This window comes from Glycine max, chromosome 11, assembly GCF_000004515.6.
Source record: "Glycine max cultivar Williams 82 chromosome 11, Glycine_max_v4.0, whole genome shotgun sequence".
NCBI lineage: Eukaryota > Viridiplantae > Streptophyta > Magnoliopsida > Fabales > Fabaceae > Glycine > Glycine max.
The window spans coordinates 5816623-5869049 of NC_038247.2; the positions used below are offsets into that span (position 1 = coordinate 5816623).

Below are 52427 nucleotides of genomic sequence, written 5' to 3' on the forward strand. Positions count from 1 at the left end.
GCTTTCGAAACCGTCGAGGAACACAGTAAGTACACTATTGTCAGCACCAAACCCACTTCCATCCACGCCGTCGTCATCGCCAACAACAACGTCAAGAAGGAAGATCATTTTCACGACAATGAAAAGAAAGCACGAATGCCTCATCCCTTGGGTGATAATAGACCACGAAATCTACATAGAGTAATCACAAGTACAATCGCAATGCACGCTGCCACCAAGCAAGGAAACGAACCAAATCATAATCATCAGACCAATGGCAATGGAGTTGATAATGATGCCAAGCAAGGGAATCAGAATCACCAGCGAAACTATTCACATTCGGGGATAAACATGAAAGGAAGGGATCATGAGGATCCTCAGACTAAGGCTAACATGAAGGAAATGGCAGCGAGAGCTCTCTGGCATTTAGCCAAAGGTAACTCGCCAATTTGTCGTAGCATTACTGAATCAAGAGCCCTGTTGTGTTTTTCTGTTCTTCTTGAAAAAGGAACAGAGGCTGTGCAGTACAATTCAGCTATGGCGGTGATGGAGATTACATCAGTGGCAGAGAAAGATGCCGAATTAAGAAAATCCGCGTTCAAACCCAACTCTCCTGCTTGTAAAGCCGTTGTTGATCAAGTTGTTAAGATAATTGAAAAAGCGGATTCGGATCTTTTGATTCCGTGCATCAAGACGATTGGGAATCTGGCGAGGACCTTCAAGGCGACGGAGACGAGGATGATAGGGCCATTGGTGAAGCTTCTCGACGAAAGGGAAGCGGAGGTGTCAAGGGAAGCATCTATTGCGCTAACGAAATTCGCGTGCACGGAGAACTACCTTCACGTGGATCATTCCAAGGCCATTATAAGTGCCGGTGGAGCGAAGCACTTGATTCAGCTAGTGTATTTTGGAGAAGAGATGGTTAAGATTCCTGCGCTGGTTTTGCTCTCATACACTGCAATGCACGTGCCGGATAGCGAGGAACTTGCTCAGGCTGAGGTGCTGGGAGTCATTGATTGGGCATCCAAGCAATCTTCCATTGCCAACGACCCAGCAATCGAGGCGTTGTTGTTGGAGTCCAAGAGCAGGTTGGAGCTTTACCAGTCTAGAGGTCCAAGAGGATTCCATAAATTGCATTTGCATTTGCATCAATAGGAAGGAAACAAGAATGGTACATTGTTCTTGTCATCATTGTAATTTGTAAAGGTTTTTTTTTTTTTTTTGAGTTATTATTCATTTTTGTTCTATACAATCGATTGAACTTGTTCAATTCTCCAGATGCGTTTTCAACTTGTAGATAATTGTTTTTCCCTCATCCATTTGTTCCACCTCTCCTTTCTCTCCCTCTGTTACTCTATACTCTGCAAAGGTCAATGTCAGGTTGAATTGTAAGCCGAACAGACCCTGTATGGTTGTAAGGTATAACACCGGAGAAATATTAGGTTATTAGGTGGTCCTAAATTATCATGATTTCTGATAATCTTTACATGACACAATTTTTATTAAAATTGTAAAATTTAAATGTTGATCTAACACCACCGAATAATACTGAGCGTATTGTGGAAATTTTTACCTTGAGGTAGATCGCAAAGTTTTGTATGATTTGCTGTCTGCAATAGTTTACTATCCATCGCTGGGCTGGACCATATAGAAAAAGACTGGAGAGAATATTTTATTACTTTGAATGATTCGTCGGCTTTTCGGGGCGAATAGAAAGAAGAGAATATATTTTGGCGATGGATTCCAACGCTATAGAGTTGGACGTGTTCAAACTAACCCACGTCAGGTTTACTAGAATATATTTTGATTCCATCATGACACTGTATTGCTTTTTGACAAGAATAAAATAAGTTAACTTGCAAATTTATGACGATATTCTCCTATGTCGTGCAGTAAGAAAAGAGTACTTTAGAAAATGGAACCAAGAATTAGGTGTAGCTGAGCTTGTATATATACTAGTATTATGGAATCATAGGCATAGCAAGTTGCAAACAGCTTCTCAACAAAATACTACTCTGCTGTATGAAATCTTTCTTTCTTTCTCTGCTGGGAAAAATATCTAGATTGCATGATTTAATTACTTAAGAAACCGTAAATACGTAACTGATCGAATAGATGAAACCAAAATCAGGTGGAAGAGCTAAAAGGCAGTCAAAACTCAAACGCAAGTATTTTTTTTTTTTGGTACAGAAAACACAAGTAAATTTTTTAGCTGTGTTAAGTATAAAGAATTTAAAATAAAACGTTTCGACCACTATTCGTTAATGTTAACAAAAGTAAAAAAGACGACTACAATTTATGGTATGCAAAATATGCATATACTACTAGTTTTAACTAGTCAAACAAATATCTTTCACATGTGCTTAATTATGCCACACGGCATTTGGACAAAACAGATAAACTAAAAAGACATGGAAAAAAACGTAGCTTTATAATACTCTCTCCAAGCAAATTTTCCACGGTGAATAGAACGTGCATAGTTAATGCTTTTGGATACTTATGCAATGCCCAGTGCCAAACTAATCCATTTTTCGACCAGGGGTTTCTCACGCCACTATGTTGATAAGTTGATTCATCAGACAAAAGTCAAGAGTAATATAAAAAGTGAAAACGGTTCGCCAACTGTTCAAACTTGCAGTCCATGCTTCAGCGCTACATGTCTACGTGGTCAAAGCCTGGGCTACAGTTAAGCCCAATTACTCAAACTGGCCCATCATTTTGACCACAAAATGGCTATTGATCCTACAATCCTATTATTATTGCATCATGTACCTTACATTTATATTCAAAAAATCTATTTTAAAATATAAATTTACATTTTAAAATAAAATTTTCAGAACATAAGGGGAGTTGCAGAATGCAATAGTAAGAATTCAGAAAATAAATGCCCCCACAAAATAGGACATGCCCGAATGGTCTATTAACCGAAACCTCTGATCCATTTCATTTGTAAAATCCAGTCCAATCAACAGAAAGTGTACTTATGGCCCAAGAGATATTCTGTATTTTTCACATGCACATATAAAACACACAAAGTACTCATGAAAATGAAGATAAAGAGTAGAAATAAAAAAAAAATTAACAGACACTCAATTTACTTAATGTTAGTGTTGCAAAACGTTTTGATTTTCGGTTTGATCAGTTTTCTAACTTTTGATTTATTTTTTTTCATGATTTTTGATAAATTTAAGAATAAATAGTTATTTTCGTCTCTAAATGTATATACTGTTGACAAATTCGTGCTCGAAAGATAAAAATTTAAATTTTAGTCTCCAAAAGTAAAAAAGTGTGATAAATTTATCCATCCGTTGTTAATCAAAGAACCTACATGATACATTCAGAGACGAATTTGTCAACACTCTGAGAGACGAAAATAATTATTTATCCAAAATATAATTTAATTTTCATTTTTTATTTATTTTAATAGTTGCAAGTAAAATTTAATAATATATATTAAAAGAAAAACTTTGAACCATTAGATTTAGGTGTTAATAATGGCAGAGCCCTCCATTTGAAAAGCAAGGCAGGGAGAAAGGCAGGGAGTTGAGAGAGTGGGTATGATTTGATTTTGTTTTATTATTGGTAATCCTATGTCTTACCGAGCTAGTAGAGAGTTGGTAGTTGTGTTTTGTCAGTGCAGAGTGCAGACCTTGTGTCTTACTGTTGTTCTTTCTTACATTCAGTTGGTCTGGTCTGTTTGTAATGCAGCATATTATTACTCTTGCATTTCTAAGAAAAGCAAGTGCACCAAATTCAGACAGAGTGGGTCTGATTTTTACGGCTATTCTTTCTTACTTTCAGTTGGTCTGTCTGTATTGTAATCTCACAGATTTGAAAATCCCTATTTTATTTTAAATAATTATATACAGATTCTTTTTTTCAGGATCTTTGATATTTTTCATTTAATATGTATTCTTAATATTTAAATGATTAACCATGTATATTAATTTTACAATGTATTACTTACAAATTTTACTAATCATTATCTCGATACGCAAGTTAAGATAAATTTACTGTTTCTTTTATTTCATTTTAGTAAATTATAAGGACCAAAATAGCTTGATTGCCATATGAAACAAGTTGATCTGAATTAACTCCTGTCATCTTTCAGAAATAACTTTTTTAATTGATATTCTTCTTTTAAAATTAATTTCTTTAAGTTTTAACTTCTTCTGTCACCTTCCTTGAAAGAAAAAAAAAAAAAAAACTTCTTCTGTCACCAACCTACCGTTCCCCCTTTCAGTATTTTTATCCTCTTTAAGCTAATTTCATTTTAGTTTAACGGTAAATTTTAACATTTAATTTTTATTATTTTGTAAATTTTAAGTTTTATTTTTATAAATTTTATCATTCAAATTTTTTATTATGCATTTTATTATCACCGACAAAAGATAAATGATTTAATTTTTAATATCGATTATAATTATCACTATAGAAAAATAAATTTTATATTAATTATAACTATAATATAAAAAGATATTTTTCTACATTGATTGTAATTACAATCAATCTAAAAAAAGAAAGTCACTTTCTTTTTATCATATCTTATTATATTAAAATTTACCGTAAAGTATATTAATAAACTCTAATTTTAAAAGAATTTATTCAAATGAATATTTAATCAAATTATTAGTCGACCACACACGCTTACTCAGTTTCTTTGAATTATATCCCGTGGGAAGCAAATGCTACTGCCTACTGCGATCACATTGCAATTTAGGTGTGCATCCTTCTTCCGTTATGAAACTATAGTGTAACCCTAACAATTGTTAGTCGTGCTTAGACTCTTCTGTCCCTCACCCACTGTTCTCCCTTTTGTACATTTTATTTTCTTTAAGCTAATTGTGGTAGATGTGCTCTTCTTCAGTTTTATGTTGCTACGTATATAAACCAGTTTTCTTTTCAATGACTTATAAGTTAATTTTGTATCATTGAGTTAGATCTAAGAATACTAACAACAATTTTAACAACAATTTTTTTTCTGACTTTCTTTTGGAACATTCTCTTCTAACTGTCATAAACATTTCTCTAGGTTTATACTATGATATTATATAAATTTAAGACAAATTTATTATTATTAAATTAAATAATTTTTTAATGTTAATGAATCAATTAATTAATTGAGTTTTGAAAAAATATACTGAATGGAGTATGATACAATTTTGAAGTTCAATGCAGGTGAGAAACTGACCTTTTTCTTTTTTTCTTTCAAACATGAGACTGTAGCGCTTAAGGGATTTTATCCTTGTAAACTGTAATGTTCAGATAAACAACCCGGTGATGATCTTTTTGACAAGCTGGATACAAGTAAAGTAAATGCTCGATCATCTGATCAGCAAGCAACCCAGCCATGGTCATATGTACTGATCTTGACCAATGACCAGGCAATGAACATCTAACAAATAATTGTATTCAGTGTATTGATATGACAGTGTGTGTCTGGCTTCATTCATTTTTTTAGACTTTTGGGCGTGTATTGAATTTACTTGCAATTTGACTTTTTTTTTTGTAAGTTGTAACTGATATTCTTAACATATGCTTGCAACTACAATGGAATGCCTAGTGAGTTTGTTTAAATATGCTTACAACAAGTCAACAAAAATACACTTTTTGTAAATTGAAATTGTGATATACTTCGTATTATTTTATTTTTACAAATTCAAATTGTGATATATGCCTTTTGTCAAAAATTAGGAAGTTGTCATTTGTCTCTAATTGTAATAATTTTTTTAAACAATAATTTACGATCTCCTACACACTCGAATTTCCATTACTAAGCCGAATTTAATGGTATAATCTCTCTTCTATTCCTTTTGATCTAGCGCACGTGATATATGAGACCTTATCGCAAAGTAACTTATAACTTATGGCGAGCATTATGTTCTAACACTAGTAGAAGATTGCAGACAATTAATTTACTGCATATATCTGTTATAATCAATTAGATGTCACTGCATGTATACATGTGTTGAGAATACCCAATGGGTGTAGCTCAAGATTTATGAGAGTACAAGCATACAAAGGCATTTTATTTATATTGATATGCTTTGTTGACTCAATTGGGTGACTTACCTTTGGCGTTTTTAGTTTGTTTTGTTGTATGCTTGTTAAAAATAAAAGAAAGCATATAGTTAACCCCTTAGCTAAGTTTGGTATGTAAACCCAATTTTGTGACAAGTAGTAAAGTATTCAGAAGTCCGAGTGTCGAATTCACATGAATTTTATTTGTAATTTAGATCGATGCAAATTCAATTTAAAAGCAAGAGATAAGAAAATAATAAATAGGAGATAAGATAAATATTTAAAGATAAAAAATATAAGATAGAAAAGATAAAATATTTGAATTAAAAGATGATAGAGATAAAAGAAGATAGAAGATAAAGAAACATAAGATAAGATGAATAAAAGATAAGATAATATTAAATTTGAAGTAGAGGAGGTAAAAAAAAAATAACAAGAAAATTAAACAATAACTTTAATGTTAAGGGTCTATTAAAACTACTTATGATATAATGTAATTAATTTTCTCTAATTAATGAGTCTCTTGTTTCCACTCGTATTGACCGACTATCCTATCTTTGATTTCTCGCATGAATAACTTAGTTTATTTATTATTTTTTCCAAATAATGAAATAAGATAACCAACTGCATCAAGAGAATATATGCAAAATTATGTGGACAAAATAAATATCAATCTATTTCTAGCAGTCAATTTATTAAGATACTCGATCTTCCCCAATTTTTTAGAAAATAACCATTTTTAGTACCTTCTAAACAGTATACGGGTGGTCAGACCACAACAATAAATAAGCACAGAAAAGAATAATGGAAACAAAATAACATTAATTAGATAATAGACAAAAGATTACATCACAAGCGTTTTGGCCTTCAGGTATCCAACAATTTAGGTTTAGCCTCTCATGGCCATGAGAGACTTTATAGTTTAGGGGGTTGATGTAGATGGAAAAAAGTGATAGATGACTAATATAAGAAATGGGTGAATGGCTAAGGAAAGAGGGTTTCCCTTACAGGAAAGACTCGGACGTTGGATTTCTGCATTGGAGAGCTCTGAGAGTCGGTGTCCTTTTGCTTCCTCATCCTTATATAGAAACTAAATAGCTTAATTTTCACGCGGACTCTAGGCTTGGCGCGGGTTTTTGCGCTAAACACGCCTTTGGACTTCTTCGTGGACCTTTTTCGCGCTAAGCGTGTCTTGCGCATTAAACAAGAATGCGCACTAAGCATGTCTTGCGCGTTAAGCGGACTTTTCAACTCTTCATATTTTTCTTCAAGGTTTTTTATTTTAATTTTTACACCAATTTTCCTCTAAAGCACTTGAAATCTTATTCTTTTAAATTTTGTTGATAAAAAATAACAAAGATATTAAATTTTTTTTATTTCATTAAAAACAACACTAAAATAAAAAAATTACAATCATTTTTAACTAAGATTGACTATCAAATTTGCTTGTATTTCACCGTTATCACCCACAACATGCAATATTTTCGGCGGGATGTTTGACTTTGCCCATCCTTGTGCTTTATTATGTTAGATTATAATATTTACATATTTTGTATACATTTTATCGATACTTCTTAGCTTTTACTTAGATTAATAATGCTAGTATAAAATGAATCAAAATCTATCTTACAAGTCACCGTAAAAAATATAATTTTTTTTATATTTCATTAATAGTACATTTAATTAATTAATTTCTATTAATCATATTAATAAAATTAATTATTACTTTTTTATAATTACATAATATTTTAATTTCTAATCTAAGAAATGTATGTAATGTTTGATAGGGAAAAAAAGAAAACACGATACAATTTAGTTTGTTTGAATTAAAGAAAAAAATAGAAAGTAAAAGAAAAGAAAAATTAACTTGTAAAAATAAAAAAATTGATTTCCTTTCATCTTCCTTCCCATTCAAATTTCAAATTTTTTATTTTCTTTCCATTCTCTTTCCTCATTTCAAACATAAGGATAAGGTCGTGTTCCATGAATACTAACGCATTCCTCAGACTTGAAAATAGCATATTTTCCTCCGGCCATCATTCTGCAACATCAACACAGATTATCCAATAATCTAACGGTTCTGATTTCTGCTTTAGAGAAATCCTTATTGGAGAGCTAGACTGCTGTCTTGAGAAGAACAGGTGCGTTTTGAGTGCATAGCCTATAGCTATATATTAGTAACAGCTTATTTTCTGAGTTTCTCATAATATATGACTATCACTTTTTTAGGGCATGTTTAATTTGAATTTAAAAATATTGTGACACTCATTTTAATACAAATTTAACAGATTAAAAATAAAAATTATAATCCGTTGATATATTTTTGTTTCAGACACAATTTTGTAAAAGATTTTCAAACACTCTATTGTTCGTGGATTCAAATTAGATTAATATAAAATCTGAAAAGCTGCTGTGATTAAAATATATTTGTTAATATGTTTTATATATAATTTGTGATAAAAACATATATTTTAACATTTAAAAATTAAAACACATTAATATTTTATCATGAAATGAAAATATTATAAAGATCCATATCAAATACTAGTATATTGCCCCATTAGTGAAGTTTAGAAACCCCCAAAAGGCCACTTAAATTCAAAGACACAAAAGAGACTAAGCACATCGAGGAGTCTAAACATGCATATACAGAAAAGTGTGCTAATAATTGCAAAAGAGCACACCAAGAGTTGATAGATAATTCGTCGTTGGGGGTACCGAGTACCAGACCCGGAACATTGAAGGGAAGTTCCAGCGTTCATATATATACACCAACGGCCAACATTGCAACGTCCAAGGATCAACTAACTAGCTTACCAAACTAGAAGTGTACTAGGTATGGGTGTAAGAAGCTGGAGACAATATATGGCACTGCATTTCAAATTTCAGTAGTATTCATCACTTTCGTCCTATCAGGTATAAGAAACCGTGTCTTGAATATATTGTACAATATACAACTTCGCATGGCGCGAAATTTATCATAAGAACCGAGTGCAGCTATACAGTTTGGCCAGGCATTTTAACTGCCCACAGAACCTCCTCACAAGTCTCCATCAGCAGTACCGGTTTTGCCCTCGAATCAGGGCAATCCAACACCTTGGCCGGACCCTCTGTTCCGACAATACCGGCAAGTTCTCATGCATAACCGGTGACTGCAACTCCTCCTCCGCCATAGAATGCAGCGGCGGAAGCATCCCCGCTTCGCCGGTTACTCTTGTGGATTTCACTCTGAACGGTATCGGCGGACTTGACTACTACCACATCAGCCTCGTCTACGGCTTCAATCTTCCCGTGAGGATTCAACCGTGGAGAGGCAAGAACAAATGCCATCCAACGGGTTGGCGTGTCCAGAAGAGGGGAAGGTTATAGAACACGGAGAGTGCGTCGCCTGCAAAAGACGGGATTCCCAGTTTTTCAAGAAAGAATGCCCTCATGCCACTGTCTATTCTAACGAACGTGCCAACTTCACTTGCTATGCTACTCACTATACCATTGCTTTCTGTTCAAAAAGGTCCATTCTTCTATCACAGTTCGTTCTTTATTTTTTTTTTCATACATAAGAAATAAGTTTTAGTGTAAAACAAATGATCCTATCTCTGGTCCTATATACACTACAACAAGTTGTAGTACTTTTTAAAAAAAATAAAAATTGGGTGTTTAAATTTCCTTGTGGTGAAATCAAGCAGGGAGAGAAGAAACATTCACCGGCGGTGGAAAACTCCGGAGGTCACGCGGACAGCTCAAACATCAACGTTAAAGTCATTGCTATTGCTGTAGTTTCTACTATTTGCGTATGTGGTCGCCTTTATATAGCATGCCAAATAGCGATCCGATTCAAATCAAAATATGTAGATTGCTTCGTTCCCTTGGGAGCCAGAACTGGCTAGAGAGAAGAAACAATATTCGCAAGATCATATTATGTCCTAGGTCTTGTTTAATTATCATTTTTACTATTTCACACATATATATGTTGAGAGATAAGTGTTTGTTTTATATTTTAGAGTTTTATCTTTTTTTATCTATTGTATCAATTAAAGATTTGTTTTGATTTAATCGATGTAGGGATTTTTTATAAATTATGTCTCTTATTTTTTCTTTATTTCTATTTTGCATTCTATATTTCATTGGTATTCTTCACAATTTTTATAAGTTTGGAAGAATTTATTTTAATTGCTTATTACTTTATTATAGAATTTGTTATTGTATTGGTCTATTTTCCCATCAAAATTATCATGTAACTAGAGTTAGAGTTAGCTTAGTTGATAAGAGTTAGCTTGATTATCATGTAACTTGGAGTTAGTTAGTTAGTTACAATTGTTAGTTACTTTTATAACTGACTATATAAACTTTAATAACTAATAATTGTAAGTTAACTTTCATTCAATGATAATTTGGCCTTCTTTTCATTCTTCTTCTTTTAGTTTTCTCTACAAGCTTCCCCTATAAGCTTTTGTGTACCAATGGCAGATACAGGTTCTTTGAATATACTCTAAAGAAAGATGTAATGGACTTGTGGTCGTGTTGCTGTTTTGTTCCTTGCGTCATTTAACAAAAGCAAATGTTCTCTTTTTTCTTGAGAAATGGGACCGGAGGAAATTTTATTAAGACTGGAAATTGTATGGGCTAAAGCCATTACATCATGTTCAACTTGGTAAAAGTTGATTGGAAAATCCTCCATACAACAAAAATCATGAAAAGTGAAAGCTGATCTATAACAAAAATCATGAAAAGTGAAAGCTGATCTATATCAAGCATAACGCAGTGATCTTGCAGTCTTCCAAAACACCATGAAAATAGCTTCTATCGTCAGCAACCTTTCCACCACTTTAGACAATAATTTGGAAACCCTTTTGTTGCCGCTGCTAATTAATTTGGAATTAGTCTTGGAGTCTTACTACGTACTGATTGCATAATTCGGAATAAATTGGTTCAAAAAAGTAAGACTCCACCCTATTCCGGCTGATTGACCGTATTAGCTAGGATGGTTTTACAAACATTTTACTGAACTAGGACTTGTTTTGAAACATATTATCCAAATAGGACGGCCGTAACGGTAGAAAATGTTGGTCAAAAAAGAATTTTTAGTGCTACCTCAAAAGTTATTATTATTATTAATTGGCAGTGACATTTTCCGAACTTGTGGTTGTGTGTTCGTGGGTCATTAAATGTTATTTATACAATAATTTACAAAATAAAATTAAACTAACAAAAAAAATAATAAATAATATTATTAAGTGAGATAAACATAAACAAATTATATAAATCATGGTATGAGTTGATATGTGAATAAGATTACTCTTTAATAGATGTTTTTTGCAAAACGGGTTTCTAATTACTTGTCTAACTTTCCTATCAGGGATTCAAATATTGTCTCCTAATTGTGATTCACTCTATGCCCCACTAATAAAGTAGACATGTCTCTCCTTATATATCGATCGCAATAAAGATTATAGAAGCTGTCTAAAGTTGATATGGCTCTCCCTATGTATTGCAATACAGTTTACAGAAGCTTTCTAAACAAAAATGCCATGCATAGCGAGTTTCAAGCTGCTAGAAATAACCTTTTGAAATGCATGAAATCAACCTTCTCATCATTACCCTCGAAATCATCATATTCCTAGCACACTGTAAAAGAGATTATGGCACGTAGCTTCCACACAAAATGGCAGTACTCTCACCTCTGTTCCATGTCATTATGAGAGTGATATAAACAAAGTCTCGTCATTTTCCTAAGGTAATACTTATATCAACATAAACACTCAAGAAATTAAAATATATAACAATCCCCAACTTCAAAGATGTTGGATCGATGAATTTTTATCCCTTAACCAACGTTACAAAATATTTTAATATGTTGAAAATGTTTCATTCTCTGTATCTTAACATTTAAAACATGATGCTGTTATAAATTTTTTTTACTGTTGTAGTATTAATATAACGTATATATAGAAAAAGTTTTGCTAAAAAATAAAGTGTATAGAAAAGAAAATATTCGTAATTTGCAAAAGGCCAAGATCTTTTCGTGCACTGGTTGCAACGCCCTCCAACATTTGCAAAAGTCAAAATTCGTATTTGTTATCGTATTTTACTATGTCTGTAACTCATAGAATGGAGAAAATTATATAGATAAATAAGAGAGATGTTATGAAAGTTATATGAATTGTGTGATTTAATAATAAGATGTCTTTTGCTTACAGGAAAAAAAAGGCGATCTTGTCATCACATTACTATTTTACAAACTCATAGTCATAGGAAAGATCCTCTCAACCCAATTTATAGAAGAAAAAAAAAAGAAAAAAAAGTAGGTGACCTTTTGCTTACAAGAACTTATGATCTTGTTCCTTGGAGTTCATATATAATTCACATATAGAATGATCAACTGTACAAGAAATCATTAAATCTAGACTAGTAACAGTGAGCGCACATAAATGCAGTTCTACTTTTGAGGGATTTGGCTCCTTTAAGAACTGAAACTTATAGAAAAATGCACATGTATGGGGCCATATTTGCGTCACTACACGAAAAGATAAAAGAACTAGCTAGCTAGGAAACATTCCATCTGAATGCTCTCCCGCTATTTCTCTTGCAACCTCTCTTCAGTTGCTTTTCTGACTATTGAATTTATCTCCTGGTTTGAAATTAATTAATTAAAAACTAATGGATTCATCATTACATCCCATGAGTGTCGTTTGAACGGCTGTGATGCGCATTTAGTGAATACAAGTGCAATTGTTAAATGCATTTATATCAACTAAAGATTGCATGAAAGCGCGACATGGAGCATCATTTAAAGTGGTGAAAAGACGAGGATGGAAGAAGGGTGCATGGAAAAAATTACAAAATTTGCTTTCTTAATGTTTAATTCCTACCTGGATCATGTTTTCTTTCTTTTCTTTTCTATTAGAGGAGAAAAGAAAGCGAAAGTATTTTGGTTCTCCCATAATAATCTTACTTTGATATATTAATTATTTTATTAGAGATATTTAACATATCAATCTTTTTTATACATATTTTCTTTTCCTTTATTTCTTACATAATCAAATAGGAAAAAAAGCTTTAACTTTATTTCTTTCTAGCTATTTTCATTAATTTATATCAAATAACCTATATTTTTTTTACTGTTTTCCTTTCATTTTCATTTTTTACCAATATCAAAATTGTGTGAATTTTTCATCACATTTCATAATTCTTTCTTGATTTTAATAGTTTTCAATTAATTCTAAACTGATTAGAAAAATTATATTTGAAATAGTGTATTTCTTATTGGTTAAAAAATGCTGAAGTCATGCGCTTATGGCTTATGGGCCTAGTTATGTTGGGTGCATGCGCATTTTGGGTCAAAGCTCCATTGAATTCTAGAGAGTACTCGCCCAAAGGAGAAGGGAAGATACAGTAAAAATAAAATAATAATAAGGTTAGTTTTTCCGATCTGCCCTCTAACATTCGAATCTTGTGGTCGCATAGTCAAAGACCCTAAAGGCTAAAAAGGTCCATGCAGGGTTGAGTGCCATACATTACAAATATAAACTTATCCTCACATCTGCTACTGCATTGGCTTACAAATCTCAACCACCCTATCTTAAAATCTTCTGTGCAACCAGAAAAAAACGGACCTTGCCCTCAGTCTCTTTTTTCCATCATCACTTCATTAAACATTATTCACTCTCTTTCTCTGTCTCTAGTTTTTACAACATGGCTACTGCGGTAACTGCTGCAGTGTCCTTTCCAGCCACCAAGTCCACTTCTCTTTCAAGCAGAACCTCTATCACTGCCCCAGATAGAATTGTCTTCAAGAAGGTATACTCCATAAACATGTATTGAATCAACAGATAGCAATTTCAGCACTGCAATATGTAATTGGAGTATGATCCTAGTTGTTTTGTTTCGCAGGTTTCGTTGCAATACAGAGATGTTTCAACCAGTGGAAGGGTAGTTTCAATCAGAGCACAAGTGACCACAGAGGCACCTGCTAAGGTTGAAAAGGAATCAAAGAAACAGGAGGAAGGTGTGATCGTGAACAAGTTCAAACCCAAGAACCCATATATTGGTAGGTGTCTTCTCAACACAAAGATCACTGGGGATGATGCACCTGGAGAAACTTGGCACATGGTCTTCAGCACTGAGGGTAGGTGCTTAAATATTTTTCTCTCAATTTTACCTTTTTTTCCCGTCACTAATCATAACATGGATCGCTTTTAAAAAGTCAGGGTTTTTGGGTAAATTAAAAAAAATATGTATATTTGTATTATTTCAGGAGAAGTTCCTTACAGAGAAGGACAATCAATCGGGGTAATTCCTGATGGGGTTGACAAGAATGGCAAGCCTCACAAGCTGAGATTGTATTCAATTGCTAGCAGTGCCCTTGGTGATTTTGGAGATTCCAAAACTGTGAGTCTTAACTCTTAATTTGGAGAACTAATCAATTATGCTATTTCTATGCATTATTGTTGCAGGGAATTGGGATTTAACAGTTCAAACTTTCAGAGTTTTTATTAAGACTGCGTCATTCTTAGTTGAATGTTGATCCGCTTATCAAACTCTTGTTTATTTTCCACCCAAATGAATTTGAGATTGAATCCACATGTATATGCGCTAACATATAATTTTCTATAAGGATTGCATCATAGCAGTTAAACTTACTCAATTTTTCTCTTAACTCACCTAGGACTTCCAACTTATTTACCATCTAATATGATGCCTTCTAACAGGTTTCTTTATGCGTGAAACGTCTTGTGTACACAAATGAAAACGGAGAACTTGTCAAAGGAGTTTGCTCAAATTTCTTGTGTAAGGATCAATGATTTTAGTTTTTATATGATATTTATGAAATAGTAATAAATATGATATCATGTTATAAAAAGAATTCATTCAATATGTTAAAATAAATAATAATGGTCTTAAATTTTTTTTCTTTTCTTTTACTGATAATTTTTTTTCTCTTGTGGATATAAAATTAAGAAGTGAGAATATTATTTCAAACAAGTAAGCAACAAATAAATATAATAAAAAAGATACTTATAAAATTTATTACAAATAAATTAAGTAATATAATTATTAAAATACAAATTATTCTTTTCATTATATTTTATCAAGTTAAAATTATATTAAAAATTTAAAGCTAATTTGCTAATCGAATTATATACTAAATATTTATCTATTAAATAAAAAATATTATCAAGAATGTTAAAGTTAAACAATTCCCACAACGCAGCATGTTATAAAAGAAATTTAGTTATATTTCTCATCTGAGATAATTAATCAAGAAAATGTGTGGTTTTTCCTTGGATATTTACATTTTATGACAATCACTTCTGGCCATGTTTATTCAGGCGACTTGAAGCCAGGAGCCGAAGTAAAGATTACTGGACCTGTTGGTAAAGAAATGCTTATGCCAAAAGATCCTAATGCAACCGTCATCATGGTACACATTACCCAACCGTCTTCATCTTAATTGAAAAAGGAATATTTAAATCCTTTCTTATATAGTCATAAATTCATGATTGCTGTTTTGATTTTCACCATTACCATTGATGATTATAATTTTTTTTCCATATATAGTTGGCAACTGGAACAGGAATTGCCCCATTCCGCTCATTTTTATGGAAAATGTTCTTTGAGAAGCATGATGATTACAAGGTAAGTTTACACTGAATGGAGTATAGCTTGAATCAGAACTATTATAATTAAGTCGTAATGTATAAAGCTCATAAATTAGTCTACAGTAAAATGAACTTGATGCCTGGTAATTGAAACAATGAAACGTCTGTACAATTTTATTGCAACTCCATGTAAAAAATTTCTTTATGGATCTTTTACAAGACGACATATTTTAATCACGTAATAAGTAATAACCATAGGCAAAATAAAGTCTGCTGCATAAGAAATGTATTTGTACGTGACCATATTTGATGATTTATGTAGTTCAATGGTTTGGCATGGCTCTTCTTGGGTGTCCCCACAAGCAGCTCACTACTTTATAAGGAGGTGAGTGAGATAAATCATGCAAAGTTTAATTTTCACTCAGGAACTTCTACGATTTGGTGTTTGGAATGTGATGGCTTATATACATATATGCTGATATGTGGGGCAGGAATTTGAAAAGATGAAGGAGAAAGCACCTGACAACTTCAGGCTTGACTTTGCTGTGAGCAGAGAGCAAACAAACGAAAAAGGAGAGAAAATGTACATCCAAACACGAATGGCTCAATATGCAGAAGAGTTATGGGAATTACTGAAGAAAGATAACACTTTTGTCTATATGTGTGGACTGAAGGGAATGGAAAAGGGTATAGATGACATAATGGTTTCATTGGCTGCAAAAGATGGTAATATCACTTAACTTTAGGGCCACTTTAGATAAATTTCCTCTCACAAACACTTATAAGGGAAGCAAGTAATAAGTTAAAGTGAATTGAATTTTTCCCATTTAACTTATGGACTTCAACTTTTGAAAAAAACCAAATGAAAGAGCTTCTATATATAAAAGTTAAGTCCATGAGTTAATTATAACTTATAGAAGAAGTTCAAATCAGTTTACCTTAAATATTTACTAAGAAATTTATCCAAAAATAACCTTAGCCCAGAATCAGAGAAATTTGTTTCATCATGTTGAGTTGGCTTTTGTGGTGTAGGTATTGATTGGATTGAGTACAAGAGGCAATTGAAGAAGGCAGAGCAATGGAATGTCGAAGTCTACTAATTAATATCACTTGCACTTGCTCAGATATCATGCCCTACTTTGTGCAGCAGCAAATCTATTTTGCTGTCATGCGCTGTGTAGATAGATTACGGCCCTGTAATTTTTCTATGATGGGATTTTTTACCTTCCTTATGAACGTACAAGCTTCATTGCAACAGCCTTGCATGAAATAATTTTGAGGATCTATCAATATAGATGAAGTCAACTTCTGTTTACAAATTTCCTAAATTTCTCGTGAAGATTTAGTAGTATGTAGTTTTGAATCAACTAAGTTCCTTCTATTGTTTTGGCAAATTGAATTATTTTAACATAATAAAGATTTTTATATACTATTAACCAATCACTAATTATCATTTTATTAAAAATTAGTATATTTTGTAATTTTTTTTTAAAATCACATTTAAAGTGTTATTTAATTGATTAATGATGTAAGTTTTCCTATAAAATTACTTTAGGGCCCATCTTATTCACGCCCCGTTTTTTCTTCACAGCATCCATTTTTTAGTTTTTTTTTATATTTTCAAAATATCCATCTTTTTTTTTTTTGACATAAAATATCCATATTTCCTCTCACCTTCGTATCCTTACTTTTTCGTAGATCCTTGGGAAACTATTTTTCATACAAAATTATAAAAAAACGCAGAAGCGAAGAGAAAAAAGAAGAGAGGGAATGTTGTGAATACTATATTGTCATGGGCCATTTTATTGTCAGCTACAGATAATGGGTTGTGAGACTGGTGATACGAAAACAAACTTTGCCTTTTCTGTTTGCGCCGTGAAACATTTATATAACTGATATCAGAGACATGGAGCTTGTACTTTTTTTTTTAGGACATGGAGCTTGTACTTCGCAGCCATTGAATAATACTCACAGCAAATTAAAAAAACTCAAAAATATTTTGAGCTTAATTTTAATTTTTTTTCCTTTAAAATTATAATCTATTTTTAATAAAAATCTCTTACATTTAATCGAATTTAGTATGGTTCTTAAAAAAAATTTGTTTACAAATTGAACATAAGATCACAAATCACAACTGTTCAAGTAAATGAATAAAACATAAAGACTTAATAATTTTAAATAATAAAAAAACTAATGGAAGAATTTGAATATAATAATTAAACGTACTATATAATATTTATCACGACATTAGGGCAAATTGTAAGAAAATACTCTTGTAATTTCTTTTTAAGTGCTTTTTATGATCATTAAAAATATAATGAACAATTCATATTAACTTTGAATAATTCCATTCGTTTATCATTTACAGCTTTTTATTTATGAATTAAAACACGCGAAACAAATAAGATTATAAGTGTTTGAAGATAAATAAAATACTGACTCATTTCAGATTTTTTTCAACTACGATTTTCTGATAATGTAATATATAGAATTATAGTAGTAATAAATATGTGATAATACTGATTAATATATGTAAGGCTCTATTAATGTTTCAGAAGCAACTTAATTTGCGTGACATGCATGATTGGTATGTTTGGGGTTAACATGTACAAGATTCTTGATATAGTCATCGCTTTTAGGGACCTGCTATACCTTATTTATTAAATTGAAATATGCCTTTCTTGTGTCAGAGCTGTTAAATTAAATTTCATATCCTGAATCCTGACTTCTCTGAGCTGAAAGGTTATTGTTATTGGTCATGAATTTATATATGTTTATATTAATTAATTATTAGATGGAGGGTTGCAACAAAAGAAACACAGAATGACTCGAGCACTGATCATACGTTGAGGAAGCCACGAAAGCATATATGAGAAGACGAAAACTAATGATCGTAGTTTTTGGCCTCTGAATAATACTTTCCCACATGTATTTCAGAGGTTGATGAATCTTGAAAACATAAAAAAGAATCACCAATGTTTTAATAATATATTGAACTTAAAATGTTTTAAGGATGATTGAGCTTACCTTAGTTATATTCGAGCATCTTAGAATCCTGAACCATTGAGTGCAATCTGTAAGTGTCACTGCATAACGTTTGGAGGATCTTTGTGTATATATGGTGCGTTGGAGGGCAAAGGACCAAACAAAAAGAAAAGCCAAGAAACTATACGAATCTGGCGGGGCAGAGAGTCTTTTGCAATATCAGCAAGCTGGAGGGTTCAAAGCCGAATTTCTTTAATCAGCAATCAAAGATGAGAATCACTCAATAAAACAAACAAACAAAACAGTTGTTATTTTGAATGAAATTCTTATTCATATAGATTTTTCTTTCATATAAATTTGTGCACATATTTATTTATTTCAACAAAAATTATTTAATTTAGATCTAGAATAAATATATAGTTTATTCATTAAGTTGAGAATTAGTATTGAGAGACTCGATATATTGTGATACATAAAAGATATTACTTATCATTAGAGACTTATCGCCATGACTCATATATTATGTTTTTTTACCGTTGATGTTAAAGTGAGAGAATGATGAAATTTTTGGATGACGCATGTTTTGTTACAAATGTTTTTTGTTTATTTTTTTCGTTGCGATTCTTCTAGAATTTGTTTTTTGAATCTGATCTTTTTTTTCAACGTTCAACCCTTATCTTTGCAACAAAGTAATAAATTTACGTTCCTATCCTCAAGCCCACACTCTTAATTTTGTATCACCAAGTTTACTTATTTATTTAGAAAAAATATACCATTTATTCAGAATAAGTAAGAGTCTCAAAAAAATAAAATTATCTTTAAATTCGTGCTTGCGCTTTATAAAGATACCGATGTAAACATGTAAATTAATTTAAATATCATATTTGCGGAAGAAGAAAAGCACAAACGTGCCTCGAGGGATGATATTATCACTTACTCCTCGCTTATGACACAAAGCAAGGGCCGTAATATTGGGCAGTTCAGGTTATTGACCTTTCGTCAATTCATAGGGCACTGAATGACTTGTGAAGTAATAACTACTTGAATTCATCATTGTCGGCCCAATCCGTATGAAGACACAACCAACTGGGTTACTTGCATCTTTGGGAATGTTACATTTTTGTTTGTTTGTGTTTTTATTTAATTGGGTATGAACACCAATGCATGTTGGATCTCTATTATTATGTGCTGTCAGTCTTTCTTTCCTCAATTTCTGACACATGCCATTTTTCTTTCTTTCTTTCTTTGGTTGAGACTCAAATTTGAAAGTGACTGGAAACGAAGTTGTTTTTGGCATTATACATTTTTTATGATTATCTAAAAATGCATTTCTGCTGTAAACGAAAGTATGTTTCGTTTCATTTAAATTTTCAGAAAAAAATTATAATTACTTATAGGTATAAGTTATTATTTTTAAACTAATCAAAACAATAATGATATAAATTATCCTTTTAATTAAAATTGAATTAATTATGATAGAAATTATTATTGATAAAAATAATCAAACTAATTATTATGCAAATTTTCTTTATTTGTAGTAATCAAATTAATTATCATACTAATTTATATCATGATTGATTTGATTACAATTAAAAAAAATAACTTGTGTTATCATTAATTTAAATTTTAAAAATAATTTATATCACAATTAATCTTATTATTATTAAAAAAACATGTTAGATGTCATCATTATGATAATTTTGCGTCATTATTAATTCAATGATCATTAAAAGAATAAACTATATCACAATTAAATTAAATAATTATATATATATATATATATATATATATATATATATATATATATATATATATGAAGAATTAAATTACTTTGACAACTATTATACCATATCAAGATGGTGAAGAAGTGAGGACAAAAATGTCATTTTGCATGTTTTTGAAAAAGTAAGGGAGTAAGAATAGCAAAACTGGAATGAAAACAACTCCCTGCATTTTAACTCTTTTTGGGCCGTCTTCCAATAGAAGTTCAATGCTGAAAGACAAAGCCAGAACAGACAAGTTACAATTTTTTTATAACAAAATTCTATAATAGTAATATATAGTGTCACTTATTCAAAAATGACGGTGATATGTTATAAAGTCTATAATAATAAATAAATAAATAAAAAAGGATTGATTCGTACGGATACTTTTAATTTTTTTAATTTTTATATGTCTCTTTGGTTTTGAGATTAGAAACAACAAATTTTTGAAAGGAGAATATAACTTAAGCTTTAAAACCAATAAATATGGTTTCCCAAGAAACAAGGAGCCAATTATCAATTATTTATGTACCTATAGAGAAAGAATCAATTATTGAACAATGAAATTGTATAATGTACTATAATTGGTAAAATAAAAGGCAGGAAGCATGTGATGATATGATGGATGGTCCATGTGAATTAGCAAGATTCATAAAGAGCGACAAAAATCACATGGAATTAGTACTTCACTGCCTTATATTTGACTCACTTGAACTCAAACAACCTCCATCCTACGTTACTTAGAAACGAGAATGGCTTCAAGTGCTTTGGAACATTATTCATATATTATTTTCATTGTATGTAAATTCGTAGCCGTCCTTTTAATTTTGAGCTCCAATTGAAGCTTGTCAGCACTGTTGTTGATTCCTTCGAAAACCCTCCATCTCCATTATTTTTTGTCATTTTATATTCAGGTTCCTTCGATCTAGGGCGTATGCACAAATCGTCACCAATAAACCAGACACTGCCGACCTCCACATTGGCGGTTTATGCATGCATGTGCACTGCTCCACTGGGCCCCACACCCATAACCACTATGGGCCGTGCCTCCACACTTGCACATGGCCCATATCAAACCCTCTCTCTCTCTCTCTCTATATATATATATATATTCACTTCCCTCCCAACACAACCCATTCCTCATCCTAACACTTTTCTCCAAAACCATCCAACAAGGGAAACAGAATATTATTCCATTTTTTCACTTCCACACTTTCTTGCATTCATTCCCCATTTTCAACTATGGCCTCTTCAGCTCAATTTTCCACCACTTTGGTCGTACTATGTCTCTTCCAATTCCTAGCAGGTAATCATTTATACTCATTAATTTTTTTTTTTGTTTTAAACATGTTGACTTTTGTAATATTCAATTCCAGTTCCTGGATATGCAACTGGGTGATTTTTTAGAAGAAAATGTTAGCTACTTGTATTAATGGTCATGTGTTATGTTTAACGTTGCACAGGTTCATATTCAACGACATTCACAATTGTGAACAAGTGCAGCTACACAGTTTGGCCCGGCATTTTAACCGGCGCCGGAACCTCACCGCTCTCCACCACCGGCTTCGTCTTACAACCCGGCGAGTCCAACGTGATCACCGTGCCGGCCGCCTGGTCCGGCCGCCTCTGGGGGCGGACCGTCTGCACCCAAGACGCCACCGGAAAATTCTCCTGCGTCACAGGCGACTGCGGCTCCTCCGCCGTGGAATGCAACGGCGCAGGAGCCGCCCCGCCGGCCACGCTCGCCGAGTTCACACTGAACGGCGCCGGCGGGCTTGATTTCTTCGACGTGAGCCTCGTCGACGGTTACAATCTCCCCATGATCGTGGAGCCACAGGGCGGAAGCGGCGCCGGAAACTGCAGCGCCACGGGGTGCGTGGTGGACTTAAACACGCCGTGCCCGACGGAGCTCAAGGTGATGAGCAGCGGAGATGGCGTGGCGTGCAAAAGCGCGTGTGAAGCATTCGATGATCCACAATACTGCTGTAGTGGCGCTTACGCGACGCCTGACACATGCAAACCCAGTTCATACTCGCAGTTCTTCAAGAGCGCGTGCCCACGCGCTTACAGTTACGCTTATGACGATGGCTCCAGCACCTTCACTTGTGCCTCAGCGGATTATACCATCACTTTCTGCCCCCAGCCATCCACTAGGTAATTTCATTTAGTAATTATTTGTCGCTTTTTCAATAGCTGACGTAGTTTTTCTTTTTTTGAAAATGTTTATTAATAATTAATTAACTAATCTGCGGAAACTCTTAGCTGTTAAAACGTGTTTTACAACAGAGGAATATGATTGTTTTGAGGAAAATGAATAAGTTGGGGCGAATGTCAATTAGGGGACCAGTTTTTGGGTGCGGTATCACCATAGACATGGTTGTCACGTTTTTTGTTTTTCAATGTCGTGTTTAAATTTTATTGCACCGTCCAGATTCCGCATATAGTGTCTTCTTATGTTGTCAATGTTTTTAATTTGGGTTTGAATTTGATTGCAGTTCGATTAAATCGGGGAACGGGAAATACCCAATGGCGGTGGACACTTCGGGTGGTAATGTGGACGTAAGAAAAAACAATGTTATGGCGGTGATTGCTTATGTTTTGGTGGCATTTGTGGCAACTCAATTAGGTGGCCCTTCACTGCCAAAGTTGCATTAAAATGGCTGGGCTATGACTTTCTATTAATTAATACACAGTGCATGATGGCAATGGCCAGTCTCTATCGGTTGGGCGATCAACTTGCATCAGATTCTTACTTGTGTGTGAAGAGATGCAATGGGAACCGGTGCAAAGATTGTCACTTCTCAACTTGTAAAACTAAAACATTAATTTGCCATGTCTTCATATGGAGCACTTATTTAGAGTAGGAAGGTTCAGATGCACAGACAGAATTAGGCAGCTGCCTTTTACATCAGCTCACGAGTCTCATACCATTCATGTGTTGTCCTCTGTCTTCAGAGAAAAAACAAATAACAGGAGGACATTTTGGGAAGAATTTGTGACATTTTATGAAAATAAATATCATTACCATTAATTTGCTCCAATTGTAAATATGAACATCAAATTTATTGAGGTTAACAAAGTAGTACTCAAATTTTCATTTGCTGGAGCAGTTATTTTCTCGCCTAATGGCACCAGATAGATGTATGTGCGTTTGACCTACTTTTATATATTCATATATATCATAAATTTTGCTTACATTTTTTCTTTTTCACTATGTGTCTAATATTATTTGGGGTATTCATTTATCTTTATTCTTTTACAATCATTAATTGATTAGAATTAAAATGTCACTTCAGCAAGGAGTATCATGTATGTCTATCTATTTTTTCCCAAAAAATATTTAATTGTTTTGTTTGGCTTTCAGTTAATTGGCGGTTGGGTTGTGAATTTCAATTTTTAGCCACCACAAGTTCAACAAGAGGAAAAGTTTTGCAATTGAAAATTAATAACATAATTAGTCCTAAACCAATAATTAATTCTATAATGAACTCAAAGGATGAAATTTGTAAAAATATCTTAACATCTCGCCGAGAAATCAATAATTATAAAAAATAATAATATATTTGATTTAGAAATTAGGAAAATGATGATTTTTTAAAAACTCGGTGACGTTTATTTCATGGAATCATTTTGTATTCTCAGGATTCATATCCCAAGAATATTGTAGTTGGAATGTTATTCCCTTGACATATATAAAAAAATGTTTGATTAATTTTTAACATTCTTATAAATATTTTTAAAGTTTTAAAATAATAAATTAAAAATAAAAGTAAAAATGGAAGTTATACTAGAGCTATAAAATAATTTGTTACATTTCTATGAAAATGCAACTTTCTGATCCCATTAGTATGGGAATAAAAATTATGTAGACATGAGAATGTAATTTTTGTGAAAAATCTTTTCCAATAACCTCTTAACAAACATAAAAATAAATATTATTATCTTCATATTTTTAAAAATGTAAAATAATTCTGTGAAACAAATATGCTACGCATAGATTGATTTCTAAAAAAATGTTTAATGTTTCCTCTTCATAAATTTGGAGGTTAAAAACAAACTTTAATTTATTTTTTTTTTACTGCAAAAGCAAACTTATCTTAAATTTAAGTGAAATATTTTTTTTATAGTAAATGCTTCCTCGTGATCAAATACTCACTATTATTTTTAGAGTTTGTTTATTTAAAATAAAGAAATTGTGTATCAAATAAAATGTTATTTTTAGTTTTACTCTCTAAAAGGAAATAGTATAAAAAATAATGTATAAATATCGTTAATTACTTGACAATTGCACAATAGTAGATGATAAAATAATGCATAACAACAAAAATCGATGTATTCATGATGTTTTTGATGCAATGATCAGGTCGGTTTGCCACCACAAGTTATTTCCTTATTTAATTTTTAAACGAATAAGACCATTGGTTTACTTGTTCGAACATATTTTTATAACACTAACGAATGGCTTATGGTTACTTTTATCTCCCTCTGCATAATTTTGGCCATTTCCCTTTGACATTATCATTTGCAGACAACGCGAATGAACCTCTCCTTTCGTCGTGATATCGAGGAGGTTGAAGATCTCGTCGATAGCTATGTTTGCATTATTGCATCTAAACAATAGCTTTTTTTTTTTTTTTTGCTTTGATCATAATTGAAGTGAATTATTTAAATTTGCACTTACCGTGTCATTACATGTACTAGGGCGTGTCTCGAAATTTTGGATTCTTAACTCAGATAAATTTATCAACAAATGTTTATAAGAGAAAAAAATAAGAAAAATGAATTATAAATGTCTAATAAATTAAAAATAAGTTATGTACTTCAATTTTTGAAAAAAAAATAGATAAAAAACTTTTTAAAATATAAAGTGTTTAATTTAATATTAACTTCTTTAGAAAATTGATTTATTTTAGTTCTTTATTTTCTTGTGTTGTTAGTGTTTGTTGAAAAAAAATGTAATAAAAAAAGTTTTTATTGAAAAATTAACTTAAACTAGTGTTACAGTTGAGGTTGAATTTATAAATTATCAATTTTTATTTTATTATTTTCACTTTTAAAATTATAAAATTATTTATAGAATATTATATTCAAATAATTATAACATTTCTCAATTAATAAAAAAGACTAATTCATTTAATACATTTTAGAAATTGGATGTGATTGAATCACAGATTCTCAGTGTACCCGTCATTACCAGGATGGACACTTTCCCATCACACTTATCTACTAAACTTTATTGCATCAGCTTCTATGCCATGTTTGTTCATCACCCTATTACCTTGTGGTCACAAATATAAAAGTGCAACTTGCAACGTGAAAAAGAAAAAAAATAAAATCATTCTCTTGTTTATCGATTAACTTGAACATGAAAATACGCAATTTTAAGAAAGCTGCTTTTGCTATCTTGATGAAATTGCACTTTCAAACTTTAACGCTGATCTGCTGATTAAAAAGTTAGAAACTAATGGATAGTACCACGGGAGACGCCCTTTTGTGCGGTAAAGAAAGTCAATTACAATTAGTCATTCCTAATCCATCCAAATCTCTCATTAACCTTTCACACTAATGAGTAATGATGGATTTTGCAACAAATAGTAATTCAGCCAATTCTTCTCTCTTCCCAATTTGGAAACTCCCTTCCCAGTACCAATGGTTTGCTATAGATTCCTTTATCTAAACTGACTTGGTTTGATTGGCCTAATAAATAATTGGGTTCATGAAATTTCTACTCTTAATCTGTGCCACTTCAATCAACGGGTTAGAAGGATAAAAAAATTAATTAATAATAAACACTTGGTTGAGTGGACTAAATATGTGAGAATAGTGATTGGAAAACTAAATTAAGAATACTAAGTTCAAAATCTACATAAATAAAATTATTAACTTAAGGTAGTGAGAATACTCAATACAACAAAAATATGATAATAATAAATTAGGGATCAAAATAGATTAATTTTAGGGACTTAAAAGAAATCTTATAAATTTTTTTAAGAACTTAATCAAGTTTTTTTTTTTAAGTTTCAACGATTAAAATGATAATATAAAGACTAAATATTTTACCATTTATTTTATTTACACATAATTGAAGATTCCCACTCACACTTGTGTGCATGGAATTACTTATCAAGTATTTGTTGTTGTCATTATATTTATTGCCTAGTCGATATTTGAGTTATCCCTGAGATCCTCAAAATAGAGTTTCATTTTTTAAAAAAAAGTGTCAACTTTTCATTCCTTCGCAAATGATCGTTGAATCTGTATGAAGACACGTACTGCCACACTCCAAACATAGCCTTAAATTTAATTGAACTCATTTATTTGGGATCATAAGGTAATATCTCCATAGTCCCATTGGTTTGAATTGTCGTGAAAAGAATAATGCAATCCAATAATGAATAAGTAGAATGGATAGGTGTATAATTTACAATTACAGGGTAACATATCCCCTCCCCCAATTTGCGCGTTACCTATGAGTTGAAATCAAAGTTATATTATATGATGATATCATATATAATGGAATGATAAGAATGGCGACTGCTAAACCTTTATTGGCCTCTCCATAAGAAAGCGTTCCTTCACTGTCAGCATCTACGTCTACTTTTCGCTCCCTTCTGTTCAAGCATCGTCCTTTTGAGTTTTAAGAGCATATGATATACTATTATTTTCACTCTTTTCTTTCTTTGATCTTTTACAGAAAAATATTATTTAAAATGTAGAAAAATATTGGGGGAAATGACAAGACTAAGTTTTAAAAAGAAAACGTAGAAAAATATTATTTAAAATGTATGTTTATATGTTAACGATACAAAAAATATTTAATACTTAATTTTTAAATAATATTTATTAAAATATAGCAAATTTCTTAACCTTTAATTTAATTTATTACACTTATCACCAACTACCAAGACTTTAACTTTAGCTTTAGATCAGGCACGCACATGTCAGATAGGACAGGAAATAGGAAAGAAGCCAGAATTATTTTAATCCAATATACACATTTTTATTCTTTTTTCTTTTAATTTATACATTTAAAATTTCACTTAAATCAATTAACTATATCTTATTTATAACTTAAATTTTTTAAAAATATTCTTATAATTCTTTTTCATATTTTACCTGATTTAAAATAACCATGTAATATACGGAAATTTACTAGTTAAAACTATAAAAATGACAATTTTTTTTATCAGCAACTATTAAAATGATAGTAAAAATTAAAGCATCAAACTAGACAATTTAAAAGTCAGATGGAAAGTTTTAGACATTAAAATTTTTAAAAACTAATTAATTTAATACTCCTGTAATTGATCTGTGATACTCAATTCAGAAGTATATATAATAAGATTAGATTCTCATAAGACCTACAATTATATTTTTTTTGTTCGTCGATCGAGAAAAGTTTCAAGTAATTTTTTAAATGTTCATTTTTGTTAAAATGAAACGCTTATAGAATGAAATGAGTGAGAATTGACCATTACATAATAATTTTTCTATTATGAGTACAAGAATTCTATGAAACACAACAGTATAAAATTTTTCATGGCAACACTTTCACCAAGCTATAAGAAATTTTAGCATCTTCTAAACCTTTTTTATTTGCTATTGTAATTTTTATTATTGGCTTGTGACGTTGTGGAAAGTTCTTGTTCTATCTTAAGGGCCCAGACATTTTCAAACAAACACTTTCCACGTTTGACTTATCCTTATTAATTATGCAGTTCAAATTAAGAGGTTTAATCAAAATTTGACCATGGTTATAAATAGATAAGATCATTAGCCAAATCATCAACTTTCCAAAAGCTCGTATGTTTTCCGTGTATGGGCTTTTAGCATATAATTAATGGGCTCAATGAAAAAAGTGGATTTGCCACATCAACTTGGTCGCTGAAACAAGTTTCGATACAAGCATGCCCACAACTTTGCCTGAAATGTGAGTGGCATGTATCAGCCCCACCTCATCCTCATTTTTATCCAAGTAGTTGACAATGTTCTGTTCTAATTCCAACTACATAGGATCATCCCTAACTTGTTTCCGAGGCATTTCATTTTCATAATTAAACTGCCAGAAATCTATATGTTCTTTCTCTCGTATTTTATGATGTTCTACTTGCTATTATTAGTTGAGTCCGAAATTTCTCACAACCACAATATGTCAATCTCTATGTTATCACGATATATATAATCTACCATGTACATCAGAAGCTAAGTTAATTGCACGTACCCCCAAGCAAAGAAAAAGCTTCCACAATGCTAATCTGAACTCAGCCTTTTTCCCCATATTAAGCTTTTGTCGTTCCTTGCTTTATTGCATGATTATGCAAGACGGAATCACTGTTTATTAAAGTTTATAATGCATGCACTCGATCGGTATGTATTATATCAGCAAAGCGTACATTTAGGTTTGATTATTATGGGAGCCTTGACTAATTTGACTTTTTCGGCATATATCCCTGTGTTTGGCATATTTAAAATGAAAACAAGTATTTTATATGTAAATAATTGTTGTATGAAAATGTGGTATAAGTTGAATTAAAATTAGACATGATAAATAAATTCATATTTATGGATATTATCTTGAATTGACTCCGATTTTGACGGAGACATCATTCTGATTTGATAGGATATGAGTATGGATATTACTCGAACTATTTAAGTGGGGATGAGAATCTGGATGAATAACAAATTATGTCTTGTACTCATATCATATTATATATTCTTTTACAACATATATATATATATATATATATATATATATATATATATATATATATATATATATATATATATATATATATATATATATATATGGTTTTATTGTTATAATTTTTTAAATATAAATCAATTAACTTAATATTTTAATAATTAAATAAAAAACTTAAAAATATACATTTAACTAAAAATATAATTGAATTCTTAATTTTTTAACTTTCTTTTATTTGTTATTTGTTATATTTATATATTGTTTGAATTAAAATATGATTAATTAGAAACTTATATATAATTTATTTAAAAATATATAAGTAAATTAAAATTATAAAAAAGAATGTAGTAAATTACCAAATCGGATAAAAATCAATGGGTATGAAAATGAGTATTAAAATTATAAACCCGCTTCTTTTATACCCGTATCCATACCTATCTCATTTTTTGCAATAGGGGCGACCCGACGTGTCATGTTCTCATCCCAAATTAAAACATAATTCACTTCTTGATAATTTTGATTTGAAACTGCTTGTTGGATTTATGTATCATGGAGAAAAATAAATAAATGATGTTTGAATCCTACAATTTACAATAATTTTTGTTGTTATTTTTCTTTAATATTGTATATATCTTCCGTTATGATTTATTTTTTAAAGACTACTTGTATATTTTATAAAAAATAAAATAAAATTATTGTTTATAATAACAATATTTTTCAAGTATTTGATGTTGCAGCATCAAATATGACACCATTAAGTCAAAATATAATGTCATGTTAGTTTATTCATATCCTCAATATTTTTTTATGATTGTAAACTAATATATTATTAAATCAAAACAACAAGAATCAATGATTCAGAGAAAATAAGCAATATTATTTTGGTAAGCAAAAAATATCAAGACTATATATAAATGAAATGAAAAAAAATATAGAGACTAGTACTAATATAATGGTTAAATAGAAAGAACTAACATTTAAATAAAAATACAAGTTTATAAAATAAAAATATAAGGATGAAAACCCAATTTAAACTTTATAAGAACTAAAACTTTATTTAAGAATTAAAAATAAAAGACTCTTAATAAATTCAACAAAAAAGTTTGACATGCAAAAGGCACTTTAAAGAATCGGTGATATCATGCATTTTTCCAAGGTTACAAAAGCCATTCGATTGGTGCTACTTTTTCCATGTCGGTTGCTTTTTCTTCTTTCATTTCCTTCGTTGGTTCTGCTTTTATCTTGTTCGTTTTTCAGTTTTTTAACCATTTTTTAAAATACTTTTTAATTGATATTCCTTTTGCTTATACTCCCACTCCCATTACATATATTCCTCTTGGTGTCGTCTCCATGAATCCATCCTCATTGTTGGAGTTCACTTTCTCATAATTAAAAATTATAAATATAAATATAAAATTGAAGTATTATTTTTTTCTTTTTATGAAATTCATTATTATTATACATTAATCACTTTCCCCATCAAACTTGCTGATCAGATGCTGATTCAAATCTTTATCATAGAATGAAGGGTGCAATGCAGAGGGAAAAAGTTGAAAAGAAGAAAGAAATCTTATCCATACTTTACACCGCATGTAAACGAATCAAAGAACCAATATGCTGATCATAACAGTTGCGAAGTTAAATATATTTTCAACTATAGGAAGCGAGAAAAAGCACTGAAGTCGTCTTATATTTAATTTCTTGATAAGCTTTACGAAGTTATCATATTAATATAATTGTTATTAGATTTTTTTTAATTATCAATTGTTAAAATAATTTAAGCATTAACAGTGGGAAATAAAACTCTAAAACCTCATTCGTGTACACGTGATATATATTCCACTTTTCAGATGACTTTTAACCCAATTAATGTGGACCGCATTATAACTAAGATTGAATTAAAACAATTAATTATGTTCCAATCTAGATCAGCTACTTAATTAATTGCCAACAACAAACAAAAGAAAAACAAGAACATGGTTTTATATATGTTGAATCGAACAACAGTCACAAATACTGCTTTAGATGATAGTCGAAGAAGAAGTTTGATTATGGTCAAGCACTTTAACAGTGTTATTGCATGGTGTATTATACCTGCAAATCATCATATAGCTAGCTAGGTCATGGTTTCATTATCTAACTAACTAAATAGTAGTGTTAGGTTACTCCTGTCTCAATCATTATCCATACATTTTCAAATTAACCACGTCAAAGTTTTGGTGTTTTGCACACATCAACCCACTGCCTTTCACGTGTTTATTGACCACTTTAAGGTGCCGACTGCAGGTAAAATTTGGTGCTGGTAAGTAGTATCCTTAAAAAAATGTCAAAGTTTGCTTTTGGACGTTGAAAATCATACACAAACATACACAAATTAAACCAAAGATTAATAAACACTTGTATATAGATAGCTTAAGTGAAGTAGGTCATTGAAAAATCAAAATTTATAGCTAAACAGCATAGACGGCTATACGGGTATAGCATTATCCATTTGCCAACGCAAAAATCGGAAAATCAATTCAACACATGACGTGCTTTTGAAATTTCAAGTCTATAACATGGCACTTTCACCAGCGAAGCTTCACATGGCACTCCCACGTAGCTGGGAAAACGAAGGAGTTGAATTGAAGATTCTCAATTCGTGAAAGGGTATCCGTACCCCAAAAAAAGGATGGGCTGAACAAGCATCACTAAAGTGGTGTTAATTTAAGTACGTTTCATGCAAAAAAGAACCTTAGCCGATTGAAGTAAAAGGTTTGGCAATGACTATGGGACATGAAGACGTGATTCAAGCATCAACCACGTGATATTGTTGCCCTTTAAACACAACTCCGATTCACTCACTTGTCTTGTCCACGTATGATATGTTTCAGACAGAAATTAAGAGACTCTGACATTTTGAAGTTCAGGTCACATGCCAAGTAGATATATCATATATGAATTGGGAATTCTATATGATGATGTAAACCTGCAAAGAGCTAGCTTTTCTAATACTTTTCTCTTATTATATATAAACCTCCCTATTATATTAGTATTTTTTATGAAATTTTTACTCACTAAATAAAAAATAAAATATTCTCTACTGTTTGAAAAATATTGAATAAATTAATTTATTTTTATTTAATACTACTTTATAAAGAATTAAAATGACTAAAATAAAAAAGTTACATCATTAATTAGTCATTTTTTAAAAGATATTGGTTAAGATACGTGTTCTAGTCTAGGATTTTCTTTATGGCCCAAGACAGAGACTTGAATCCTGCACTCGCACGAGTGTTTCCTGCAGTTTTCTATTCTGCTCGAAAGTGTCCTATTATCTTTAATGAATTAATACTTTCCTCCTTCAAATTATCTACGCCTCCCTCCCCTGGCGACACACATCTCATGACACAATGCTCCTCCCACCCACAACGGCTGGTTCCCGCGAAGGCCGCTCCCTCCCGTGACTTCTTCCTCTTTTATAACTTTAGGATTTTTTATAATTTATAAAAATTCGTTTTGATATTAAAAAATATACAAATTTTGATGGATTTGATCAAACTTTTTAATATAAAATATATATAAAATAATTTATCTAAATTCTTGAGATTTTGTTAAATTTTATTATTTCATGTTCTATTGGTTACTGATTTTCTTTTCTCTCGTCACATATTTTTTTTTTCTTTGATATTTTTTAAGATGCATATATCATATTTTTTTTTATTATTTTGAAATAAAAAATATCAAACAAATATACTCTTTTCCTTTATATTTTTCCATTTTTTTAAAAATAAATTAAATTAATATTTGTCTTATATGTTAAAACTAATAAAGTTTTCCTTATAGTGATTATGTCTATCACCGGACCTAATACTTTTGTGATTGTCACCCTTAATTTCATCATTCACATAACTCATTAATCCTCATACCAATTTTCCACCCTCATTATTTCTTTCTAGTATATACTTATTATTGCATCCAATTTAAATATGTCATTAGATTTATCATGAAATAATTATAGTAATTTAAAAAATCAAAAAATCAATATATAATTTTAAACCTATTATTCAAATCCAAAAGTGGGAAGGAAAAGATGTTATTGCAAGAAATGTTAGTATAAAAAAGATATAAAGCTAGAATTAATATAACTATTAAAAGATTAAAAAAATTATATTAGTTTTACTTTTTTTTATCCTAATCTCATCATTTCTAATTATTTTTCATTAATTCATGTAATTTTGAATGTGTTTTTAAAAATTTATAAAATCCTTTTAAATCTTTATAAATTTATAAAGTCATTTCAAATCCTTTAAATTCTTATGATATAAATCCATTAAAATATAAACTATGATAAAAGTCTTATAAAATTTTTTGATAAGTCATAATATTCTTAAATAATCTTTAAAATGTATAAGATTTTTTATACTAAAATAATGTTTTAAAATCTTAATCCAATACACCCCTAACAAGATAAAATTTTTCTATCTGAATTATATATATAATCAATATAAAGAATTAATTATTGATAAACAATATATTGAGATTTAGGTTTTAATTGCATTAATTATAAATTTGAAGTTTTCTCCCATTTATAATTTATAATTTATAATTAGGTCCATCTATCTTGAGTTCGTGTAATTTCAAGCTATCAATTTACTTAGATTGAAAACACATTCATTTTTGTATTCATTGCTATTGTATGAAGGTGCATCTCAAATTCATCTGAGATAACCATACATATTCCTTATTTTCCTTCCCCTCTCTCTGGGTACATCCCGCGCCTGCAAAATTGTGCATGCCCTTTTGTGTGGTGTAAAAAGACACATTTCTTAAGAGAAAAATCACTACATACCCTACCTCCTAATTTCTATTTAATACCGATGAAACCTCTCCCTCGAGATACGCTCTCTCTCCTCTAAGCTTTTACACTTTCCCATTTGAGTACATAACTTGAATGCTAAAGTGCTCTAGGCTACTACTGACTGAACAACCATGAAACTCCTCCCTCCTTAAGTTGGGAAATATATCTTCGATCAAAGCAAGCAAGTTTCTCCAACCCCTTCACATTTGAATAGAACACCTGTCATAAACATAAGAATGTATTCACAAGAACCGAATTAAATATTTAGTGATTTTTAGATCATTGTAATTTAAATTATTGTAGTTTAAATATTTAGTGTTTTTAGCTAATATATTATATTTGCTCCTTGTTATAACATGTCCAATTTGACAAATTAATTACTTTTTGTTCAATATATAAATATGAAAAATTGTGAGAAATCCAATTAACACCAACACACAGGGAATTGAAATTTCATAATCATAAAAATGGAGACTAAAAAAATTAAGCTATATTAATTTATATTTATCAGGAGTTTTGGTTTAAAACGTTGTATGCAATAGTGTAAGGGTGGGTTTATGTTGCACTCATGAAAAATATGGACATGACAATCAAGAGAGCCATCAGTATTACGACACATTACCCAGTTGCAACACGACAAACTCATTCCGCTGCACCAGATTTTTTGACCGACAATCCAAATATTTTTATTTTTCCCCTCTTTATTTTTTTTTTCTTTTCTTTTCACTTCACTGACTAACAAAAATGGAAGGAAAAAAAAAAGACATTAAGGGTCGAAACTTTGGTTCATCCTCTTCTCCCCCACTCTGTTTCTCTCACTCAGCCACAGTAAACACAAAAGTCGTGGCTGTGTACTCACTTTTGTTTATACCTTCTTTATAAATAGCGATGCAGAGCTTAGCATTTAGATTCCCCCCACCACTCACCCCCAACCACTCCCCATCTCTTCGCTCTTTTTCTTCTTAGAAAGAGAGTGTTTGAATTGTAATTATATACTATATTGCTCTATATATACTAAAACGTACTAACAATTGATAAAGCAGAGATTCTGCTTCAAGTGTAATCATCCCCATCCTTTATCACCTTTTACCATCAACACATTAATATACTGCTAATCTCTATCTTCCTTCTCTATTCAATATTCAATAACCCACAAACTAACAAATAATGGCTCTGTTTTCACATCACCGACACTCTTATGAAACGCTCTTGGGCTTTCTACTCTTCCTCGTATTCAGAGGTAAATTTGGATTCTTTTATGAAATTAAGTAAATGGGTGTCGCTGTGTTCGAGAATTCATACATAGTAATAACCAAACTAAACTAACTCGATCACGTTTTCAAATGCAGAGGTTTCAGGGGCAACATTTACCTTCGTGAATAAGTGCGATCACACAGTATGGCCAGGGATTTTAGGAGCACCACAGCTAGGAAGCACAGGTTTTGAACTTGTGAAGGGAGGTTCTAAAAGCTTCCAGGCTCCGACCGGTTGGTCCGGTAGATTCTGGGGCAGAACCGGTTGCCAATTCGACGGTTCGGGAAAAGGAACGTGCGCCACCGCCGACTGCGGCTCCGGCGAGGTCAACTGCAACGGTGCCGGAGCCTCTCCGCCGGCCACGCTCGCCGAGTTCACGCTTGGCAACGGCTCCATGGACTACTACGACGTCAGCCTCGTCGACGGCTACAATCTGCCCATGATGGTGGTGGCCAGAGGCGGCTCGGGCTCCTGCGCCGCCACTGGCTGCGGCGAGGATCTCAACCAACGGTGCCCGTCGGAGCTGAGGGTGGAGGGCGGCGACGCGTGCCAGAGCGCGTGCGGCGCGTTCGGGAAACCGGAGTATTGCTGCAACGGTGCGTTTAGTAACCCCTCCACGTGCAAGCCTTCCATGTACTCGCAAATGTTCAAGTCCGTATGCCCCAAAGCCTATAGCTACGCCTACGATGATGCCACTAGCACCTTCACGTGTTCTGGCGCTGATTACACAATCACATTTTGTCCTTCTTCTCCAAGGTAAATAAAACAATCTTTGTTTAGTCCAGTGTTTTTCTGTTTCTTATTTGTTCAAATTAAGGTTTGAAAAAACACAATTTCGATCCTACGTCAAGATTCTAAGGTATCTGCAATTGTAATTATGATCATAATATACTGCAGCTACCCTAAAAAATGTTTGCATTATTGTCGATGAACAATTTCGATCATAACGTCAAGATTTCAAGATATATACAATTATAATTACGATCGATGGACGATGTTTATGGGCCACAATTATGATTGCAGTTACCTTAAAAAAAATTGACATTACGGCCGAAATCATATTCATAGACCCTTTTAAAAAACTTTGATTGTAATTATCTACAATCTCCTCTCATGTCAAGATCACAATTTAAAACCTTAGGTGAAATGTTAGCAATTCAATTGGTACAAGATGCTTAGTGATTGAGTTTTATTTTTTGCAGTTTAAAATCTTCAACGGATTCAAGTCCAAAGGGAATGGATGCAGGGTCTGGGTCTGGGGGAGGTTCATCAGTTGAGCAATCTGAATTAGCTTCTACTTCGTGGTTAGCCGACATGGCAACAGCAACAGGGGCCTCAACACGGACACGGCCTTTTGTTGCTTCGAAGGTCTCTTTTTCGGTGGTGGTTGTTTTCATTCTCTCTCTTTTGGTCGCTTAGCTTTCTGGGTTCCTCTCTCCCAATGACGTCTCAACAACATCCTTATCTTCCTTCCCTTTCACACAGACACAAAAAGATCAATAGCATTGTTATCTAGTGACAAAAAAGAGTACCATTGTGATTGTTAAATTATACTATAGTACATGTAAATTGTAAAGTGGTAGTAGTACAAGCGTTTCAATCATTTTGTTGAGGGTTATTCTGTTGGTTACGGGTGAGTTCTTTAATTGTGGACCTTTGGAATTGGATGATATTTTTTATTAGAATGTGAACAAATAACAACCAAGTTGTCGCTTAATTTGATGAGTACTCGAGTTAGTGGGTTTTGAGGCCCATCTCCTTTTTGCTCGCTAGGAAATAGCGAAAATAAAATAAGAATAGTAAAAAATTCTAACCAACCAAACCGTTCCAAAATAACTAAACAAATAATCAGGGGAGAGGAAAAAAATAACATTTATTACAAATGGCATCCAATCTTTTCATCAAATAACCGTTGGCAGCCTTCAATGATTTTTCTATTATAGTAGTATAATTTTTGGGAAATGATTAGTACCACTTATAGACTTAGTTATACCCTCAAAAATAGACTTATAGTTGTATGCCTTAATGAAATTAATCTATATACAGATAATTGTCATGAGATTGTAAAATAAATTACCCAATAAGTTGATGAGAAAGTATTAGGAATGATTTTTGCAAAAGGTTATAATACAAGTTAACAAAGTTATTATAAATGATAATTTAATATTAATTGATAATATAAAACCCCTGGTATTATTAGTATATATATATATATATATATATATATATATATATATATATATATATAACAATATATAATATATTAAAAATGTATTATATATGTGTGTGTGGAGAGATAAGCATGTGAGGAACAAATCTTATGTATGATCAAGAGACATCAGTGATTCACCACTCACCAGTTTTACGTCCCGAAACAAGTGTAATTTTTTTTTTTAAAAAAATAAAGATTATTTAGACATTTTATCTTTTAGGTTTAAGGAATTTAGAAAACATATTTTTCTTAACTTTATTCTTGTATTTCTATTAACTTAAACAACAAAAATAATATCAATAAATAAGAGAATGATACAATTAAATAATAAATTGGTATTTGATCATTTTCTAAATATTTATGTAAAAACTTGAATGATAATTATTTTAAAATAATGTTTGGCTATTAAAATGACGCCTTTGGCCTTTGGGTAATTTATGATTAATTAGCAGAAAATGACAAAAGAGTAAAAACAAAGAAGGAACTACTATTAAATTCAATGATTGGATCTTAAACCGAGGGAAGATATTTTACGAAGATATTTCTGGGGAATCTAGTGGCTGGGCTGAGATAAAGGATAATGCTTGCAAGTTTGGGACGAATGTGGCGTTATCGTCCACAAAAAGACCTACCTATCAGGATTTGGCAGAGAAGAGTATCATAAATTGATCATTACACTTATTTTAGACACACAAACAGTTCAGAATTGAAACATGTATTTTCAAGTGTCATGTTGAAGGAAGCTAGCTTGCGTTCTTTTCATTCCAATCAAAAGGAAAGATCACGAAAATTAAAGGAGAAAGTGAGAAAAATGAAAGCTTAAATTGACAATTTCAGGTCCAGGAGATTTCTAAAGTTGGAAGATAATTATACACCATGAAATGCGGTGTTGACACAAAAACGCTTGAGCGGGGAAGGTCCCTCACAATTGAGTGAGGGCAGATAAAGGACTTAACAAACTATTTTAATTGATGATTACAACTTATTAAAAATGATAAAACCATAGATAAAATTTATTAAATAAAAAAATTCATATCATTTTTTGTCTCGCCATTTTACTCAATAAAACAGGATAATTTAATTTCACAAAAAAGGATAATTTCAAATTTGTATTAAAAAATAGTTTTTATGTCTATACTTGGACCATATCTATGTAAGTAATAGTTTTTATGTTCATATTTTCCTCTTTGATTATCTAAGTACTTATATCCATATCTATTACCATACTTTAATTATCTATCACCAATATATTTTGAAATTTGAAGTTTTAGAATTCTTTGAAGGAGTGTACGTATCTTTCACGGTTCAAGCTATATTTCTTTGAGGGAATTGAGAGGGAAGTCATGATGAGATTAGCTAGAAAAATATTTCCTCACTAACTAGTGACCTAAATTTAGTTAGAGTTTCGTTGAAAATCCGTGGCAATTGTATTAACGAAAGAGATTATCAAGGGAACTTGTGGTTAGATAAGAGTAAAACTTTCGTACCCCATTGCCCAGAGGCTCTTCGCTATGCGAAGGTATGGGGGAGGGATATGCGAAGGTATGGGGGAGGGATATTGTACGCAACCTTATCCTTACATATGCAAAGAGTATAAGACAATAATAAACAATAAAACTTTTCATTTAAATATTTTAACGCAACTTGTACACAGAATTCAAACTTGATATGAACTATGTATTTATTGTGCGATATCAAGAACTAAAAGCCTATTAAGCAGTGAGCATGTATAAAGGGTCTTTTCATTGTAAAGCTGAAATATACATGAGATGGTTGAAAAATGCATTTTCTTTTTATGATCTCTGCAGGCACATTTCAGACACCATTTGTTATCAGAAAATGAAATAAAGCTACAGACTAAAGAGACGCCAAAACTAGGGGGGTTTGGGGGGGGAGCCAATTTGGCTCCCCCTGTGCTATTTGAGATTCCATTTTAAGTTTTACGAACAGAGGGGTTGTCCTTTCACCAAGTAGAATCTTTTGGCCTTTGGGATAAAAACCCACATGACTAGGAACACAAAGAAAAGAAACAAATCCTCTTTTGGCCCCAAGATATGAAGATGACTTATGTCCATTCCTCTCAGTGCTTGCTTTCTTTCCAATTTCAACTTTTTCCCAAATGTTTGTTCACGCCAAAGGCAAATGTCAAATACTTATTTAGAAGGGATGCATTAAGAAAGATATAGAACGTGAACAAAACATTTAATGCATACTAATGTATAACCAACCATTTTCAAGAAAATGTTTGCTACATGCCTAAAAGTTGGGCTAGCATTATTAGAAAGAAGGATACGTCTAACATCCTTAAACGTAATAGATTACAATTTTAAGTTTTAAAGTAAAGCTAAAATTTCTCTAAATAATGAAATAAGAAAAAACTTCTTTGTGGATTGTGCAACCACTCTGCTCAACTACCAATTGCCAACAGCATAGTCTCCAGCACACCATTCTAGCACTAGACTTCAGAGTTAGCCACAGTTTATGATTGTCTACTTTCTGTTTCTTTTTGTAGTAAAAGAAAACTTTATATTCAACCCCTTAGTTCATAACTGACGTAGCCACATAGGCTTGTGGTAGTTAAGAGTTTGCTTTACCATGGAATTTTTACACATTGCATTACCTGTTTCTTGGGCAGGCACTTTTTCTATGCTTAATTATGGTATAGATAAGCTACTAAAGCTAGCATAAATTAATAAGAGCTCCTTATAAAAAAAAAGCAATTATTGCATTCAATAAATGGAAATTAAGCTCTTAAAGTAGTACCTAGCTAGCATGCTGTGTTTAAGTATTTTTTTTTAAGAAAATGGGCTGTGTATAAGTATTTAGCACACTGACATATACGCTATTGATCAGGATTCAGGAGATCATAATAGTTTAAAAATTAACCAGGAAATTTAACAAATAAATAAATGTAAATTAATATTTGCTTCCGTAATAGCTAAGAATTCCAAGTCACTTCAATAAGGCAATAACAAATTAAGCACATCCCATTGCTGTAACGTACAAGAGAGAAAAGCATTCATTCATCTTCCACTAGGATTAAATTCTAGTTTTATCGACCCAATTGGACAGCTCCTAGCTTTTGACCCTGTTTAGCTTCACTCCACTAGTAGTTTTGCTTTATTTGTTACTTTGAAGCTTCAAGATAAGTAAACCTTTTCTTTCAAAGTTAATTTGAATGTACAAACCAATAGCAAATCGAAAACCGTATCACCTTAACATGAACAAATATCTATGTAAATGATTCATTTCAGTTGCCAATCTCTGATTATTCTACATTACGGAGACAACAACATTCAAAGATTTTTATCACTATTGGGTGCTCACGTACTATTATCTCTACCAAATCTATATAAAGAACTTTTACTTTCCCTTTTACTTTTCTTGAATGCAATGATCAAGTGGATTATAATTTTATTTTATTTTAAATCCTGGACTGCTTTAATTTGGAGACAAATTTATTCGATTAAGGTGAACCTTCAAATATGCTTCATATTCATTTGAGCAACTTGTATGCTGTAACATGAGAACAGTGCTGCCCACTGACAATGTAACCTCAAACAATAGACTATGTAAGGATGGTTTGTTGTTTGCAATTGCATGTACATGGACGTTTCCTGTGTCTCAAAATACATGTTATGCTATATCTTGTCTAATAAGAGTCAACCAACAAGGGGAAGAGGCCCAAAACATAGTATATATTCTTTTTTTTTTACTTGAAGGAATCAAAGACGATTATTAGAATATTTAGAATAATTCATACACTTACTCAATCAACTAAGTTGAGTTGAGCTAGACGCCTTGAATTGAACAATCTGAAATGCATACAAATGTATTATAGATTGAATAATCTATAATACAAATTGTATGCATGTTTACATAGGTGTGGTGGCTTCACCTCATCAAGTGTGTAAATGGAGGTGCAATGCGACACAACTTAAACACGCAGCGACGAAAGGGTGCAAGAAGGAACAAGGAGGTATGAAGACTTTGGGAAACGAATGGGCAATACTAGGGTTTTTTGGGGTAGTGAGGTGTAGTAATACACTACCAGGGAACATAATAGTTCATTTGGGTTCATTATTTTAGCATGTACCAAGCAAAAAATGAAATGCCTTAAATAATTGCTCTTTTTAAAAGCATCCATCAATATACACATGAAAAGCTGGGCTATTGCTTTCTGCATCTTTTTCGAAATATAATTTTACATTTTGAAAGCTAAAAAAGAAATGCAGAAAACAATTTGGAGGTGCAGAAAATAAAGCCTAAAAGCCGTATGCTAACACAAAGTATAATTACCGCAGGTAGACACCCTCTTCCAGTCCAACGCGCTTAGGACTTATGAACAAACTATTGGCCCAATTCTAACTGATTCAGCATAATGAACCCGACTTAACGTGGTTAGAATATGGACACTCCTATTTACACCCTTTTATACTTATCACACCCCCAAATTTCTTTAAAAGTGCAAAAATTGGATGAGTGTTAAGCAAGAGTGTCAGTTTTAATATATTAGCCTTATAATAACATTCACCCCCAAACAATGTGTCCCTGATGCTTATGAATGTCATGAATACTTTTAACCAAATCAAAACACTGATGCGAAGGGGAACACCCTTTAATCAATAGATTTACAGTAGCCTTAGAGTCCGAATGAAAGTATTACGTTAAAAATTTATAATTTACCCTTTGCATTTGTTAAGAAAAAAAACCTTTTATATAACAGATCTACAAACATTAGTATAATTTTAATTGAGACAGAGAATTAATATTTTAATGTGATTACACGGTCATCTAAGTAAAGAATTACCATTTAAATTAGTTTAAGACAATTATTTAAAAAATTAACAAACTTATGATAAATTGTGATTGAAAAATATATTCTCAATGCATAATCCTTTTTTCTCGAGCTTTAAAGCATAAATCCAAAAAGTTTTAGATTTGTCTGCCATGTAGTTATACAAGAGAAAAGCTTAAATCAAATTTGTATCAATTTAATTTGAATGATTTTTTTCCTCTCTGAATAAACCTTAGTTGAACTAAACTAATAAGAATTCATATGGATCATGAAGTTGAAAACTTATAAATAAATGTTATTATAAAATAGATAAATTTATCATAAATAAATTAAGATCTTGCCGACGAATATATTTTAACATATTAATTAAAGAACTAAAAACAATATTTATTATAAAAAATTATAAAGAAAACTGATGAGTAATATAATTATATTTATTCTAATAAAAATATTTCTTTTTAATTTTTTAACCCATTCTTTAACATTTGTCAAAAGTTAATAGTAACAGTTAAAGATTAGTAACTTTGATTTAATTTTAAAAAATCTGATTTAATTTGATTGGTGGAATTTGTCCAAGTGATGGAATACAGTCTGAAATATGACGAGAGATGTTCCAACCGGCCAGGCCCACCGAAAGGTTAGAATTAGCTTCAAGGCTTAAACCAAGCAACAGAGCACCCAGATATAGAGATTTGACCAGTCAAATCCACGTGCTGCCTACACATAAATACTACACATTGTTGTGCTCAGCTTCTATTCTCAATTGAAGAACCCATTTGCATTCAGGCTTAGCTCGCTTACCACACCACACCATATGGCGGTTGCTGTAGCCATGTTACCTCGTTGGTCGGTTTTTCTTCTTTTTCTGTTTGTCTTGTGTATCTCAGGAGCAAAGGTTGTCACCATTGATGTACGTGCAGCCAAGAGTCTCATCCAGACCGGTTCCATTTATCTTGATGTTAGGTAAAGCATCCTTTCACTTTAGAGGTTACGAAGTTACTAATCTAACTATGGTGTGCTTGATTTATAGGAGAGAAATAGAGTGAAGAGAAATAAAGTAGAATTTAAGAAGTGTGAGTAATAGGTTCCATGGAATAAAGTATATTTTTTTTAATATGTTATTTCTCTCTTTCTTATCAAATACAATATAAGTGATGAGTGAGAAAATCAGCTATCAATTGCATAATATATCATAAACATGTTATAATATTAACGGGTTTGGTTTTTTCATAGACTTAATGACATTATTGATTAGATTTTCTTTTCTTATTTTAGAGGAGTTAAATTCATATAAAGAAATTTTATGCTTTTTAGTTGTTTTTTTTCCTCTCTTTTAAACCTAAATCTTTTGGTAAACAAATAATAGGACGGTGGAGGAGTTCAAGAAAGGGCATGTGTATGCAGATAATGTCCTTAACATTCCATACATGTTGAATACACCCAAGGGTAAGAAACTTTTTAATCCCTAATAATTTCTGAGACTAGTTCTCCCTACATGTCTCTTTATTTATTATTTAGCATATGACAGTATGTCGTGTTACAAATTTTCTATGGTTAAAATTTAAGATGCTTGTGATTTTGGAGAGCAGGCAAGGTAAAGAATGGAGACTTTCTGAAGGAGGTTTCATCAGCTTGCAACAAAGAAGATCATCTCGTTGTGGTAACTATATATCTTTTCTCTTACTACAATTTCAACTGGTTAATGCTAATCAAAGCCAACATAATATTTATCTCTGGTATGTATCTGTATTTCAGGGTTGTCAAAGTGGGGTGAGATCTCTGTATGCAACTGCTGATCTTCTATCTGATGTAAGTTAATTCATGTCAATTTCATTACACTTATTTATCTATATTTAGTCTTGAATACAAATTAGTATATAGCAGTGGCTATGAAATATCTGAACATTACTCTAGCTATAAAATCCATGTTATGCTTTCTTTTATTTACTTCTTTTGACAATTAATGGATGAGAAGACTAACTTGTATTGTTTGGATTTGAATTGATAGGGTTTTAAGAATGCGAAAGACATGGGAGGAGGTTATGTGGATTGGGTTAAAAACAAGTTTCCAGTGAATATACCAGAGGCCAAAGAGGAGCTATAATAAGTAATGGATAGGAACATTCATATTTCTTTCTAAATGGTTTCATCACGGAGATACCACATCCATCCATATGTATATGTACTACTTCAGAGAGTTCATTAGTTCTACTTACAATACTTCATTTCAATCCCTGCGGCTATGTTTCCAATTATATTTGTATCTATTCCTCCAACTTACTAACTTACTACCAGGCATATGATAAATTCTACTGATATTAATCGCCGTTTCTAAATGGAAAAAAAAAGATCCATAATGTTAAAGTTGTTGGCACTATAGTTGACGAATTCAATCATTCAAATATTAATGTTCACACCAACCGCTACTGCGTTATGGAAAGAAGGGGCAAGATTTCGTGACATTGGGTCAATGGGCTTAATTGTTCCTCAATTAATATGAAAATAATAAATGGGTTGTTTAACACGCACGTAGATTTGTATGATGATTCATTATGGTTTGTTAGGAATAATTATTTATTTATTTTTCCACTTTCTTTTCTCATCAAAGATCCTAAATGATTTACATGTGGAGCGAGATAGTTTAAGTCCTGATCCAATTCTAAACTAGCATAGGCCCATGTTGGATCTTATTGGTGAAAAAGTAACCATAACGTTTGGTCATTGTTCAACCGTGGCCATGCGACAGATCCAACTTGAAATGACTAGTTAACCGAACCTGACATAGTTAAGAGATCAGTTAATGGGACCATTATTCTCAACTAGTTCGTGGCAGCACATGCATGTGCTTATTAATTTCCTGAGGACAAAGTCTCAACATTTTTGCCTCAGCAAAGCCACCACCAACTCTATCTCCACATTATGTTATGCATTGAAGAGACAACACACACAATAGGGTTGTCCGTTCTTGTCGGATGGAAACCTTTCATTATAAGTCCCATAGAAGGATATAGTAATTTTCATGACATCGTGTGTTGTTTTTGAGGACGAATACCAGACATCATGGGGGAAGAAAATGGCGAGGGAAGATCCTTAGCTGAAACCCCCACATATGCCGTGGCAACTGTCATCACTGTATTGGTTTCTCTTAGTTTTTTGTTCCAAGGCACGTTAAAAAAATTGGTAAAGGTACGTAAGTATATGTATATCCTTTGTTTTTCTCTAGCTCCTTCCAATTTCTCACATTTATAGGTTTCTTATGCATTGAATAATGCCACAGTGGTTGGACAGAACTAAGAGAAAATCTCTGCTTTCTGCACTGGACAAGATCAAAGAAGGTAGGGATCAGTTGTAACCCCAAATGGGATCCATTAGTATTACTTTTTTGTTATATATATGTTTGGACGAGTGGAACTCACTAATATTTAAAAAATTAATCTTTTTTTAAGCAGAATTGATGCTTTTTGGGCTTCTGTCATTGCTGATGGGTCACTGGATTATTTTTGTGGCAAAGATTTGCGTTAAGTCATCCGTATTGAGCAGCACATTTTTTCCTTGTGCAATGGAAAAGAATTCTGTGAAACGTTTTGTCGGGCTGGGCTCAGAACCTTCAAATAAAACAGTTCTCAAAGGGCAAATGAACAATGGCCTGCATAATTATTGTCCTGAGGTAGTTTTCTTACCCCTTCTACGATGTTTCAATTGTAAATTTGCTATGCTTTAGCCTTCGGTAGTAATGCAAGCAAACAAATCATTCTCAGAGTGATTTTATTCTGATCAATAGTTCAATTCAAAAAGTGGACTTCACAGGTGCACATTTCACTGAAAACTCATCACATGCTTCACAGGGTCATGAATCATTGGCTTCTTATGAAAGTCTTGAGCAGCTTCATCGCTTTGTGTTTGTTCTTGGGATCACCCATATTACCTATAGCTTTATTGCTGTTGCCCTGGCCATGATCAAGGTTAAAATAGTCATGATCAAACTTTCTTCCTATTCTAATTTAGTTGGATTGGCATTGATTTTCTTATTTTAGAGTTTATTCAGATATATAGCTGGAGAACATGGGAAAACGAAGCAAAGACTATTGCTGTACAAAGCATACAAGGTTCTGACTTCTATGTATCTGATTACTGCAAATTTTCAATGAGCTGAGAATTATTTTGCAATACATTAAGCTTGATCATGTTTACCTTCTGATCAAATTGTCTTAGTTTAGATAATTCACAAAGTACATCAAGATTGAGGCGGCTTAATACATTCATCTTTCACCATACATCCCATCCTTGGAGTCATCACAAAATTCTTGTTTGGCTGGTACTCTACGCAGTCATTTTTTTCTGTCTTATCCTCTTTAGGCGTGAGATATATGAAATTGCATTAAATATTGTATCTACTCATGGTTTACTATTACTTGTTGTTCTTATTTCATTGTTTGAGCTAAAATTATTGAATCGATTGATTTCATGAATCATATCTTAATTCCAAAAGAAACAAATCAATCCAAATGTACTTCTGTTTTAGATAAACTGTAGTACATCAACTATGATAACTGCTCAATTAAAATTCTTTTCCCCTCAACATGTTCTGTACAGATTGTTTCCAACTAGAGAAGAGTGCCAGTGTACTATGTGCTTGACACTTGCCACAATTTGTCTCCTGCATAAGCTTTTTAAAAGCAGCACGCCAGCAAAATGGAATTTTTTTCTCTTAGCATATAGATTTTTGACACTTTTTTAAAGCAGCTGTAAAAAAAAGGTTTTTGGCACTTTCAGTAGCAATTTCCTTGGCTTCTTAGGATACTGATGAACCTGTATTGCAGCTATGTTTCAGCCGCCAATTTTGGAGTTCCATCCACAGAGCTGATTACATGGCATTGCGCTTAGGCTTCATTACTGTGAGTAAATTTTTTGTCAAAGCATAACACTATCTTCCATCAAATAAAAAGTGTAGATAGGCACTAAGTCCATAGTTATAGCTTTTTGAACTGAAAGACTAACAGCACCAAGTTGATGGAGGAAATTAATGGAGATATTGAATTTCTTTACTATAGTACATGTTATAAATTTTTGCAAAATTGCACCTAACTGAAAACAAAAAAAGAGAAAGCTAATGATTAATGACTCATAGATATGAGTGGACCAGTATTAACTCTTTTCCCTGCTTTCTCATTGTGCAAAAGGAATGTGAAAATGAAGAACTGAAGATAACAATTTCACCTTTCAGTTTACTAGCTAATATTTCTTTCTTTTCTTCTTTATTCCGGTGTTCTATAGAATCATGGTCTTCCCACAACATACGACTTCCACAACTATATGCTTCGAAGCATGGATGAGGAATTTCGTGACATAGTTGGTGTTAGGTACAGTTTCTTTATTCGGATGAATGTAGTGGCTTTATTTATCTTATTAAATTTTCTACTGTCATACTAATTAGATTTTTAAGATTGCTATTAGCTTAATTGAATAGGGGAATACTTTTTACTATTAGATATATTTTGCAACTTTTTATTTTATTTTTGTGTTACTTTTATTTCTGGTTAGTGAAAATAAATTTGATAGCTTCTGAACTTGTTTTGCAGTGTGCTTCTCTGGGTATATGCCATCTGCTGTATTTTTCTAAATTTTCACGGTAAGTTTCAGTAAGTTTTAGCTTAAAAGTATGTTGCTCAAATTTGATCTCGAGCAACTTGGTGAATACAGCTATCAAAAATTCAAAATAAGCTCCCACTTTAGTAAACATCTTCTTCCTTGAATTTGGACAAAAAACTCTGGCAGAGCTATCACCAAAAATCATATTATTATAGCTACTCCTTTATAAAGAGGCTGGTGCAGTGGTGCAGTTTTATGATAACCTGGTGATAACTGATAATAGCAGCCATATTTGTGGAGGTCTTGTGATGATGAAAGCTATAATTCTATTCTTGACTAGTAAACATGTTTATGGTCTTGTTTAACACTGGCATAGTGTTCTGTTTCTGAAATATTATGCTAGTTTCATTCGTGGACCTCGTGTGAAACTAAACTCCATAAATTTCATTCAGGAAGCAACTTTTACTTCTGGCTGTCCTTCGTTCCAGCAATTGTAAGTCCTGATAATGTCTGCTAAAGCTTTTCCACTTACCATCTATTAGTTGTTACATTTCACTAATGAATTTTCTTTTATTGACTTGCATTTTAGTTGATCCTTATCATTGGTACTAAATTGCATCGAGTGGTAGTAAAGTTGGCTGTTGAAATAATAAATCGTTGCCCAAATATGAAACCTCACCAGTTTAACTTAAGAGATGAGCTCTTTTGGTTTGGAAAGCCCAGGTTTCTGTTACGGTTAATTCAATTGATATCCTTCTTGGTAAGTAATGTTTTGTTTCCATTTTGCTTTTCATTGCTGATATATTTCTTAATTTCCTTTTCCCTTTTGTTATCTTTCAGAATGCATTTGAAATGGCAACATTCTTATGGTCCCTGGTAAGAAACAGGCATGGTTTTCATATTGCATAACTCTAGGTAATAGGTAGTGTACCATAAGTATGTTAGTTCTCCAACACCTTTCCATGCTGCTATATCTCGGTTTGTAATTTTATGGACTAACCATATTGCCATAACTTTTTTTGGCTTTGGTTAAAGTAAGGACTTGGCAAAAATTGGATATATGCATAATCTTATAATTGTTGTCTTTATATTTGGGTTCAGTGGGAAATTAAAGATCCTTCTTGCTTCATGAGCAACCGAACGTTTATTGTGATCCGGTTATCATTCGGGTATTCATTACTTTTTGTCAATGCTCTTACTCTTTCTACAGATTAAATTGAATTACAATTCCAACAAAATCAAATGTACTTTTGCTCTTTTGTTGCCACAGGGTCACCTCCCAAGTCTGGTGCAGCTTTATAACGTTTCCTCTCTATGTTATCATCACACAGGTCAACTTCCTGTTCTTTTTGCTGGAGATAAAAAAAATATTTTGGAGCCTGCACTGCTGCACCAAACAGTTAATAATCAGCTGAGAAATGTTATTAACACACTAAGTGACACACTCGCTTATACACTATTATCAATTGAAATTTATTGAAAATCACGGACTTGTATAGGTCTTATTTTGTATTTAATGAATATTTATGATTTTGTAGTTTTTAATAAATCTTAGAGTCGTGCTAACTAGTGTCTAATGGTTAAGGAATCAATAAGTAGAAAGTTTTTATATTAAGATTGGCAGATTGCATTGGAGATCAGTAGATCACGGTGGGATGCACTGTTACACTTTCCAATAGAAACTAGTACTACTTTTCATTACTTAATCAGTGTCCTTGGTTAACATTTTTCTGTTTTAACCAATAATAAAAAGTGTGTTAGCATTTCTTATAAAGTTGTTTGAAAAACTTGATTCTTAAGATAGTAACTTAAATATTTATTTGTCTTGCGCCTAACAACTTAGGCCTTTGGGAGTTGTGTGTGATGACTTACTAATAGGTCCTTGTTACATCTCCCTTTACTCTTCTTTTACACCAGAACATGTGCAATTGCACTCTCACACATTTAATCCCTCATAAAATCTTGGTTATGTGAATGCAGATGGGGTCAAGGTTCAAGAAGACCGTGGTCTCTGAAAATGTGAGGAAATCACTCTCTAAATGGCAGAGAAGAGTGAAGGAGAAACAAAGTTCCACTTGTGCAGTCCTTACTACAACATCACCATCATCATTGAATTCTTTGATGTATGGAACTGACAAGTCTAATTCCCGTGCCTCGATCAGTGAGGAAGGAAGCTCATCAGGGACTAAAGATATTTGTCTCTCTTATCTTGATCATGTGTCAAAGACCAAAGGAAATGCACCATTTCCAAGTTATGAAAATGATCATGATGTAATCCATGATTCATCTCCCCCTCCTTTGTCTTGAGATTGCTTTGCTAGCGCTGTGGACACTGGACAGTGGGATGAATTAAATTGGAATGCTTATTATATAAGTTCATAACTATCTCCCTTTCATTTTTTATTTAGTGCATCTAAAACCTACCGTATCTACCCTTAACACAATCATTTAGTTTGGTGGTAAATTCTATGTTTTATTATCAGATAATATTTTATTATAACATTTTTAAATATGCTTATTAGTCACTTGAAAATTAAGAAACATATTTATTAACATTATAAAATGCCTAAAACTATCAAGATGCCCTGCTTATGGCTAGTAACTAAAATGAGGCCACCAAAAATTTCTTTGGCTAGCCTATTCAATACGTAAAAACTAATAAAAGCATATCTGCAAATAATACAAATATGCAATATATATACAATCTAAAAGTCACTTTCTCATAATATAATATTTTTTAAAAAATATAGTAAAAATACAACCTACTCACTCGTGTATAGGAGGGTAATAATAAAATCCACACCGTTAACAAAGATTTCAGCAAAAAATTTCAACTTCAATTCGCACAATGAAGAAAAACAAAAAAGAGGAGACAACTTCAATTTGCACAATGCAGCTTGTATTGATGTGTTTGGATACACATTGGATCCACGATCCATGTTGAACGGAAAAATTACATTTTCCAAAGCAAGAATGTCAAAGCAATTATGTTTGTAGCTTTCATTTGAAAGTCTACTAACATTTGATTCAATTGTTTCCTAAACACTATATTGCTAGCCAAGTTTAGTATTAATGAGTGAATCTGTCATGCAAAATTCATGTGTGTGTATGGTGTGATGTGAGTGAGAGAAAGACGAAGGAAGATAAAGCATAAGGAGTTTATTTATGTTGTGTGTGCTTGGTAAGGTTAGAAATCAACCATGGTTAAATAGGTGGTGGTAAATCAGTGATCGATGGTGGTTTTTATTGTCTGGTTTACGACCACCGCGATAGTTGTGATCCCGAGTAGTAATAGCATGACATGTGGGCAAGTGGGAATGGTCAATAATAGCAAAGGTTAATGACAATTGCCTAAATAGAAAAATGAACTTTAAAAAAGTTAATCAATTTATCTACAAGATCATGTAGATCACATTTAATCAAATTGTAAACAATCAAATTGAAAAAATAAACCATTGATGAAAAATCTTCCACGCTGAAAATGATAACGCCCTTTGTATTTACCCAAGAAATTGATGTGGGAAGAATTCCTTGATCAACGCTTCAACAATGAGTCTCCCAAAAGCTTTAACCATATGTTCACAAAGTAATCCACTATGGTTTTGGAATTTGAGAAATAGATGTCATTTCACCTTTCAAACTCAAGGAGATCTTCCCAATCATGTGGAGTATAACAACAAGGTCTCACTTCATTCCAACAAGCATGTCAAAATGAATGTCAAAGGTTGAATTGATCAATTTGATTTTTAAATTTTAGATTTTTGTTTATGCAAATGCTATCTTACATACTAACTGTTAGTGAACATCTTTACTTGTCTACATGTTACACTATTATTGGTCAGGACTACAACTAATGTGATAAACCTAGAGTAGGTAATAGTTTATCGTTGAATAAGGAGTGTAAGAAGCTTATCTTAATATCTTATTTGTTGGATTGGTCTGCGACAAGGGTGTTGTTTGGCCATGACCTTGTAAACTCATTGGTCATCGACAAAGGAATCAATTACAAGAAATGATGATGGATTTGTTGGTAGGAAAAAAGAAGAAAAGATGAGTAGAAGGGATAAGGGGTGTACTAATTTCCAGAGAAGAAGAAATGACATATTTGAAAAACAATTACAAAATAAATGAAAGGGAGGTATGTTTATCAAATGCCTAAAAAAAGTTTAGTGAGTGAGTGCAATTCTTTGGGCATTGCTACATGCACCTAGCGAAATTGTTGGTACACCTAGCAATTTTATGATTTTTCCATTTTGCCCTTCCGTAAAAGGGATATGAATAAGCTAATTCGTAAGTCTCATACGGATTATCTAATCTGTATATTTTTTTATAAATAAAAAACATTTACTATTAAAAATTTAATTTATTAATAAATTTAAAAAATATATAGATTAACTAATTGTATGAGTTATATCAAAATTAATTGTCATAAAATTTGTTATTTAAATTTACATGCGAATTAAATATACATTAGATATTTTAGTGTTATATATAACAACATTATTTATTTTATAACATAATTGATTTATTAGCTCAGTTGACTAGAACATCATACTTTTAACTTAAAATTCATAGGTTCGACTCTTGCTTGGACCATTAATTTTAAATTAATTCGTAAAACATATTTTTGAAAAAAAACAAAATAAAAAACACATGGATTGGGCTAATCCGTAAGCCTCATACGGA

General features: G+C 31.9%; 6 protein-coding genes and 1 non-coding gene across 7 annotated transcripts in view; all 7 read left to right on the forward strand.

Annotated features, from left to right (window-relative positions):
* Positions 1-1256, forward strand: part of LOC100801498 (uncharacterized) — a 2250-nt gene extending 994 nt beyond the window's left edge. The window contains exon 1 of the mRNA XM_003537587.5: positions 1-1256. This exon is cut by the window's left edge and continues 994 nt beyond it. Coding sequence (XP_003537635.1) covers positions 1-1134 — 1134 coding nt within the window. The 3' untranslated portion in view covers positions 1135-1256.
* A 12260-nt stretch (positions 1257-13516) lies between these two features.
* On the forward strand, positions 13517-16914 carry LOC100802032 (ferredoxin--NADP reductase, leaf isozyme, chloroplastic). The gene is made up of 9 exons (XM_003537588.5): positions 13517-13797; positions 13891-14125; positions 14255-14388; positions 14709-14787; positions 15330-15421; positions 15559-15636; positions 15922-15984; positions 16091-16325; positions 16632-16914. The coding sequence occupies exons 1-9, from the start codon at positions 13693-13695 to the stop codon at positions 16697-16699; spliced, it is 1089 nt and encodes a 362-aa protein (XP_003537636.1). The 5' UTR covers positions 13517-13692; the 3' UTR covers positions 16700-16914.
* A 4372-nt stretch (positions 16915-21286) lies between these two features.
* Positions 21287-23444, forward strand: LOC100806478 (pathogenesis-related thaumatin-like protein 3.5). Its single transcript, XM_003538832.5, has 3 exons — positions 21287-21653; positions 21811-22501; positions 22843-23444. The coding sequence occupies exons 1-3, from the start codon at positions 21590-21592 to the stop codon at positions 23000-23002; spliced, it is 915 nt and encodes a 304-aa protein (XP_003538880.1). The 5' UTR covers positions 21287-21589; the 3' UTR covers positions 23003-23444.
* MIR10191 (microRNA MIR10191) lies at positions 22019-22091 on the forward strand. The gene has a single exon (NR_161647.1). It is a non-coding gene; the product is annotated as a microRNA MIR10191 (primary transcript).
* An 11169-nt stretch (positions 23445-34613) lies between the features above and the next one.
* On the forward strand, positions 34614-36824 carry LOC100802906 (thaumatin-like protein 1). Its single transcript, XM_003537590.5, has 3 exons — positions 34614-35128; positions 35238-35898; positions 36345-36824. Exons 1-3 carry the CDS (start codon positions 35056-35058, stop codon positions 36559-36561), a joined length of 951 nt encoding a protein of 316 aa, XP_003537638.1. The 5' UTR covers positions 34614-35055; the 3' UTR covers positions 36562-36824.
* Positions 36825-42907: 6083 nt separating this feature from the next.
* LOC100803436 (senescence-associated protein DIN1-like) lies at positions 42908-44500 on the forward strand. Its single transcript, NM_001253278.2, is given in 5 exon segments — positions 42908-43115; positions 43519-43598; positions 43742-43812; positions 43908-43961; positions 44161-44500. Coding segments are annotated over 5 exon segments (450 nt in total). The 5' UTR covers positions 42908-42966; the 3' UTR covers positions 44257-44500.
* A 21-nt stretch (positions 44501-44521) lies between these two features.
* Positions 44522-50126, forward strand: LOC100807014 (MLO-like protein 4). The gene is made up of 15 exons (XM_003538833.5): positions 44522-45338; positions 45430-45487; positions 45602-45819; positions 45998-46114; positions 46198-46258; positions 46370-46467; positions 46973-47047; positions 47427-47512; positions 47732-47781; positions 48194-48234; positions 48331-48501; positions 48582-48617; positions 48843-48910; positions 49012-49072; positions 49722-50126. The coding sequence occupies exons 1-15, from the start codon at positions 45213-45215 to the stop codon at positions 50046-50048; spliced, it is 1593 nt and encodes a 530-aa protein (XP_003538881.1). The 5' UTR covers positions 44522-45212; the 3' UTR covers positions 50049-50126.
* The last annotated feature ends 2301 nt before the right edge of the window (positions 50127-52427 follow it).

Coding starts and splice junctions, on each gene's coding strand:
- LOC100807014 (XM_003538833.5), top strand. CDS start 45,213: ATGGGGGAAGAAAATGGCGAGGGAAGATCCTTAGCTGAAACCCCCACA. Junction 46,259..46,369: donor TGCTGTACAAAGCATACAAG/GTTCTGACTTCT, acceptor GTCTTAGTTTAG/ATAATTCACAAAGTACATCA. Junction 46,468..46,972: donor ACAAAATTCTTGTTTGGCTG/GTACTCTACGCA, acceptor CCTGTATTGCAG/CTATGTTTCAGCCGCCAATT.
- LOC100802032 (XM_003537588.5), top strand. CDS start 13,693: ATGGCTACTGCGGTAACTGCTGCAGTGTCCTTTCCAGCCACCAAGTCC. Junction 15,422..15,558: donor CTAATGCAACCGTCATCATG/GTACACATTACC, acceptor TTCCATATATAG/TTGGCAACTGGAACAGGAAT. Junction 15,637..15,921: donor AGAAGCATGATGATTACAAG/GTAAGTTTACAC, acceptor TGATTTATGTAG/TTCAATGGTTTGGCATGGCT.
- LOC100802906 (XM_003537590.5), top strand. CDS start 35,056: ATGGCTCTGTTTTCACATCACCGACACTCTTATGAAACGCTCTTGGGC. Junction 35,129..35,237: donor ACTCTTCCTCGTATTCAGAG/GTAAATTTGGAT, acceptor TTTCAAATGCAG/AGGTTTCAGGGGCAACATTT. Junction 35,899..36,344: donor TTTTGTCCTTCTTCTCCAAG/GTAAATAAAACA, acceptor TATTTTTTGCAG/TTTAAAATCTTCAACGGATT.
- LOC100806478 (XM_003538832.5), top strand. CDS start 21,590: ATGGCCTCTTCAGCTCAATTTTCCACCACTTTGGTCGTACTATGTCTC. Junction 21,654..21,810: donor TCTCTTCCAATTCCTAGCAG/GTAATCATTTAT, acceptor AACGTTGCACAG/GTTCATATTCAACGACATTC. Junction 22,502..22,842: donor TGCCCCCAGCCATCCACTAG/GTAATTTCATTT, acceptor ATTTGATTGCAG/TTCGATTAAATCGGGGAACG.